At 45.0% G+C, this 71130-nt stretch overlaps 2 protein-coding genes across 3 annotated transcripts; both read left to right on the plus strand.

Moving 5' to 3' along the window:
• The first annotated feature begins 870 nt into the window (after positions 1-870).
• Prpf38b (pre-mRNA processing factor 38B) lies at positions 871-9916 on the plus strand. 2 transcript variants are annotated; one of them, XM_032897456.1, is made up of 7 exons: positions 1327-1431; positions 1725-1943; positions 4404-4472; positions 4744-4895; positions 4980-5040; positions 7397-7620; positions 7984-9916. In XM_032897456.1, exons 2-7 carry the CDS (start codon positions 1893-1895, stop codon positions 8828-8830), a joined length of 1404 nt encoding a protein of 467 aa, XP_032753347.1. In that variant the 5' UTR covers positions 1327-1431; positions 1725-1892; the 3' UTR covers positions 8831-9916. The 2 variants fall into 2 exon arrangements, with proteins under 2 accessions (XP_032753346.1, XP_032753347.1); XM_032897455.1 differs by lacking the exon at positions 1725-1943 and having other exon boundaries at positions 871-1431.
• Positions 9917-25246: 15330 nt separating this feature from the next.
• Fndc7 (fibronectin type III domain containing 7) lies at positions 25247-60372 on the plus strand. Its single transcript, XM_032896656.1, has 12 exons — positions 25247-25368; positions 25847-25865; positions 32852-33106; positions 34172-34432; positions 39063-39320; positions 43406-43660; positions 45033-45290; positions 46463-46717; positions 48346-48600; positions 52548-52808; positions 56724-56753; positions 59409-60372. Exons 1-12 carry the CDS (start codon positions 25306-25308, stop codon positions 59450-59452), a joined length of 2214 nt encoding a protein of 737 aa, XP_032752547.1. The 5' UTR covers positions 25247-25305; the 3' UTR covers positions 59453-60372.
• The last annotated feature ends 10758 nt before the right edge of the window (positions 60373-71130 follow it).

Genomic DNA, 71130 nt, shown 5'->3' on the forward strand with positions numbered 1-71130 from the left:
CCACTCCCTTAACTGAGGCCTAGCCCAGTACAACGGTACCATAGAACTATCATCTCACTACATGTGGTGGTTCACGACCAAAATCCTAGTATTTCGAAGGCTGTGGCAGAAAGACTGTTCTGAGTTTGAGGCCAACCTGGGCTACTACATGCTAGCCTCAGCTATAGTGAGACCCTACCTAAAAACATAATAGATTTGATTCGATGGAAGCACTCCAGGCAGGGTAGCAGATTTTCTGTGTTTGGTTGTTGTTGTTTTGTTTGATTTGGTTGTTTGAGACTGGGTCTCTCTAGGTAGCCTTGGCTTCAGACTCACAGATCCACCTGCTCCTTCTTCCCCAGCACTGGAACCAAAGCGGATGCCACCACACCCAGTTGAGAGTACTTAAACGCTCTCAACCCAGTTAAAATATTATCCTAATATTAGGAGAAAAAAAATGGGGCCGTCTACGACTTCCGGTAGGACACTATTACCTCTGCGAAAGCCTCAAGGACTCTTATCGGAGTCAATTCCCTGACTCTATTAGTCCTTCTGGAGAATCTTAACAAAATTAACTCAGGAGACCTCGACCACTCCGCAGGAGTCAGTCACGCATTAGCCCAGAACATAAGTGCCACGAGACCCCTCTTCCTGTCTCGAGAAAAATCAAACTACAGATGCAAACTCTAAAATATAGCAACTGTGTCTAGACCCCTTTCCCCGGAGCCAAATTCCCAGGAGAAAGACAACAGCCCAGCACTCAGACCACCGGAGCCGATCCTACACGCAGCGACCTCGAGCAACCAGGAAAAGGAATCGCCTGCGCACACGAGCGGCTCTGATTGGTCACGGACTTAGCTCGAACGCCGGGACGTGTCGCGTCACTTCCGCTGAGTCCGCCATCTTGTTCCCAGGGGCAGTTGGCGGAAGAGATCGAGCTCCTTGGCTGCCCGTTCTGCCTTGCGTCTGGACTTCTCGCCGCCTGTGTTTGGCGTCCGTCTTGAGCCCGGGGTCCTTGTGTCGGCGTCCCAGTTGCAGTCCCTCGCTCGGCTGGGGCACAACGCGGCGGGCTCTTTGCCCCGACCGCCTTCCATGGAGTAGGTCCAGGACCGTTGTCCCGAAGAGCGCGATCGAGCTTGGCCCCCCTCCTCCCGCCCTCCTTCCTGCCGCGGCAACATGGCTAACAACAGCCCCGCGCTGACCGGCAACTCGCAACCGCAGCACCAGGCGGCTGCGGCCGTGGTCCAGCAGCAGCAGCAATGTGGCGGCGGCGGCGCCACCAAGCCGGCGGTGTCGGGCAAGCAGGGCAATGTGCTGCCGCTGTGGGGTAATGAGAAGACCATGAACCTCAACCCCATGATCCTCACCAACATCCTGTCGTCGCCTTACTTCAAAGTGCAGCTCTACGAGCTCAAGACCTACCACGAGGTGGTGGACGAGATCTACTTTAAGGTACGCATCCTCTAGGCCTCGTGTTGGGGGTAAGTTCGCCAGAGCGGGTTGTCGGATGCCGTGGATGCGCCCCCTTTCCCTCCCTCCTGAGACCTGAGGATTTGGGGGAGGGAGAAAGTTGGCGGAGGGAGAAGCGAGGCTTGGGGATGGTTTGGGACGGGTCGGGCTAGGGTCGCCCTCTTTTTCCTTTTCAGGTTTTGTTTTTTGTTCTGCTTTTTTTTTTTTCTTTTAATAGCCGGGCGATCCCGCCACAATCGATCTTTAACCTACCACAACCTCCTGCCTATCTCTAGGGAGCTGTTGGGCAAGAATTCTAGGGGAGAGGAGAAAAGTAATACCAGAAGCCTGTCCAACTTCACCATTTAAAAAATGACTCCTTTTTACCTGTGTCGACTAAGCACTAACTTGGTGCTTCTGCTGCTGCCCCTCGGGCCAGCGGAATTACTGAAGTAATTACTTCAATGTCGGCCTCGTGTTCTTCGTTAAACTCCAATCCAGACAGAAATTGGCCAGTGAGTGTGTCGGGTGGGCTGGAAGGGTTGAGGGTGGCGTGGTGTGCCAGGGCACAGAGGTGTACAGAAGGCCTGGAAATTTTTCCCAGTAGGAAGTCAGGAGTCTGAGGTCTCAGCTACCTGTGCATTGGGCATAATTAGAATGATCTGGGCCCTGGGCTTCTGCGGCAGGGTCGGTGCTGGCTTGGCTGTGCTGGGGAGCTCACCTGGCGCCTCCTCACTGCACTCTTGTCTCAGTTCTTGTTTCGTTAGCAGGATTGACTCAGTCTTGCAGCGAGGCTCGGAGCAGCCCAGGGTCGCAGGTAGAGGTATGCACTATTAATCATGCTCAATCGCCATAAATGCATTTCCCTGGTTAAATGAATGGCTAATTAGGTTTATTTTTCTGTTTGGTTTTGGGCCATTGATTTTGGTCTCACTAACTAGATTCTCCACTTCCCTACAAATTAGGTAGTTTAAAAAATACCTTCCAGGCCTCCGAGGTTAATTTATATTTTAATGAGTATTAATAGTCTTAATGTCTTCAAGCATTTTCGCTAGAACTTGTAAAATTAAACACATCCATTTTTTTCTTGTCTTGACTCATAGAAATTTGGGACAGACCAGATAAGATATTTAAACATACACGTGGAGATGTTAACAAAAAGAGATTCTGTATACTTTACTTTTCTCCCAGCTACTCATTTAGGTTAATGAGAGATTTTTGAGGTACTAATTGCACTTAAAGACCTTTTAACTTTGGATATGTAGAATATACACGTGCTCTTGGTGTTCTCTTACAAAAGCTTTTAAGTAGGTGTAACTAATACTGTGAAGTAGTTTTTAAATTAGCTTTTACAAGGGAAGGCCTTTTCAGTGTGAGGGTAGCATGGCAGATGATGATTACATTTATGTATGCAGTTGGCTTTGAAAACTTGGGGCCCTGCACCTTTGTGACAGGTTATTTTAAATAGAGACTAATATTTCAAGTTAATTTCAAATGTATTTTGAAAAACTTATTCCATTAAAAAGTATGTTTAAATTCCTTTTTAAAACTAAAGGGGGGAGGTTGGAGAGATGCCTTATGGACTAAGCACTTTTGCCTTTGCAGAGGACCTAAGTTCAGTTTCCACCATCCACATTGGGCAGGTAACAAACACCTGTATCCCCAGTTCCAGGGATCAGTCAGACCCTTCTGAGCTCCACAGACCCACACATGGATGTAATTAAAAGTAAAATAATAAAATACGACTGAAAACTTAGGAAATTTCTTTGGATCACATAGTCTTTGAAATGTATAGGCTTCCAGCTTTATACTGCATGCCCTCCCTTGGGCACCCTTTAAGGACTAGAACCTGTTGTGGTTCAGTGGTAAGTTGGTGCAGCACTTATCAAACACAGACGGCCAAGATTCAGTCCCCATCACTGGGGGCTGGGTGGGATGTGATTTACACAGTATGTTTGTTGGGAACAGAAAAAAAACTCCTTGAGCTGAGTACAACAATGTTGTGCTTCAGTTTAAATGGTTGGTTGGTTGATTTTGCTTGTCTAAAGCCACTGAAAGTATAAAGTGTTACTGTGTATGGGCGGAAATAAAGAGCGGGGTTTATTTAAGAAACAAAAACTGGTGTAATATTTTAAGCTTATCTCTCTAGTGTCATCTTTTTGCTATTTTTAGATAAAGCTGTTTTCATAGGGTGCTCCCTTTAACAAAAGTGATACTGTTGATTCTATTTGGTATATATTAATGACTTCACACTTAACCTTTTAACAGTTTATACTCTGGGTTTGCAGTTGGGCTGAAAATAAAGTATGATTTTAATCTTTAATTAAATATTTAATTAGGAATTAGTTGATCCAGGTGAAAAATAAGAAAATGTCCCAAGATTGGTGTGATAGTAATCCAAGGCAGCCTAGTCTAAGTGAGATCCAGGCTGCCAAGGCTACAGAGTGAGACCCCATCTCACACCCACCTCCCTGCCAGCCACCCCAGGCCTTAAACAAGCCCTTCCTGCCTGTCCAAAGCCCTAAAAATAAACTTCATATTTTTTGTAATGTGTATTTAATTTACCATAAAACTCTACTGTTGAGGAGATTTAGAGATTTTTTTTTCCCTTAAATTGAGAACTTCTGATTTTTTAGTAATACAAAAAGTAAAATGGTACCAGATAATACTTGCTGCAAGATTAGGAACTGTAGAGATTTTGTTACCTTCACATAGATATGACCTGTCTTTAAGCTAATTTATGACCTGTCTGCTTTGAAAGCATGCCAGGGTTTTACTGACTGCTCTAACTTTGTTGGTGTTGAGTCTGAGCAGTTTTCCCAGAGATGCTGTGTGTACTTAGTGTGTGAGTCCAGGATGGTGGTGAATGGCGCCCACACAGTGGCACAGCACTTGGGAGGAGTTGCTCTTAGGAACTGAGTCAACTGTAGTTTCAGAATCCGAACGTTTGTTGTCTTCCTCTTTTCTATTTTCAGGTCACGCATGTTGAGCCGTGGGAGAAGGGGAGCAGGAAAACTGCTGGCCAGACGGGGATGTGCGGAGGGGTAAGTAGAAGTACGTGCATTTTTTTTTCCAGTTTTTCTGTCTGCTAAGTTTATAGGAAAGCTAAGTATCCTTAGATATTCAAACACCAGTTCATTGGCTGATCTTGGAATTTTTCAAAAGTGCAAAACTCAGGTCTCCATTGAATCGGGTTAGGAAATGCATTGGATTTTATGTCTGCTTTTAATTGTAGACTATGGTGGTTGATAACACATCAAAAAATGGGTATTAAGTATCTGCTTGATTTTTTATTAACTATGTTTCCCTTTAAAGGTTCGAGGCGTTGGAACAGGAGGCATTGTTTCTACGGCATTTTGCCTCCTGTACAAATTATTTACCCTGAAGTTAACTCGAAAGCAAGTGATGGGTCTCATAACACATACAGACTCTCCATATATTAGAGCCCTTGGATTTATGTATATAAGGTATGCATGTGTTTATCTACATATTTAAATAAATACTTTATTTTTGTTCATGTAAACTCAATAGGTTTCTTATTATGATTTTAGGTATACACAACCCCCTACAGACCTGTGGGACTGGTTCGAGTCCTTCCTTGATGATGAGGAGGTATGTCAGCAAGGGTAATCGTCAGCTTTCTTCTGACTACTCTGCTCTTACACTTCTATTTGTTGGCAGTTTAATGTCTCAATTTCTGTGTATTTATTTCAGTCGTATTTTTGGGATTAGTATTCTTTTGCTAAGATTTGATGACTTTTCTGTGCTAGGTTAAAATTTTAAGTTATTTTAATATGTTTTAAGAGTTAGTATGTTCTAATAACTTCAATGATAACTTTTTCTCTCCCAAATTAAAGTCTGTACTGTGCTGATCCTAACTCCTATGCTGATGGTGGCTTTCCGAGGGTAGATATGATAGGCGACATGCACTGCTGTGACTGTCGGATTTTAAATCCCCTGAACAGTGTTTTGTTTTTCCTGTGACCTTTTTCAAACAGCAATGTTTATATTTGCGTATAAGTATAGGCTTAGAAAGAGTTTAGATTAGCTTAAATACCCTAACAGTTTTACCTGTCCAGAGCAAGAAAGTATTGATTCTTTTCCCTTTTTCTTTTGAGCTAGATACTCAGTGTTACTTGGGTCAGTCTCAAACCTGTAATCTTCCTGTTTCAGCCTCCTGAGTAGCTAGGATTACAAACAGGATTTACCACCATGCCTGGCTAATTCTAGCTCTCAATGACTATACCAAGACTAGGTTTAACACTTTAAAAACCTAACCTCATAGTAGCATGTCTTTAGCTCTGGGCTTGATCCCAACACTGCAGAAAAACATTTCTTTTCCTTAAATTAGCGATTTAGATTTTGAGGCTAAATCTAGTCACTGTCTTAAGACAAGATGAGCAAAGATTAAAGTCATTGAAATTAGACCCATATTAATTTACTTATTGACGACTAGAGGATCAACATATACCAATTATGGGCTTCATTATCCTTGCATCCACTTTTATCACTAATTTGTAATTCAGAGTTTATACAGTAGAATTAAACTGCTTCTGTGAGTTCAAACAAAAGTCTGTTTGGTGCTTAGTGTGGCACATCTCTAATCCCAGCACCTAGGAAGCAGAGGCAGATGGATTGCTGAGGTCCAGACCAAACTGGTCCACATAGTAAATTCCAGGCCAGAGTTACATAATGAGACCGTGTCTCAAATTCTTTTTCATTTGAACACATCCATCTAATAAAAATTTCATTTTTATTATATGCCCACCTTACAAAAACCTCACTAATGTAGACATAGGAGAACCATTTTGAGACAAGGTCTTGTTTAACTCAGGTTGACCTCAGACTAGCTGAGAAAGGCCTCTACTACTGATCCTCTGTCTCCGTTCCCTAGTACTTTGCCCAGAGACGGTTAAAATTTTTTTCCTGTCCTGTTTTGGCCTGTTTACCAAGCTGTCTGTTAATTCAAAAGATCCAGAAAGTGTTTGAGGTAAAATCCTAATTGTTAAACTTTTCTCCTATTTTCATGACTTTTTTTTCCTAAAGATTAAAACACTTCAAAAAGGCATGTCACTTTACAATTGTTCTTAGGTTTCTGAATGCTTCTAATTTCTCTGTTCTTTATTGTGTTTGCAAGCCTGAGGTCCTCTATTTGAGCTAACATATGTTTTCTTCTTTAGATATCTGCAGCGATTATATTTGGAAATACTGTATATCTGAACACTTAAATGTGTGTGAGTGCAAGCAGTTTTACCTTTAGCTCTTGTTTTCCTGTTTAGATAACAAATCTCACTTTCCTTGTGTGCTTGCACTATAGGTTTGGGACTGACAATAGCTGACTAACATGTCCTGAGCTGTGAGAGGGCATAGCAAGAAGGCCTTCATGCGGTAATGACCCTTTTCAGAGACAATGGTCATCATGGATTATGCGTTTCCAATTATTTGTTCATTTATTTATTTTGTACATAACTTTAAATTAGAAACCTCACTGCTTCATGGCAGTTGGTTTGCTATTGCTTCCGGTTTTAGCAGGGCTTCATTTTATATTGAGCTGTTAAAAGATAACCTTTAGACAGGAATGATTTGAAAAGTAGTCCCTACATAGCTAGGTTCAGCACTAGGTATGTGTGCAAATGTGTCCTCAAGTGTAGGTATGTGAAATGTCATTTTAACCCACTTGTTCCACATAGTTTAGCAATGCAAGGGGCTTTTCCAGATTTTTTGTTAATGAGTAGGTCAGGTCCCTTTATGCCCGAGAGGCTGCAGGCTTTGTTTTCACCTGCATGTATCCAGTTAGCCGGAAGAGTCTTCATTCATTACCAGATTAGGATACACGAATTGAGATTTTTGTTAGTTTTTTTTTAATAGTTGATTCCAAAGATGGTAAAAAAAAAATTTTTTTTAAGTGTTCATGTATATGTTGAAGTGCCTTTCTTTGTAACCGGTAGGGTGTCTTTATGTCTCATAGGACCTAGATGTGAAAGCTGGTGGAGGCTGTGTAATGACCATTGGAGAGATGCTTCGCTCTTTTCTCACAAAGCTCGAGTGGTTTTCTACTTTGTTTCCAAGAATTCCAGTTCCAGTTCAGAAGAATATTGATCAGCAGATTAAAACTCGACCTAGGAAAATCAAGAAAGACGGAAAGGAAGGTGTCGAGGAAATAGACAGACATATTGAGAGGCGGCGGTCCAGGTAATGTCCAGTACATTATTTTAATTTACCTATACAAAGTTCTTAGGAGGATGTAGTGTTCCTTTTGTTTCTCAGACCTCCTAAAATAATGAGAGCAGTTACAGTACTGTACACATGCATGCCAGGCAAGCACTCTACCCCAAGACCTACCATCCAAAGGTTAATTATATTAGGTGTGTGGTAAGACGATGAGATGTTTGTGGTATGTTTGGTTGATTCATGTATGTTGAGTGCTAGGGAGTATTTGTGGTAGAATGTTAGCCCCAATGACATAAGGACGTACCAGGTAGGTGTTCCACTGAGCTACAAGTATCCCAGCCCTTCCAGTGTTTGGTTTATTTCAGTTTCTTCCTTTCCCCTTAGATCTCCAAGAAGATCACTGAGCCCACGGAGGTCTCCAAGAAGATCAAGAAGCAGAAGTCATCACCGGGACGGTCATGGATCTTCTAGTTTCGACAGAGAATTGGAGAGAGAGAAAGAACGCCAACGACTAGAGCGGGAAGCCAAAGAGAGAGAGAAAGAAAGGCGAAGATCTCGAAGCCTTGATCGGGGCTTAGACCGCAGGCGGAGCCGCAGTCGGGAGAGGCACAGAAGTCGCAGTCGCAGTCGTGATAGGAAAGGGGATAGAAGAGACAGGGATCGGGAAAGAGAGAAAGAAAATGAGAGAGGTCGAAGACGAGACCGAGATTATGATAAGGAGAGAGGCAATGACCGAGAAAGGGACAGGGAGAGATCAAGAGAGCGCTCCAAGGAGCAAAGAAGTAGGGGAGAGGGAGAAGAGAAGAAGCACAAAGAAGACAAGGAGGACAGACGACACAGAGATGACAAAAAAGAGTCCAAGAAAAAACACAGCAGAAGTAGAAGCAGAGAGAGGAAACACAGAAGTAGGAGTAGAAGCAGAAATGCAGGGAAGCGGAGCAGGAGCAGGAGCAAGGACAAGTCAAGCAAACATAAAAACGAAAGCAAGGAGAAGTCAAATAAAAGAAGCAGAAGTGGCAGTCAAGGAAGAACTGGCAGTGTTGAGAAGAGAAAACGAGAACACAGCCCTAGCAGAGAGAAGTCTAGAAAGCGCAGCAGGAGCCAAGACCGTTCCCACAAGAGAGATCATGATAGCAAGGACCAGTCAGACAGACAGGATCATCAGAGAAGCCAGAGTGTAGAGCCAGAAAGCCAAGAAAAAGAACATAAAAACAAAGATGAGACTGTGTGAAGATTTTGTAAAATTGGATCACATTGAATCCTATAAATGTTGATTAAATTCTGCTTTTTTCCCCCCCAGTTGAGGTTGTGCAGTAGTTATGCACTCTGAGCTCCCTGTAGGCTGTTTTCTTTTGTGTAGGAAGTGCCTTTGTAATCCCATTGAGCATTGATGTTTCCACCCAGTTGAGTTGACACATAATGCACAGATTGTTCTTGCATTTTTGTTTGTTTTTAAAATGTACAGTGTGTACATACGTCCTGAAAATGTTTTAATTCCTTCGGCATGGTTGCCATGTTGGTTAAATTTGTATAAGGCAATAAACTGCCACTAATTCTATTTTTGTTTTGTAGGTGTGAGATTATGGTTGTGTACTGAAGTTAGCATGGCTGTGCTTTTCATAATAGAATGCTAAAGACTTTGGGAATGGATCTTGGATGTTTGCTTTAGGAGAATTATGTTTTTCAGTATACATGAAGGCAACAGTTGTAGGGTTAACATTCTTGTCCACTGTATATTACCTTGGAAGCTCTTGTTAATATGTTATTATTCTCCACAGTTAATGTTAGAGAGAATTTATAAGAGGTTTAAATTAGGCTGTGATTTGATCAAAAGTCCTTTTAGCATTCTACCTCAAAGGGACACTGTTAGTATGCCTAAAATTTATTTACTTTTTACAATGTGCTTCTCCCCCGCCCCTTGAATTCTTTCTCAGATTTTAAAAGTACTATATTAAAATGTGTAAAGCCTGGCATTGTAGCAGCCCTATACTAACCAGTGCTGGGAGAGGGTGGGGCACATGAGTAGAGAAGCATTCAAGCCTCAAGCTTCCAAAGCATTTTTATAAATGGAGAATACTTAAATTATGAAACAGCTTGATATAGTATCCTTTTTTAAGAATTCAAAACTTTTTTTATTGATAATGAAGATTGCTGTTTGAGTTTTTAAACTTAATCTAGGACAGAAATATTAATAGTAATGCAGTGCTGCGTTATTTAAGACTATCAGCAAATTATTTGATAGATTGTTCTTATGACTTGTATTCTGATTTCAGAAAACCATCATGAGTGTGGAATAAATACTGGATTAAATCCTTTATCCTGGGTGTTGGCTTCCCCCCCATTTGTTAACATTTAAAGAAAATTGTGGAAACTGATAAAATGTCAGCAGTTTTCTGTAGAGGTTATCTTGAGCAAAAGTGATTTAAAAAATAACACATTGCTCAGCCTGTAAAGGTGCTTACCACACAGCCAAACCTCAGTTCCTCCCTGGGCTAGGCGAAAGCTGACCGCAATACTATCGTGGTGTGCACGTGTGCCTCTGTAAACAGTCCTTTAATCTTTGTAGGTTGGAAGTAGATGTGCTATGCTGGTACTTAACTATAATCTTAATGGCACCTTCTCTCTCAAGGGGAGGTTGGGTGTTTTTTCTGTTGCGGGGGCTCTTTTGTCCACATCATAAAGTTTTCTCTTGAAAGCTTTAAAACGTATGTATTTAGGACAAAAAATAGAGGACCAAAGTGATAGGTTTTGTCAGGATCAAAAACGGGCGACCATTGGTATTCCTGTTATGGTTTAGGATTTGTCTTGACTCATCAGGCATTTGATTAAAAATCCCGCAGGAGACATTTGCACCACTTCTAAGAAAGATCTCTAAGGGAAATGCTCCAGTTAAAATGCTGTACTTTAAAAAAAAAAAAAAAAAGTCACATTTCAAAGTTAAGCAACTAGTCTGTTACAACCAAAGTTACAGAAATAGGCCCAGCAAGGCAGTCAGTGGACGCTGCCACGTCTGCTGAGTAATCTTGGAGCCCACGTAGAGAGCAGAAGCCTGCATGTGTCCTCTGGGCACACAGTTACTGCCACATACTAAAACAGAATTTTAGGGAAATTGGAAAACCATTAAGTGTATTAACTCAGGTTTATTTTCGTTTCCCCCTTAGAGTTGGTGGCTAATCTAACCCTGGCTACATGGTAGGCAGATGTTCTCCGAGCTGTGTTGTCAGCCTTCGAGCACTCCTTCACTACATTTGAAGTGTTCAGTACTGTAGGCAGACTTTAGAGTGGCTTCCTGTGACTGAGATTTCATTCATCATTTCTTGGGATCTGAGGAAGTTGAAGGACTGCTTTTTTTAGTAGAGTTCAGTATAGATCTGGGCATGGGGGTGCATGCCTTTAATCCCAGCCCTGGGGAGATAGGCAAGCAGATCTTGCCTAGGTTAGAGGTTGATCACACTATTGGTCTTCAAGTATCTATAGCCCTTCGATCTCCGAGACTTCTGGCATGTGCAGGTGTTCTTAGAAACCAGAGGTTGGTTCCCTGGGGCTGCACTAGAGCTGACACGGAAGACTCTGGAAGTGCACCCTGCACGCAGCTCCTGAACTGTGTAGCCCCTTCGTGGTCACCCCTAACATCCTAAACACATGAAGGTAAATGTCTTGTTGAACAAATGCAGAAGTCCTGTCAGGGCTGGAGAGATGGCTCAGCAGTTAAGAGCACTGACTGCTCTTCCAGAGGTCCTGAGTTCAATTCCCAGCAACCACATGGTGGCTCATAGCCATCTAGGATGGGATCCGATGCCTGGCACGCAGGTGGACGAGCAGATAGAGCACTCATTAAAATTTTTTTTAAAGTTCTGTGCTTGTCCTGTCTTAGAAGCTGATGTCACCAGTGTCCTAAATTACCAGCAAGGCAGCCAGTCTTTACTAAACATTTTACCCAAACACACTTCTCTGGCCACCCATATCCCTCCTGTGCCAAGTTTTGCCAAGCTGTGTATGGGAACCACTGCTAATTTTCAGACACCTGTTTCTGTACTGTCCCCAAATCCACCCTTCCAAAGTGTGATCTGCAGTTGGCCATTCCACACACTGTTCTGACAACAGAAGGCAGCAGGAGAGGAGACCTAGTTCCGGTTCAACTGCACTGTGCAGGCGCCCAGCTTAGGGCCCCCGGTTCCACTCAGCCATCGAAGGTCAGCGGCATCTCAGAAAGGAAGCAGAATGTCCAGCATTCCATAGGAACTTCAGCAAGGCTGGCTCCAGCACGCAGGTTTCAGTAACGTGACAGCTAATGGGGGGGCGGGGTGGCAAATCTAGTATGTTTTAATCCATTGAAAGGATCAAGTCTGTTTGCTCCTAAATCATGTAAAGTCTTAGCTATTTTGTAATGTGCCTGTTTTTTATTTGTTCGTTTCGTTTCTTTTTTTTTTCCGGAGCTGGGGACCGAGCCCAGGGCCTTGCGCTTGCTAGGCAAGCGCTCTACCACTGAGCTAAATCCCCAACCCCCACCTTTCTCTTTTAAACAGGCAAGGGGGGAAAAGCCAACAAACCATAAAAACAACTGACCCCATACTTCATAAGCAAAAGGCCAGAAAGATGTTTTTTAATGCACAAAGCAAAATAAGACAAAATGCCATTGCGTTTTGTGCTGGCCAACTGCTGCTGGGCAGGGGAGTCTACCCTTAAGTGTGGTTAATATTCCCACTGAGACGCTGAAGGGAGGTTTTTGTGTGTTTGTGCAAGCGGTTGATTGAGATGGCTTCTTGGTCGGGCATGGGAGCTTGTGCCCATTTCCCCTCAGCACTAGGATCCTGTGGCCTAGCTCTTTTTGACACCAGCCTTCATGTCTCCGCAAACAGTGCCACAGCCATAGCCTCTCCAGCAGTGACTCAGTCTTTCTTGGGTCCCAATTTCTTCTTCCTTTAGGATCTCTGCCTCATCCCCAAAGGTAGCATGACTTCCTTACCATTTCTGTATTCTGTAGTTCTCTATTCTTAGTGATTAATGCTCTGCTGATTGGTTAATGATTCTTTGTATCAAACCTTGTTAACGTGTGTTTTCTGTGTCCTGGCTGGACCCTGAGTTATTGTATTCTGACTATACCGGCCATATTGATGCCAGCTCTTCATGAACCTTGATGACCTTTGATACAGTCTAGTATAAGGAAATGTTCGTGCTCAGCTGAGCAAGTTGTTAATTGTGCAAGTGAATTAGACCCTACAAGGGTTTGTACTAAGAACAAATTTGTAAGGTTTGGCAGGTGACTTTCAGTGGTGGACTGCTGGCCTGGCATATGCAAGGCCCTGGGTTGAATTCCCAGCAGTGACAAAAAAAACAAAGAATGGACCAGACTCACATGTAAGAGTGGGCATGTGAAAGAAATCTTAGGACCCAAGTCCCCATCCTTGAAGCTCATTTTCTGCTGGCTTTGCCGGCTGCGTAGATTATATTTTGTTTGAGTTTGGGCAATGAATATCCTTGTAATTTCTCTGCTTTCCTTAGGAGAAGTCTAGATTTCTCTTCCTTGGAACTAGGAGCCAACTCTTTTTTGTTTTTTGTTTTGTTTTGTTTTGTTTTGTTTTGTTTTTTGTTTTACCTCAGCATCAGTCCAAAAAAAATGTCAGTTTCTTGATTTAACCAACCAACCAGAAAGGTTTTAAGTGCCATTCCTTTTCTTTAGAAATGCTCTGCCTGTAGACAGAAGGATTGCTGGAGAGCAAGGCTGTGACTTGGGGCCACTGAAAATATTCCAGCCTTGTAAACAATTTGAGTGTGTGTGCCCTGGGGAACAGACCCAGGTCACTGTGTATCTAAGCAGGTGCTCTACCACTGAGCTGTATCTCTGGTTGGTTGGTTTTGTGGTTTGTTTACTTGTCTTTTGAGACAGGGCCTCACTATGTAGTCCTGGCCTGTAGCTTGCTACATAGGTAAAGCTAGTCTTGAGCTCAAAGAGATCCACCTGCCTCTGTCTCTCCAGGGTGCTGGGATTAAATGCATGCACCCCCACTCCCAGCAATCCTAAACACTTCTTATATATCCCCTAACGTCCCCAATGACGATTTCAAATCTTGACCCTGCCTCCACACTCATTTTCAGACTATCAAGTGGAGTCCTTCACTTCGATACCTTTTTTCCTCCTAACCACAAGATGAGTTGCAGTCACGTCTCTCTTGTCTCTCTTGCCCTCCCTCTCTTCTGTCCCTCTATTTCCCTCTATTCTCCCTCTCCCTCTCTCTAAATATCTCTCAACCTCTTACCAGATGCATGAAATTATGTGACCAAAGTATAGCCAAGGGGACGGAAGTAGCCAGAGGAAACTTTAAGAAGTTTCTCTAAGGGGTTGGGGATTTGGCTCAGTGGTAGAGCGCTTGCCTAGCAACCGCAAGGCCCTGGGTTCGGTCCCCAGCTCCAAAAAAAAAAAAGAAAGAAAGAAAGAAAGAAAGAAAAAAACAAAACAAGAAGTTTCTCTAAATGGGGTGGTGGTGCACACCTTTAATTCCAGCATTCAGTAGGCAGGGGCAGGGGGGTCTCGAGTTCCAGGGTGAGCCGGTTTACCAGGTTAGTTCCAAGACAGTCAGAGCTGCACAGAAAAAAATGTGTATTGGAAAGTCAAAATTTCTCTGGCATTTGACTACTTCTGTGATCTGAAGCTTGGATATGACCATTGAAATGCTCTCTTGGATCAAGAGGACCTCATTTTAGGGATAGCAGACACAGTAAGTGGAGACCGGGTCCGAGATGCCATGGAATTAAACCACATTTCTGGAGGCTCTCAGCATATCTCTCACATCTAGACATGTACATCAAGTAACAAAACAATTTTTCTATTAAAATTAAGAGCATGTTATATAATGTAGTTTTCTCATTTCACCCTGCACTCCTTTCCCTAATTCCCAGATTTACGCCCACCTCCTTAATCCAGCTTCATATCGTAAATTAATTTATTTAGAGATAAGAGTTGCTCAGTGTAGCCCTGGCTGGCCTCAAACCCTTAGAACTTGCTGCCTCTGCCTTCTGAGTGCAAGGATTAAAGGTCTGGGCCACCACCACTTGGTTCCTTTAAAAAAAAAAAATCTTATCAACTCCTAGATATGGGGCCATTCACAGAGCATAGTCAGTCTACCAGGTGCCACACTCTTAAAGAAAACTGTCCCCTCCATTCCCAAGAAAGCCACCAACTATCCCTAGCTTCTGAGTTATGGGTGGGGCTCATGCCTGCTCCACCTCCATGCTGGGAGTAGTGACTGGCTTGATCTTGTATAGGCCATGTGCAGACGACCACAGCTGTTGAGAGTTCAGGAGTCCTGTGGTCCTGTCATACCCCGGAAGCACTGTTTGATTTCAGTCTTCCCCAACCTAACCTCTGGCTCTTAGGATTCTCTGCCCACCTTACATGATGCTCTCTAAGCTTTGGGCAGGGAGGGGCTGTGGGATAAAGATGTCCCATTTGTGGCCGAGCACTTCTCATGCTCTGGCTCTCTGCACTTTGAGTAGTTAGGAGTTTCTGCACTGACCAACATTCACTGACAAAAAGTCTGAAAGCTGCATCAATCTACGGGTAGACAGAGAATGGAGGGAAAAGCCAAACTTAATTAAGTTTTAATCTTTCATTTCAGATGCTTATATTCAGACACCCTCCTGAGGTTGGCATTGCTGCTGGGGATAGTATGTACGTGTTGGTTGTCACACACAGGACCTCACCCTTGTTACCACTGAGTTAAATCAACTGGTCACTTTCAGCATTTCTAGTGTTACCCTAGCACACGTAATCCTGTTCAGTATGCTCACTTTTGTTGTTTTATTACTGTTGGTTTTGTTTGAGACAAGATCTCAGCAGACAAGACTATAGTTCGGTCTGGTTTTGAACTCACCACATAGTTAATGATGACCCTGAATTTCTGATTCACGTCTTCCTCTTCTGACACCACCCTCTAAGTTTTCTGCAGTGATATAGACTGAACATGTTAGATAAGCACTCTGTTAACTGAGCCATATCCCTAGCCCAGTAGACTCACTCTTATAGCTGACCCTGTTCCCTTAGTATCTAAATTTATGTGCTTTCCACTTTGCAGAGTCCCGTTCCTGAAAGTAGGATTCACACAACTGATGATTTTAGCAATTCAGAGCTGTAAAGTATATTTGTAAAAACAATTGGCACATGCCATTGCTGCTTCTCACCAGGACCTCTGGAAGAGTAGTCAGCGCTCTTAACCACTGAGCCATTTCTCCAGCCCCCACCCCAACTCATTTCTTTAATCATTGTTTTCCAAGCCACTGTTTTCTCCCTCTGTCCTAAACCTCTTTCCCACCTTACTTCCTTTAAAACTGATATTCTTCAACTATTATTCTCATCCATTGACCTGGGGAATACTGCTCTGAGGTTTTAATGGTGCCTATAAATTTCAACAGCTATCTTGCTGTCCCTTGGATTTTTTTCTTCTTGTTTTGATCATTGAGACAGGGATTCAGATATCCTGGGCTGGCCTAAAACTAGTTGTGTAGTGAGGCTGGCTTTGAACTCTTGATCCTCCTCCACCCACTTTCCAAGGGCTGGAATTACAGCTGTGTGCCACCACACTCAGCATGTCATTGGGAATATCCTCCCAGAGAACCCTTGGGTTTTTGTCCCCTAATAATCGTGTGGTTTACCGGGGAGTGACGAAACTTGTAGTTGCATAATTAAGTCATTACGGGTGTGCCCAGAAGGGGAACATCAGAACTTCCATGTATTCCAGTCCTCCTGAAAGGCTTTACTCCACATGCCCTGTCTACCATAATGTCCTCTCTACAGGCTCAAAGGCAATGGGACAAAGAGACCATGGACTCAATGCTCTGACTGGCACACGGCTCCTCACCTCTTCCTCCCTGTTCCTGCCATAAATAAATCTTTTGGTTTGGGGAGACAATGTCTAGCCCAGGCTATCCAAAACACATCTTCTGGTGTCTGCTTTCTAAGTGCTGAGATCCAGGTCTGAACTGTAACATCTGGCTGCCTCTGGCTTTTCGTCGTTTGTTTGTTTAGAATAGGATCTCGCAGTGTTCCAGTGTCCTAGGACTCGATTTGTAGACCAGTCTAGCCCCTGAATTTGGAGGTGATCTCTACCTCCTAAGTGCTAGGATCACAGGCAAACACTACCAAACCCCAAATAATTCTCGTGGTGCAATCACTCTGCCACTGAATCACACCCCACCGTGCTGCTGTAACTGTTCAGGCCCACATATCCATGGAACAGTCTTTCCAGTGCTGAGACCACCTATTTTCTGACCCCTTGATCTCCAGTGCCATCTTCCCCTCCACCTAACCTCAGTTGTTCTACTGCACCATCACAGAACTGTTCATCATAACAGCTGAAATTGTCCCATCACTCCCATCTTGACAGCCAGTCCCCTAGCCACCAACTTCTTTTTGAACGTTTCCTACAAATCCGTATTGGGCAATCGCTCCTCTTCCCCCACCCCCAACCCCGCACTCCAGGGCCCTTCCTCGTTGTGTCCCTCCCACCCCCTGTGAATCTCCTCTGTTCCCAGATATTCTCTCACTTCTTCTTTCACAAGAAACACACACACAGAGGCTTGAATTTTCTATACAAAATAGAAACCAAATGGGAGGGGAGAACAGAAGATCTGTCTTTCTGAGACTGGCTTAATTTATTTACTATGGCTATGTCCAGTTGATTTGTTCCTGCAAAACCTACAACTTCATTTTTCTCTATGGCTGAAAAAGAATACCATGGTCTACGTGCTTTCTCCATCCATTCCTCAGTTTTTGAACACCCAGGCTGGCTCCACAATTTAGTTTTTATGAAACAAGTGTGATAAACAATAATGTGTGCAGTTCTCTCCAACATGTTGACTCGGAGTCCTTTGGCTGACCACCCACTTCTGTGTTTCCTTCTTTTTCTCCTAATATCCCATTTAACAATTGTTCGACTCCCTGGGTCTTCCAGTCTATTGGCCACACCAGCTTTTACTCCACCCCCACCCTCATTGTAGCCCCATCACAGCCTTCATCGCAGTGATTTAGTGCAAGCTTCTCTTTACCCACCTTAGTCTCCACTGCCCAACATCATACGTCACTTCCTGTAAATATCTTCAAGGCCTTAAGGGCTCATGTCTTTTCTAGCATGTCTCTTTCTAGCGGTCTAGAGATACCCAGATGCAAATTAGATACAGCCCTCAGCGTGCTCTGAGCCTGTACATGAATGACTGAACAAGGCAAGAAAAGACAATAGTTCTGACTAGTATCTATATGATTAAGTATAAAATTAGTAGTAACCGGGGCTGGAGAGACAGCTCAGCACTTCAGAGCACTGGCTGTCCTTAATCAAAGGACCTGGGTTCAGTTCAGTTCCCAGCACTCAGGTGGCAGCTTACAACTGTCCGTAATTGCAATTCCAGGGGATCTGACACCCTCACACAGACAAACATGCAGACAGAACACCAATGTACATAAAATTAAATTATTTGAAAATATCTGTTGTAACCTGTCAAAGATGCAGAAAAAAGTACATTTGAACAGAAAGTATGAATAGGGTTTCCAAATTCAGGATGCACTATGTAGCCTGAGGCAGTCAGCATGCTACGGTGCTATACCCCAAACTGGTAAAGCAATGGGCCCTGGAAGTTAGGATGGACCAGAACTGGCCCTTTACATTGCTCCCAGGGTTTGAGCTTCCCACCTCTGGATGTGGAAGCCTGCAGGTTGTGCAGCCCTACTTGGTGCCATGGTATGTCATCCAGAAATCCTTACCAGACCTGTCTTGGATTCAGACAAGGGACACTGCCAATCGTTCTTAGTCACTGGATGTGTTTAGAAGTGGTGGTATGTGACTTGAATAAGAGCTCTCCATCACTTAACAGCAGGTCAAAGAAAGATTACAGCCACTGATATTCTCTATTACAGGGCAGTGAGTGTCCACATTGTCCTAACCAAGCCCTCATCCCCACAGAGTTCTTCCTGGATTTGTATAAACTAGCACTGTAGCTTTCAATACTGGCCCCTTACTCCTGGCTATCTTTTTTCTTATAATGTTACCAACCCTGGGTTATTTGAGTTTATGCTCAATGAGAGCGAGGCTTCCATTCACTTATGTTTGTAGCCAGGTATCCAGACCAGTTCTTGGTGTGTAGTAGTTACTCCACAGATATTTATTGAATACAGAGCCAAAAGTGCCTAGATTCATAGCAGAATGAATATGAATCTCAGGAAAGGTTTAGCAGATATCTCAGCAGAAGCTTGGGATGCTTACACACAGGAAGGGTAGGGACTAAGGAGAGGAGGCAATGCTGAAAGATGCTGATGCATCATGGGTATCCACACAGGTCAAACATGGTTTATGTCAAGAGAATAACTTTCAAATATAAATGTACTGCATTGATTAGTTATCCTGTTGCTGTAATTAAACACACACACACACACACACACACACACACACACACACACACACCAGGTTGACCTTAAATTCACTACGCAGCCAAAGCTGACCTTGAATAGTTGGCCTTCCTGCCTCCATTTCCCAAGTACTGGAGGTAGAGGGTAATACCACCATGCCTGAGGAGACTGGTCTTTTTAAAAGTTTGTTGGGTTTTTTTGTTTTTTGTTTTTTGTTTTTTTTTTAAAGAAAGTCCGGGGTTGGGATTTAGCTCAGTGGTAGAGCGCTGCTAGCAAGCACAAGGCCCTGTTCGGTCCCCAGCTCCGAAAAAAAAGAAAAAGAAAAAAAAGAAAAAAGAAAGTCTGTGTGTGTGTGTGTGTGTGTGTGTGTGTGTGTGTGTGTGTGTGAGAGAGAGAGAGAGAGAGAGAGAGAGAGAGAAGAGAGAGAAGAGACTTTACCCCACTGAGACATCTTGTAATTGCAAAGCTGATTTTTTTTTAAATAGCTTTATTTTGGTATAAGTGATTGTGTTAATTAATTATTGTCAACTTGACAAGATCAAGAATCGCCTGGAACACAAGCCCCAAAATACACCTGAGATATTATCCAGATGAGCTTCATTGAGATGGAAAGGCCCACCTTAACTTCCAACAACACCGTTCCACAGCGTGGGGTCCTGGCCTGAATGAGAAAGGAGAAAGCAAGACTAGAGCCACCTTAATTATTCTCTGCTTCCTGACTGTGGCGATGTGACAAGCTGATTCAAACTCCTGCCCCCAAGACTTCCCCATGATGGTGGACTGATGGTGTATCTTTCAACATAAGCCAAAATAAACACTTTCTCCCTTAAGTTGCCTTTGTCTGTTCTGTGGTTGTTGCTGTGGTGGTAGTGGTGTGTGTGTTTAATCACAGCAACAGAAAAACTAATTAATGCAGTACATTTATATTTGAAAGTTATTCTTGAGATATAAACCATGTTTGACCTGTGTGGATACCCATGAACCATCGGCACCTTTTGTTGTGTTTTCTAAAAATAGAGAAGGACTAGGTTTGGTAGAGATGCCAAACATTGTGTGAGAAGGGGGTGCCTTTGCGGGGCCCATGTGAGGCATCCCTTCCCCCTGAGGGACCAGCTACACGATGGTACAGTATAGAGTAGAGTGTATTCAGAACATGCGGAGGGAAGTTGAGAGAAAGGCAGAGAGGGAGAGGGAGAGGAGGAGAGGTAGAAGGGGGAGGGGAGGAGGAGAGGGAAGTGAAGAGAGAGAGAAGAGGCTGGCCATGAGCTTGTGGAGAGAGGGGAGGAGGGGAATGGGGAAAGAGAGAAGGTAAGGAACAGAAGGGAGAGCAAGGGAGCAAGAGAGAGAGGAGAGGGCAAGCAGCCCCTTTTATAGTGAGTCAGGCACACCTGGCTGTTGCCAGGTAACTGTGGGGCGGAGCCTAGACTAAATGCCAACACCTTTCAGATGATGAGCAAACCTTCTACCCCTCAGACTTGCCTCCTCTCCTTTGTCCTTCCTTCTTCCAACTTTTCCTGTTTCTAAGCTACCATCGATTTGTTTTCTGTTTTCAGAAGAGTTTGCATATTTTGGGGGGAATTTACATAAGTGGATAAAGCCGCCCAACTACATTCTGCATTCCTCTTTTCCCTCCTCTCTCTCTCCATTTCTTCTTATTGACTTCTTTCATTTATATAGTATTTTTTGAGAGGGGGAGAGAGAGAGAGAGAGAGAGAAAGAGAGAGAGAGAGAGAGAGAGAGAGAGAGAGAGAGAGAGAGAGAGAGAGAGAGTGTTCCACGTCCCAGGCTGGCCTCCACCTACTCTGTAGCTGAGCATGGCCTTGAACTCTTAATCCTATTGTCTATACTTCTTTTTTATTTATGTATTATATCATCATCATCATCATCATTAGTGTGCGTGTGTGTGTGTGTGTGTAAGAGAAGACATCTCAGGTCTCTAGTTTACACAGCTGTTACCTACTGAACCATCCTGCTAGCCTCCTCTCTGCACCTCTTGAGTGCTAGGATTTCAGATGTGCACCACTGCAATTGGTTTCATTATTATTTTATGTATACAAGTGCTTGCCAGAATGTATGTCTGTGTACCATCTGCGTGCCTGTCACCTTTGGAGGTCAGAAGAGAGTACTGGGTCCCCTGGTAGTGCCAGCCATCTCTCCAGCCCTCATTCTTTTCTTATTAAAATATTCTCTATGCTCATAATTTGTCTTGGTTGATGAACATGTGTTTGATTTGCTTATAGTTCATGGGTTATTAAAAAACAGTACTGTTGGGGCTGGAGGGATGGTTTAGCGTTTAAGAGCACTGGGTGCCCTCTTACTGGATTTGAGTTCCACTGGATTCTTAGCATAGATAATTCTCACAGTTATCTAACTTAAATCCCAGGGGAATCTCTTTGGGCCTCTGCCAGCACTGAACACACATAGTACACATAAATACATGCATGCAGCCAAAACGCCCACATAAATAAAATAAAAATACACAGTGTACATTTCAAAGGTAAATAAAACAATACTATTCTGAACATTTATGTTTGTTTTGTACGAAGATATGCTTTCCTTTTTCTTGGGTAAGCATCTAGGAGGGTGATACTACAGGTAATTCATTCTGGCCTCAAATTCATAATTCTTCTGCCTCAGTTTCCTGAAGATTGGAATTACAGGCAAGAACCACTGCATTTAACCAATAAATATTGTTCAAGTTTTTACGAGTCGGCCAAATTGTTTTCCAAGGTAGCCCAACCATTTTCATGTGCCTACCCATAGGAGTGTTGTAATATATTTTCCTCTGGAGATGAACAAATGTTACAAATTCACCCCAGATGGAGTAAATAAACAATCCACCCAGTCTAGCTTGAGGAAGCAATGGCTTTAATTGGAGTTACTTACGAAAGCCTGGGTTGAGGGCTACTCAAAGGGAGAGGCAATTTATGGCAGCTACACAGTGAAAAGTCTCCACCAAGGAAGCATGAAGTCGTTAGAGAGGAGCAGCGTTCTCTGTGCCACATTCGAGCATCGTGTACCCTGCTCCCCAACACGGTCCTCTTGTATGGATTCACACCTGCTCTGATGTCAATAAGGCAGGGGCCATGTCATGCCTAGAGGACAGAGTTCCACAGCAATGACATTGTTGGTTGTTCTACACTCGTGCCAGCATAGTCTTATTAATTTTGCTTTGTATGGACTTGTTGACACTGGGGATCAAACCCAGGGCACATGCTCTTTTATTGAGCAACTTCCACAGCTCAATCTTTCTAATTTCAGACACATAATAGTATGCAGAGCTGTCTCATGGTTCTGATGTATGTTTTCCTGGACATTAACAATACTGAGACTCTCCTGGCTGGGCTGGGACTCAAACCGAAGCTAGATAAATGCTCCACCACTGAGCTACCTACCCCAGCCCTTGTTTCTGTTCTCAGGGTTTCATTGTGTAGCCCAGGTTGACCTGGTATTCATTATGTAGTGTAGGCTGGCCTTGAATGTGCAATCTTCCTGGCTCTACCTCCCTAATACTAGAATGACGGGTACGTTCAGTTCTTGATTTTTTTTTTCCCCTTGAGACAGTGTATGGCTCAAGCCTGTTTTGATTTCATGATCCTCCTCTCTCAGTCTCCAGAATACTGGAATTCCAGGTGGTGGGGTTGGGGGTGTTTCTCTGGGGATCTCTGTAATACAGCTCTTTCCTGTCAGCTCTTTTAGACAGCCAGTGAACCAGCTTTCTCAGGGGTATTCAAAGAAACAGCTTGTGCACACACACTTTATTGGGGTGAACCAGGAGTCTATGTGGACCTTGGAAAGTGGAAGGAGTTTTTAGAGTATATGAAAATCACTGGCTAGAGTTTTAAAGTTCTGTGAATTACTCCTTTGCACGGGGAGGCATTCCAGAAATGGAATTGATCTCCAGTGTCAACAAGTCCATACAAAAGCAAAATTACTTGTTGGGTAGGTTCTTATAGGTGGGGGAGCAGAGAAGGCGAGAAGAGGTTGAACTTGTAATCTCACCAGGGCTATGTGACTGACATTCCATGGGTAGAGGGTTGGTCAGAGGAGAAGCCCTGCTGGTAAGGGGAGTCCTCCATTTTGTGCCAAGCTCAAGAGAGATGTCTGGATAATGGTAGACTTCAATCTTAATTAGCAAGGCCCAACAGCAAGTCCGTGGGGTGTTTTACTGACTAATTACTGGTATGGGCTACCTGGATGGTGTAAGAAAGCTGGTTGACCAAGCCACGAGTGGCAGCCAGTCCACACGTTTCCTGTGGTTCCTGCTTCAGTTCCTGCTCCGGGCTCCAGTCCACACGTTTCCTGTGGCTCCTGCTTCAGCTCCTGCTCCAGGCTCCAGTCTTGAGCTTTGGTCTCAACTCCCCATGATGAGACACTGTAAAGTGGAAGTGAACCCTTGTCTCCCCAAGTTACTTTTGATCGTGGTGTTTATTACAGCAATAAAAAGCAAGCTGGACACCATGCTTTCCACGTGTGGAGATCAGAGAACAACTTCGTGGAGTTGGTTTCCTCCTTTCACCTGTACATGGGTTCTAGGGATCAAACTCAGGCTGTCAGGCTTAGTGGCAAGTCCCTGTAACTGCTGAGCCACCTCACCAGCCCTCAGATGGTTTCTTATTGGGTTTTGAGACTAATTCACACACGTGTGCATATGTGCTCACACGCTCGAGCACACACACACACACACACACACAAACACACACACCCCTACACAAGCTCTTTTTAAATACATCATCTATAATGTTTCCCCCAAGTCTGCAACTTGTCTTTATATCACAAAAGTTCTTGATTATTATAAAGCCCAATTTGCTGATTTTATTTTTCAGATGAATCATGTTTTAAATGTTGTATCTAGACAAAGCATTCCCTGGGCTCAGCAGGTAGAGGTACTTCCCTTCAAGCTTGACGACCTGAGTTTGCTCCCCAAAACTCAATAAAGGTGAAAAGAGAGAAGAGAGAAAGGACTAGAAAAAGGTTGTCCTCTGGTACATGTGTACCCACCAGAACACACACACACACACACACAGACACACACACACACACACACAGACACACACACACCACACACAGACACACACACACAGACACACACCACACACAGACACACACACACAGACACATACACACACACACACCAGACACACACACCACACACACCACAAACACACACACATAAATACACACACATACATACACACACACAAATACACACACACATACACACACACATATACACACACATACACACACACCAATACACACACACCATGCCACACTTTTTTTAAAAAAAGAAAAAAGAAAAGCTTTGCCTAATTCAAAATCATAAATATTTTTCTCTACACATTTCTTCATTTATGATATGTTTTAGGTCTGATTCTATTATTATTAGTCGATTAATAATTTGAGGGGAACTTCATCAGTCCTACTGTTTCCCAGGCTGGTCTCAAACTTGTGGTCTCACCAGATGATGCTTCTGCCTTCTGAATGGCTGAGACTAAAAAGTGTACCCCCACATCTAGCTTGAGTTCATTCATTTATGCACATTTAAGTCTTTGAATTTTTTATTTTTTTTTCTTTTTCTATTTTTCGGAGCTGGGGACCGAACCCAGGGCCTTGCATTTGCTAGGCAAGCGCTCTACCACTGAGCTAAATCCCCACTCCTTTTATTTTTATTTTATATTATGTGCATGGATGTTTTGCCTACATGTGTATCTGTATAAAATATGTGTGCCTGGTGCCTCAAGAGACCAGAAAAGGGTATAAAATACCCTAAAACTGGAGTTATGGACGGTCTTGAGCTGCTATGGGGTGCTGGGAATTGAACCTGGGTCAGTTGCAAGAGCAGCCAGCATTCTCTAAGGCTGAACCATCTCCCCAACCCCAGGTCTTCTTTATTTGTTTGTGTGTTTGTTTTAAGACAGTTTCTCATGTAGAGATCTGCCTACCTGTGCCTCCCAAGTGCAGAGATTAAAGGACAGCATCACTGTGCCTGGAGTAAAATTGTTAAAAGGGAGAGCATTGTACTTCGTTCCTTGAAACCAAGGTTACAGGAGCTTCTTTGGCCGGCTTTGCTTGACCTTCCCAGACTCTTTTTTTTTTTCTTTTCAGTCTTTGCAGTACCTGTCCCCGCCAGTCCCCAGTGCCCCTAGTTACAGGTAAGTGCTGGCGCTCTCCAAGGAAAGGCAACTTGCAGTGTTTGTTTCCAACTCTGTGACCACTTCATTCTACAGCTTTCAGTGCCGTGCTTCTGGGAGCCAAATAGGATTCAGTTCGCCGCTGTTTTGTGCTGCTGCGTGAGGGCCGTGGCTAACAAGATGGCTGGAAGACCCGAGAAGAATTTGTCTTTGATCGGATTCACTCTCCTCTGTTTGAAAATGGTAAGTCTACCGTTTCAACTACCCACAGATATTTTGGGTTCTTTATTTCGTTCTCTTTATGAAGGGCCGAGGAGCGGGGAGATAGAACTAGAAATTCCCTTAAATCATACTAAGATGGTGTATCAGTGTGTCTGAAAAGTGATACACGAAAGAGACAAGATTATCATGGTGTGTGAAGACCAAAGATTCCTGGAAAAAAAAGTCTGTCAACAGCCTCTGACTTAGTTCAATACACAGGTCGGGGGGTGGGGAGGATGAAATAGTAACGTGATCTGCCCCCAGCCTCTAAGCTCTTTCCAGCGTTGCCTTATGGTAGATTTGAGTGCTGGGAAATGAGACGAACAGAAAAGCATGTCTGAGAATGGGGAAATTACTCACTCGGTGCACAGACACCTGTGATTACTGTGTTGATGTGTTTGTTACGTTTTCCCAAATGTTGTTTTTCCTTATTCTTACTTTTCTATACTTTCCTTTACAGGTTATTTCATCGAAAACAGGTAACAATTGACGAGATTCAAATTTTTTCTTCTTCTATTTGATTTTCTTCTTACACTGTTGGTGCATGGGCTGTCTCATATGTAGACCATGTTAGAGCGCAGGTGTGAGCATTCTCTGAGCGTGCATTATGGATGCTAACACTGCTGTAAACGGCGCTGGGGAGACCATACTTAGTAAAACAAATCAAGTTTAAAACACAAGTCCTTCTGAGGTATTGTGAGCCTCATAATACAGTGCCACGGTTTCATCCAGATAGCCATGGACAAACTAACACAAAGACCGTCATTCCAGCCAAACAAATAAAATATCACTAAATCTCACTTCGAGAAGCTTGCTCATATAGCTTTCCTACTCGTCTTTTGGGACATTAGAAGAAAAAAATAGAAATGCCATATTAAATTACACTTTTAAGAAGGTCCTCGACCAAGAACAGAGCCTTTGTTCCTGGTGTGGTGATGCACGCCTGAAATCCCAGCGCTTGGAAGGTGAGGGCAGGAGGGTCAGATGTTCAAGATGGAGTCATAGAAATTTGGGAGCAAACCTGGGCTGCAGGAGAACCTGCCCCCAAAAATCAAAAGACTAAAAGCAAACCAGAGAAAGAGAAAGACAGAGAGAGAGAGAGAGAGAGAGAGAGAGAGAGAGAGAGAGAGAGAGAGAGAGCGCTTTGCATATGTAGCCTTATGCACTGAGATCTAATTAAAAAAAAGATTTCAAACACCCTTTTTCTCTTGGATAAATGGACTGAAGGCCACAATAATTTTTCTAGAAACTTTCCCTGCCTCATACATCCAGAAATCTAAGTCACCAGGATAGGAATTTATGTTGAATAGGTTTTAGATTATCCATAAAAAAGAAATTAGAACTAGGAAATATTAAATTGAATATTTGATTGCATTTTAATGTTTCATAAAATTCATACATATATGGTTGACTTTATTTTTTATTTTCGGGATTGTTTCGTTTTATGTTTTGTTTGTTTATTTGCTTGTATTTCCAGATAGGGTTTCTCTGTGTAGCCCTGTCCATCTTGGAACTTACTCTGTAGACCAACCTGGCCTCAAGCTCAGAGATCTGCCTGCCTCTGTCTTCCAAGTATTGGGATTAAGAGTGTGAACCACCACACACAGCTATATAGTTGGGTTTTAAAAATAATTTTCTCATTTATTCTTACTCATAATATTCTTTAGTTTTAAAAATGTGTTCATTGTATGTGTATGAGTGTGCTGTCTGCGTGTATGTCTGTTTACTATGTGTGTACATGTTCATTGTATGTGTATGAGTGTGCAGTCTGCATGTATGCATGTACTATGTGTGTACATGACATGGTGCCTGAAGAAGCGAGGGTAATATTACATCACCTGAGACTGAAGTTTCATATCGCTGTGAATGCTTGGAATTGCACCGGGGTCCTCTGACAAAGCAGCTAATGCTCTTAACTGTCGAGCCATCTCTCTAACTCATTATACTATTCTTAAGAGTCCTTTATGACTGTCCGAGAAGTTATGAGAAAGAATGTTTAACCACATCCCTAATGATTTTTATTAGTTTTATTCATTTTGTTTGAGATGAGTCCCTATGTTGCCCAGCCTGGCTTTGAATTACCATGATCAAAAAATCCTGGCTCAGTCGCCTGAGAAGCTGGACTGTGCACACCTGCTACATGCTTGGTTTATAACTGATTTTTAAACAACACAGCCTTTCCTAGGAAATCCAAACCAACTGAAACCTTAGGATGGACTCTTTTTAGTCCCAGCATGATCGGCATTTGGAAAGTAGGTGGGAGGCCAGATTTCAACACCAATGATGCTGTTAGTGGAGTCATTTTGGTTTTTTTAATACATGGGCTGTGTCTGATCTGACTGTGTAGAAAGAAGGCTTCATCTTGGGTGTGTGATTCTCTTTGGGCTTCGGCATCACTGTTGCTCTGTGTCTGGGCGCTGAGGACTCTGAGCTGATTTAGTTCTCTGAGTTGGTCAAAAGAATCAGAGTTTCATTTTGTATGTATTAGTGTGTGGGGGGGTGCACATCTAGAGAATGAAGTCTTCCCTCTCATTAACCCAGGAAAAGCCTGGCACTCAACCTCAACCTCTTCTCTTCTCTTCTCTTCTTCTCTTCTCTTCTCTTCTCTTCTCTTCTCTTCTCTCTCCTCCTCTCCTCTCCTCTCTCTCCTCTCCTCTCCTCCTCTCCTCTCCTCTCCTCCCTCCCCCTCCCTCCCCTCCCTCCCCTCCCCTCCCCTCCTCCTCCTCTCTCTCTCTCTCTCTCTCTCTCTCAGAAATTGAGAGAGTAGGGAAGGACTCATAACTTCTATAATTTCCCCCCAAATTTTAATAATGATAAAAATAATATTGTTAAAGCTGGGTGTGATGGTGAACACCTTTAGTACCAGTTCTCTGGAGGCAGAGGCAGAGGCAGAGGCAGAGGCAGAGGCAGAGGCAGAGCAGAGGCAGAGGCAGAGGCAGAGGCAGAGGCAGAGGCAGAGGCAGAGGCAGAGGCAGAGGCAGAGGCAGAGGCAGAGGCAGAGGCAGAGGCAGAGGCAGAGGCAGAGGCAGGTGGATCTCTGAATGGAGACCAACCTGGTCTACAGGATGGGAATAGCTAGGGCTACACACAGAGAAACCCTGTCTTGAAGAACAAACAAAAACCAATAGAAAACAAACAAAACAAAATGGGAATTCCATGTTACTACTACTACTACTACTACTACTACTACTACTACTACTACTATTATTATTATTATATAATGTAATCATCATTTAGCTGGGTGTGGATAGCACAGCTGTAAAAGCTTGCTTAGCAAGTGTGAGACCCTTCATTCAAGTCTACAGCACTAACAGTGGAGGGCAACAAAGCCTGACTCTTTCAACAAGAATCCCAAGCCTCTTTTTATAAAGGCATAGATGCTCTCTGTTTTCAAAAGAGTAAGAGTGCTAACAGATTTTTCTGCTTCCTCAGACTCAGATCCATCCTGTCATCTCTCCCCTCTCAGGTTCCAAAGTCCTGCTTTTATTTTATTATTTTATTTTACGACAAGGCCCATGTCCCTCAGCGTAGCCTGAAATTCACGATGTAGTCAAGGATGAACTTGAACTTCCTGGGACTGTGGGCGTGCACTAGGTGTCTGCAATGCTGGGGATGGAGCCATGGCTTTGTCATGCTAGGCAAGCACTTTACCAACGGAGCCAGATAGCTAGCCCCTGAAGAGCCATTATAGCTTCTGTCTCCTGAGGTCTGTTGATAGTGGTCACAGCACGGGATCTACCTACTTACCAGCCCATCCCTCCCATGGAATAAAGGCCCCCAAGGTCTGCCCACCTGGTCTCTTTCTGCCACACTGGGACTGGGCACTGAGACGCATGTGCATATAGCAGATGATCCCACTTGATCCTTTCATTGGCTCACCAGGCTCTGGCATCCTCAGAGCTTCTGCCCATGCCACTCTCCTGGGAACTCTGGGGTTCTGCTCCTTGTCTCCTAGAGCAACGGTATTCAACCTTTCACAGGGTTGCCTAAGAGCATCATAAAACACATATTTACATTGTGATTCACAACGGTAGCAAAATTAGAGTTATGAAGTAGCCATGAGGATAATGTTATGATTTGGGGTCACTACAATGTGAGGAACTGTTTTAGGGGGTTGCAGCAGTAGGAAGGTTGAGAGTCACTGTCCTAGAGGGCTCAGCTAATTTGCTTTTGTGGTTGCCACTAGTCAATCTTCTGAGAGCCAAATGTGCATCAGGCTTACTCTTTCTGTCTTGTCTGTGTTCACTCCAGACCCCCAGAGTTTCACTTTTACCCTCCCATGGCTGCGTTATATGATTTGATTTTTCCAAACTCATCCACACTTGCTTACCTTGGTAGATGTACTCATACCAGCACTAGATGGAACACACGCACACGCACACGCACACACACACACACACACACACACACACACATCAGAGGATGGGAGGGAGGGGGAACTTTCAAAGTGCCTTCACATATACTTTTACCTAACCTTTGCAATAATCCTAAATTATATGTATCTCACATTTCAACGTAATTCTTGAAATGCACACATTGCCAACCACACAGCAGAGTTTCTAGAGGAAGCTTATGCTTACATGTCCTGCTTTCCTCGTACACAGAAGTAAAAGGCAGAGCTGTGCCTTAGACCTAGAACTTCTGAATCTAAAGTCTTTGCTATTTTTCTACCCCTAACTTTCAGTCTGCTGATACAGGTACGACTCCTTCATAGCTAGCTCAGTTCAATGGGAAAATGTAGAGTTCTCAGTCAGGATGGCCGCCTGCGGGAAGATAGCATGTACACGCTGGCCTCTTGGCTCTTTCCCATCAATGCAGCTTCAGGCCTTTCTATGTCTGCAGCTGGTCATTTTCCCAGGAAGTTCGTCCATTCCGATGAGCAGGCCTATCTATCACAGGAGGAGATAAGATAAACTGTGGGACAGAGGAAACAGAAGGCGTTGAGAGACACCAGAAAATGAGAAGAAAAGACACACAGACCACAGGGAAATGACTCGGGGAGGGGAGGGGGAATGGGAAGCTTGCAGATGAGAGATGGGCAGTGTGAGAGGGAAACCCTACTGGGGCTTTGTTCTGAGGGGCCAGAAGGGGCATCTGCTCTTCCCTTAGAATTAACTTCACTGGCAAAAGGCCACCAGAGTGTTCCCTCCACTAGAAACACACACACACACACACACACACACACACACACACACACACACACACGTTTCCCCAGCATATATGACCAGCATGATTTTCTTTCTGTGACAAGAGACTCCTGGATGATGTTCCAGAAGTATCTGGCCAATGAACAGTGGAGACTTTGTTCATTTTTTGCGGCTTAGTTATTTCTGAGAGGCTGCCAACATGAATTCTCCTGACTACAGGGACAGAAAGAGAAGGTTGGCTGTATTGTGTACCTAGGGATTTGGCTGAGGGGAGGCCAGGAAGAGTAGGTACTGGCAAATCACTTGGCTTTTCTCCTGTCTTCTTGTCCTATATATAATTTTGCCCTTAATCTCTTTATTTGGTTGGTTTGCGTAAGTTGGTTGACTGATTGGTTTGAGTTTCTTTAGTTGCTTTTGAGATAGGGTTACAGTTCTCCAACTCCCTGTGTTGTTGAGCATGACGTCTACCCCCACCCCCAATTGCAGATGCACATGCTATACCTGGCTTTGCTGTGGTGTTTGCTTGTTTTTTGTTTGAGGTAGGATCTCTAGTCCATTTGGGACTCAAACTTGAGATCCTCCTGCCTCAGTCTCTGAAGTGCCAGGTCACAAGCATTCACCACCACATTCGTCTTGCCTTTCAGCTTTGAGTTTGGCATACAATGGCTGCTCGACAAATGTTACAGGCTGAGAGCCAGCTTCAGAATTAAAAACCCAGCATATATATATTTATTGGTCTCTTCTGGAGCTACTACAAGATCCAGGAAACGTACGTGTGTGTGTGTGTGTGTGTGTGTGTGTGTGTGTGTGTGTCCATAGATTTTCTGAAGTGGTAAATCTGATTCTCACCCTGTATGTTCTACCTTGTATTAGAAGCAGAGGACTCTCTGGTATGCTCACAACATAAACATACCCATTTCCATGGCAAACTGCAGACAGCCCCAGAAGGGCTTCAGTGTCTAAACCTCACACCAATGTATGTTTTGACAGACAAAGGAAGAATTAAGTTAATTTTCTTGTATATAGAAGAACCTAAACATTGTTCTGCTCTCATATCAACAAAGCATTCAGTTCTCCTTCCTCCTCTGTCAGGTTAGAGCCCACTTGGGAAATGTGCAGAATCATGAGGAAGTGACCACAGGCACAGAGAGAGCCCACTGTGCTGGGAGGCTCAGCTGGAAGCAAGGCAGCCATGTTGGGGCAGGAGGGAGGTCACTGACAAAGCAGCCTTGGAGCTCACAGAATCCTCTGGAATAAAATGCCTCCATTATCCTTTCCCTTTTCTCAGAGCTCTTTCCCACAGTCTTTCCCAGACCTTTAATATTTAAAAGCATAGAAAGCACCCAGGACCCACGGGCAGCTGGGAAGTGAGGGTTGTGCTCTGGCTGACTTTTGGAAAATGGTTCTTCCTATCTTCCCTGCTCTTTCTTATTCCGTTTCTACTCCTGTTTTGTTTTGTTTTTTGTTTGTTTGGTTTAGTTTGGGTTGGTTTTTTTTTTTGGTTTGTTTTTTGTTTTGTTTTGGTTTTTTTGAGACAGGGTTTATCTGTTTAGCTCTGGCTGTCTTGAAACTCAATTTGTAGACCAGGCTGACCTCGAACTCAGAGATCTACCTACCTCTGCCTCCTAAGTACTGGGATTAAAAGGCAGGCACCACTGTTTTTTGTTTGTTTGTTTGTTTGTTTGTGTTTTTTGTAGTTAAGTTTATATATGTAGTGTGTGTGTGTGTGTGTGTGTGTGTGTGTGTGTGTGTGTGTGTGTGTGTGTGTGTGTGTGTGTGTGTGTGTGTGTGTGTGTGTGTGTGCCTGCATGCTACAATGCATGTAGAGGTTAGAGGACTTCAGATTCAGTTTTGTTTTTCTAATATGTGGGTCCTGGGGAACAAACTCAGGTCACCAAATTTGGTGGCAAGCCTTCTTGCTTTCCAAGCCCTGGTCTCAGCCCCTTTGTTCTTTTCTTTCTTTTTGTGATCCTGGCTGCCGAGCCCAGGGGCTTCTGTATGCTAGGCAGGCGCTCCACCACTCAGTTACGGTCCAAGACTTGTTATTACCATAATTGTTGTTGTTTTAAACTTTGAGACAGAGTCTTGTTAAGTTGCTAGGCTGGCCTTGAACTTCAGATCCTTCTACCCCCACCTCTTATATAGCTGCCCCACCAGTGTGCACCACCTCACCCAGCTTCTTTTTAATTCTGGAAACCGAGTCGAAAGCTTACGCTCACGGGAAGACACCAGGGTTATGTAGTTTAGAGAGGACGTAATGAAAGACGGCATCCTTGTAGGATATCCTGGCTAATGTATAACTTCAAAATGTCTTTCAGCTCCTGAAATACCAACTATTGATCAGGCATATTCGAAGATCAGCAATAGCATCACCGTAGAATGGACTACCGTGCCAGGGGCCACAAGTTACCTGCTCACGGCTGAAGATGGGGACACAACCATTGAGACCACAGTGGCCAATTCCCCGGGCACTGTGACAGGCCTTAAGGCTGCAACCTTATACCAAATCACCATCAGATCCGTCAGTGCCTCTGGACGTAGCCCAGCATCACCTCCGAAGCAGGCAAAGACAGGTAGGTAGCTGGATGCTCACGTTGTCTGAGTGGTGGGTAGATCAGTTTTTAACAGCATGGCAGATGTGTGGTTGTGCACAAGTGAGTTCCACTATACAGGGCCCAGAGGCAAAAGCCACCAAATGTTCTTTTTGGCAACTCAGCAATTTGTGGAGAAAGTGACATTTAAATGCCTAGTGATTTTGCCTTGGGATTTAAAACCCATTTCTGGACAACTTTAAAAGCAGAGTGCCTCTAAATCCCCAGAAAAAGCCATTTCTGTTTTTATCCATGCCAACTAGAACAGATTTTTGCAGTTCCTTAATCACGTGGCAGAGACGTTAATAAATATAAGTTTGGGGTTTGCCCATCAGCATTAAATTCACTTCATAACGTCACACCTAGGCACATTTCTGAACATTTGTGTGTAGATCAGGGAGAGGATGCTGGTCCAACATGTATAAAGCTCTCAGAGTTAAAAACAGTTATCTGCACACTAAGGTAGGATAGAGCACCATTTCTGTATTCATTCATAGGGACACCTTAACTTCTTACCAACTGCAAGTTGAAAGCATTGCCTGGGGTACACTGGTGTCTCCCTTTCTCATATTTTTTGGGTCAACCTGACCTTAAACTCAAAGCAATTCTCCTGCCTCAGCTTCTCTAATGCTGGGATTATAAGTGTGCACCACCGGGGTTGGGGATTTAGCTCAGTGGTAGAGCGCTTGCCTAGCAACCGCAAGGCCCTGGGTTAGGTCCCCAGCTCCGAAAAAAAGAAAAAAATAAAATAAAAAAATAATAAGTGTGCACCACCACTCCTGGCTTACATTTCCACATTTCTTCATCATTTATTATTAATACACACTTAAATAATGTTTCTGAAAATCATACTGTAGGAGAAACCCAGGGCCTCTACCGTTGAGCTATATCCTCGGCTCCAATTAGATATTATTAAGTTGAACTCTGCCATTATAAATGAATAACGTGGATAGTCAACCTGCATTTATTTATTTCTCAGTAACTTAAGGTATTCTCTACAGACTTTTGTAACATCGATTCACTGTTGCGTTTTGTTTTTGCTTGTAGTGTTGGCTGCCCCAATTCTGGAAGTTAGCTCTCCGAGTCCAGACTCCATCCTTGTGAGCTGGGACGCCGTATACATGGCGATCGGATTCTCCGTGTCTGTTATGCAAGCCAATGGCTTGGGTAGAATTTGGAAAGAGAATACCACAAACACCTCCCTGACCTTCGGCAGTTTGGACGCCGGGACTCTCTACACCATAAAGGCCTATGCGTGGAACGCCAACGGAATCCCCGGGGATGACTCCACCCGCAATCAGAGAACCAGTAAGGGCTTCAGCTCAGCCTTCAGGGATCTCATTTTTGATTGATGAGGGGGGCTGCGCTCCGCGGCCGAGGAGAGCAATGCTGAGTGATGCGCACGGAGCAGCTGGCAACGGCTGTTTAAATTTATTATGAAGTTATTTATAGGGCCTTGGCTATTCCTCGGCAGCAGTTCAAACACTCACCGAGTGATGCGGACGGAGCACAGCACTTCCCCCTCTGAGAGCCAAGTCCGCTGTAGCGTGCACATTCCAGATCCCAGACGGAAAGGGTTCTCATTAGCGTGACCAATCCTTCCTCGTCCCTTCCTGGTCTTGCTAGGTCCACTAAAACACCCCACCATCTAAACCAAAAAAAGGAGGCAAACAGGAATTCATTTATTCAACAGACATATAATGCGTGTGTGCCAATCTGAAGCCAGCATTGTTCTAGGGACACAGCCACAGAAAGAGGTCCTGCTGCTCCTATGCTTGACATGAGAGTCCATGTTTTAGAGACATTTCCAGGACACCAGCTTGAGCGTGAAGCTGGAAGCCGACATGGACCACTCAGTGAGACTGCAATCTGTTCTCTCACTACTCCACCCTAGACAAATCGGGCACTCGTAGTTGGGGGAGGTGGGTGTTCCTCACATGAAAACTGGAAGTCTAAACTCCCAGCTGCTAGAGTGAGTCTGAAGAGTCAGAGCGAGCAAGGTGTGTGGGTGTCGGCAGCAGGTGCAGTGTGTGTGTGTGTGTGTGTGTGTGTGTGTGTGTGTGTGTGTGTGTGTGTGTGTGTGTGTGTGTGGGGTGCGCTAGACTTTCACCAACAACCAGATCAGCTATTTTATCTCGTAGGGGAGGACCCAGGAAATGTAGGAAGGAACTGGAAGTAGTTTCGACTTTCTCTAAGTTTGGGATGGAAATCTTGTTATAAGCCAGACAGAAATTCAGGAGAAAAAGAGGGTTTGCTTTGTACAATACTCACACAGTGGAAAGGCTAGCAAATTGCCCTAAGGTGAGTCTGGTTGGCTTGGTGAGTCCAGGGTATCTGTGCCAAGCCTTCCTGGGCCCTTTGGTAGCTTGCCAGGCCTGCCCCTCCTCTTCCCCCTCCCCTCCTCCCTCCCCTTCCCCACCCCCTCCTCTCTCTTCCCTCCTCTCTCTTTTTTTTTTTCTTTTTTTTCTTTTTTTTCCGGCTGGGGACCAAGCCAGGGCCATGGCGCTTACTAAGCAAGCGCTCTACCACTGAGCTAAATCCCCAACCCCTCTCCCCTCCTCTCTTACTTCCCTTGTCTTTCCCCCACTACACCCTCCTACAAATATTTAGCTCCCTGGAGTTAAAAAAAAAAAAAAAAAAGAAACAAGGCAATCCCTGCACCCACAGAATGGACCCTGTTCAAAGACACCTAACTCAGCCATTACAGTTATGTGTAACAAAGAGCTTTGCTAGAACGTTTGTGGCAGAGTGTGCATAGGAAGGGGCTTCTACATCAGAGTAGGGAACAAGAGAACCACCAGGTTTCTTTTCAAACAATATTTTCATTAGTTTTTGGGAGAATTTTATACACTTTGATATTCACCCCCAATGCTCCCCATAACTCCTCCTCCCAGACCCACCTCCTCAACCCCAACTTCAGGCGCTCTGTCTTTTAAAATGTATACAGGGATTTTTCCCTGCACGTATGTTTGTACACTGTGTGCATGCGTGTTGCCCAAGGGGGCCAGAAGAGAGTATCAGATCCTCTGGAACTGAAGTTAAGGACACCTGTGAGCCCCCACGTAGATGCTGGGAATCAGCACTCCCTACCCCACCCTCTGCAACAGCAGCAAGCGCTCTTAATCACAGAGCCATCTCTCCCGCCCTCTGACCCCTCAAAATGATCCATCAAGTCCAATCTATGCTACGCATATACTCTTGCCTGTAGGGCTTTTGGCACTTGGCTGACCCACCAGGGGCACCACCCTTAAATAAATTGCTTCTCCCTCCTCCAGGAGCCATGAGCTGTCAACAGCTCCACGTGACAAGGGCTATTGAATGCCTTTGCCCCTCCGTGTTGGAATGCTGCCTAGCTCAGTCCTGTGCAGGCCTTGGGTAGCAGCCATAGCTGCTTGAGTTCACTCCTCAGCCATTTTGCCAGGTCCAGAGGGCACTGTTTCACCTCCCTGGCCTGTGTCTTTTGCTCTCTCTTTTCTGTGACTGTTCCTGAGACTGAGGGCAAGGGTGAAACAGATGTTACCACCTGCTCCTTCTTTCCTTTTCTCTGGTTTCTCCATGATGTTTTGTTTTGTTTTGATTTGATACAGAGTTTCCAGCTTCTTTGGAACTCGGTCTGTAGGTCAGGCCTTGACTCCTGATCTTCCGGTGCCTCCACCTCTGTACCACCATACCTCGTTCTGTTTCTGCGTGTTTCACACAGTTTGGATTTAGTCTCTGTATCAGTTTTCTCCGGCTGCTGTAAGAAAATATCACAGGCTGGATGGCTTAAGGAACAGAAAGTTGTTGTTCCACAACTGTAGCGTCTTTGCCTAAAATGACGGCCCTGACTGAGGCAGTCACTTCCTCCTGAGCACCCAGCAAAGATATATTCAGATGTGTCTGTCCCCTCGGCCTGTGTGTGGCCATCTTCATATCCACCTGGCTGTTCCCCTATATGCATGTCTGAATTTCTTCTCTTTATAAGGACATCTATCATGTTGGATTATGTCCCATCCTAATGACCTCATTTTAAATAACTTCCATTACCCATGACCCTAGGCACTTCCACACTCTGGAGCACCCAGCTGAGCTCTGACAGTTTCCTGATAGTCTAACTCCTTCCCTTAAGTTCCCCTATGCTTTGGTTGGAAAGTTGATTGCCTTTTTTTTGCTTGTTTTGTTTTCTTTTTTCAAGATGGAGTTTCTCTGTGTAGCCCTGACTATCCTAGAGCTAGCTCTGTAGACCAGGCTGGCCTTGAACTCAGGGATTGTCCTGCCTCTGCCTCCTGAGCGCTAAGATTAAAGGTGTGCACCACCACTGCCTGGTTCTGCTGGTTGTCTTTAGACGCTGCAGGCAACCCCTACCAGCCTTGGTCCAGTACTATCTTGAGGCAGAAGCTGAGGGTCCTTTGGGGACAAGCAGACTATATGTGGGGGGAAGGACCTGTCAAGATGGCCTGTAAGGGAAACACAACAGGTGCCTTCCTCAAACAAAATAAGTCAGGCATCTGTGAAATGGTCTCCTCAGGCAGAGCCTGCTCTGTGCCCAGGATATGTGTGGAGGATGTGCTCTGTGGAGGCGGTCCACACCATTTTCTAGGTCCACTAAAATGTCTTTGCAGATCCCAGAGGGGAACTGAGACCACCTTTTGCTCATGAGCACATGTCCTCCAGTTTGTTGTTGTTTGTTTGTTTGTTTGTTTGAGACAGGGTCTCTCTGTGTAGCCTTCACTGTCCTGGAACTTGCTCTGTAGACCAGGCTGGCCTCGAACTCAGAGACTGCCCTGCATCTGCCTCTTTAGTCCTGGAATTAGAGGCATGAGCACCCTCCGGGTTTTGGGTTTTTTTTGTTGTTGTTGTTTTTTTTGTTTTGTTTTGTTTTGTTTTTTTACAAAGTGATGCTCCATACTTTCTACATTGGTGTAGAAAGCCTGTGTGCTTCCATGCCAAGGCACACATGCAAAGGTCAGAGGACAATTTGCCAATACCAGTCCTCTCCCACCACATGGGTCCTGAACTCAGGTCATTGGGCTTGGCGGTAAGTGCCTTACCCACTGAGCTATCTGGCTGGTTCAGTCTTCCAGGTTTATAAATGGTCTAACCATGAAGACATCAAGGCATGCTTATAAGAATAAGGGGGAAGTCCTTGGGAGACACTGAAAGACTATCTTCCTGGATGGACTTGAGCTTTCCTAGCCCCTGATTTAGAATGGGATATTTGCTTATCTAGGAACTATTGTGAACTAAAAGCTGTAAGAAAAGAAAAAAGTAAAATTCACCAGAGGTCAAAAATAGAAGTGTGGGGGTATTGGGAGGTAGGGCTGAACCTTTCCTCCCCTGCCTTGGCAAGCACTGTACTGCCCAGATGCCTTCCCAGTCCAAGAAATGAGACATTTAGCTTCACGGATCAATAATAGAAAAAGCATTTGACCTACTGTGTGACCTACTATGTGACAACACATTCATAGAACCTTTCAGCCTTCCACATGAATATGCTCATTTTGTTCTCGTTTAGTTGGTCGCTCGGTCTTCTTGACATGGGGTCTCACTATGTAGTATGGGTTGGCTGTAAACGTCCAATGTCCCTTCCTCAGTAGCATCCCAAGTGCTGGAATTACTCCCCCAACCCAGGCATCTTAAATGTTAATCTTCACCACTTCTTAGGTCATATATTCACCCGTTCAAAGTGTGCTTTTCAGTGTTAGTTATGTGTTGAACACTGCTCATATATCCATTTTTACAAAACAAAAAAAGATTAAATGCAATGACAAAGGTCGTATAGCTAGGGATGGATTTGTACATTCATGGCCATTGTGTTACCAATCCCCAGATGCACTGTCTCATTTTATGCTTTGAACAACTTAACATTATCCAGCACCTACGGTCTCCTATCTCCTGATTGACTCAGCGTTAAATCTAAGCCAAATCTTACTCGGGTTCTTGTTTCTCAAAAACATAGGTCCTCGTGCCCCTGCCAACATTCAAGTCTTCTTTGACAGCGGGGCCCTAAAGGCTTCTGTTTCATGGACCCCGTCAGAAGGGGCATTCAACTACACTGTGGTGGCATGGAGCAATTCTTCCCAGCGGAGCTGCAGCACAGCTCTCAGCTCCTGTAGCATCGGTTCCTTGCAGTGTGGAACAGAGTACCTGATTTCTGTCTCAGCAAACAACGATGCCGGGTGCAGCAAGTCCTCCTCTGCACCCACCCTGAAGACTGGTACGTGAGAAAAAGGAAAACCCTGCAGTGTTGGTGATCAGAGTGGCCGCCACAAGTCCCCAGCAAGGTCCTGGAACAGGCTGGTCTCAGCTGGGCATAGCCTGCTCTAAGCTGGGCGCACATTTATACTACTAACAATTAGGAGGTGGAAGCAGGAGGATTGCCATGAGTTGGAGGCCAACTGGGGCTTATACTATACAGCCAGGGCTATACAGCAAGAACTTGTCTCTAAAACAGAAAAGAAAGGCTGTCAAGATGGTTTAGTGGGGAAAGGTGCTTGCTGCAAGAGCCTGAGTTTGATCCAGGGATCTACACAAAGGTGGAAGGAAAGGAGACCAACTCTACAGAGCTAGCTGTATCTGTCTACCTTCCCCTGCCACATCTCACACACACACACACACACACACACACACACACACAGAGAGAGAGAGAGAGAGAGAGAGAGAGAGAGAGAGAGAGAGAGAGAGAGAGAGAGAGAGAGACACACACAAAAACGAAGAAAAAACAAGCTAATTCTGGTCTAAATGAAGGTATTGAGCCGGGGACTTTGAGGGTTGGACAGTACGGATGGAGAAGCACGTATTGTACACTGCAAAAAGCACTTCTTTGACTGTCCACAAGCTTGGCCTCTACGCCTGGTCTTTCATTGAGTCCTTTTCCTCTTTCTCTTGTTTTGTTCTTTGCTATTTAGTTCTACTTTTGGAGACACAGTTTCACATTGCTGCCCAGGTTGGTTCTGAATCCCAGGGCTCAAGAGAACTTACATCAGCTGGGGCCAAGGGATTTATCACCATAACCAGCTTGCTTTTTTAATTTTTAAAGTTTTGAAAGCTCTAAGATCCAGTTTGTTATTTCCAGCTCTGTGCAGTACAAGTAGCTAACTGTGTGTATGTGTGTGTATGTGTCTGTGTGTGTATGTGTCTGTGTGTATGTATATATGTGTGTGTCTCTGTGTGTATGTGTGCCTATGTGTGTGTGTGTGTATTTGTGTGTCTCTGTGTGTCTGTGTGTGTTTTTATGTGTTGTATGTTTGTGTGTCTGTGTGTGTCTGTATGTGTGTATATGTGTGTATCTGTGTGTGTGTATGTGTGCATATGTATGTCTGTGTATACGTGTGGGGGTGTGTGTTTTATGTCTTGTATGTATGTGTGTGTCTCTCTGTGTGTCTGTATGTGTGTATATGTGTGTGTGTGTCTGTGTGTGCATGTGGGGGGGTGTGTTTTATGTCTGTATGTATGTGTGTATATGTGTATGTCTGTGTGTTTGTGTATGTGTGTGGGTGTGTATGTGTTTTATATGTTGTATGTATGTGTGGTGCATGCATGTAGGCCAGGACATCAGGTATTCTCCCCGTCACTCTCTGTCTTCTTACCTGACAGACTCAGCCATCTCTCACTGAACCAAAAGCACACTGGAAGATCTGCCTGTCCCCATCCACCCACGGTGGGATCACACACATATGTAGCCATACTCAATTTTTCACGTGTCTTCTAGGGGCTTGAACTTGGGTCCTCATGGCTAAAGAGAATACTGTGACTCATTAAGCCATCTCTCCTGTCCCTAACGGGCTCTTCTTGACATGTTTCATGACAAAGGCTTGGTAGGAGCTGTTTTTAAAACTAAACGATGGGAGATTTCTAGATCTAAATGTGTCTAAGTATTTCCCCGATTTTTTTTTTCTTGTTGGAGATGTAAATTCACATTCGTGGAGGTTTGCTGCTGCATTTAGAAGCGTTTATGTGTCTGGAGAATCAGAACTAACATTTAATGGGATCTACTACATCTCAAGCACCATAACTACATCACTTAACTCTGAGGATAATTTTGTGAGCTCTCTCTTTTCATTTACTTGTTTTTCGTTTGTTTCATCTTTCTTGTTTGTTTATTTGTTTAAGACAGGGTCTAGCGAAGCTTATGCTGGCTACAAACTCACAATTATGGCTGAGTCTGGCCTTGCTGTCCTGATCCTCCAGTTTCCATCTTCCTTGCGCTACAAGTACAAATCATCATGTCCAGTTTATCTCTTCCTTTTAGATACAGAAGCTGACTGAAGCTCAGGGAGGCCGGAGGCCGTTTGCTTCAGTGCACACCGACAATAAGAGGCCCAGCTAAGATCTGAGCCCAAGCTTGCCTGACTGCAAATCCTCTGGGCCGAGACAATGTAACAATGTCTACTCTATTCAACCGTCAGAGTTAGGACACTGTAAGGTAAAAGGGATTCTGAACAGAGGATTGGAGCTCTACAAGCTGGAGTCCTCTCCTCCACAAGGGAAAGAAATGTAGTCAAACTCTCAGTCTATGGCTTCTCAGAGTTGTGTTAAATTTAAGGTCACCAGAACAAGCTTAGTGAATAGACGTCTCTTTTGACAATTACAGGTTTGTGTAGCAGGTACAATGAAAGCCATTCTCAAGATGGAGTAACTGAGGATGGAGGAAAAGATAAGAAACACTTCAAAGACATAGTCAATCTGAGTCACTTATTTCATGCAGGAGAGAACGTCCTGCATTTTTAAAATGTGGATGCACATCAAGAACACCTAGGGAAATGTTCATAAAACCCAAATACCCAGATCCTACCAAGGTAATTGGATTGGGATTTCTGGGACTAGAATCCAGAAAGAATCGTCTTCAACAGCTGCCCAGTTGATGCTCACCATGTTGTCAGTGTTAGGGCCACTGAGAGACTCCCTCCAACTTTCAATTCCTGCCCTTATTGGTCCATGAGGTATACTGTAGTGTGTATGACACAGTCAGTACTGATCATGAGGAAACCTTGATTTATCAATAAAAGAGCTATGTTTTTTGAAAGCCCGTGGATTGAATGATGACCTTCGTTTGAAATCATTCTTTCAGGAAACCTCATGCTGATCTTAGATAAAAGAAATATGTATTGCCTTGACACAGAAAACCAAGCACATTAGCCAAGGAGACCCATGTCTGTGGAAGAAATAGTTCAGTGTCTATTGTCACCCACCCTTTCTCTAACAAGGCCACACCTTCTCGAATGTGCCAACCCCTGATAACTAAGCATTCAAATACATGAGAGTATTGGGCCCTATTCAAACCTGCACATCCGACCTTTCTAGTTATGCTATCTGGGGCAACTCAGTTATCCTTGATGGGCTCCATTTTCCTCAATTGTAAAATGGTAATAATTATTGTGAGAGTAAAAGAGTAGACTTCATCTCTAAATAAGGTGAAATCCACACTTTTTTTTCCCCTTAGACAGAGTCTCTTCTAGGTAGTCCTGGCTGTCCTGGAGCTCACTATGTAAACCAGGTTGGCCTCAAACTCAGACGTCTTCCTGATTCTGCCTCCCAAATGTTGGGATTAAAGGCATGAACCAGGGGTTGGGAATTTAGCTCAGTGGTAGAGCGCTTGCCTCGGCCCTGGGTTCGGTCCCCAGCTCCGAAAAAAAAAGAAAAGAAAAAGAAAAAAAAGAAAGGCATGAACCATCACCTGACACAATCCACATATCTTTTTTTTTTCTTTTTCTTTTTTTCGGAGCTGGGTACCGAACCCAGGGCCTTGCGTTTGCTAGGCAAGCGCTCTACCAGTGAGCTAAGTCTCCAACCCCCAATCCACATATCTTAAGTTGACTCCCAAATTCCCGTGGCATATGCTGGGGATATAGGTTAGATGGTAAAGTGTCTGCCCGGCATGCACAAAGCCCTGGATTCAATTCCACAGAAAAAGCTGCTGTGGTGGTACATAACTATAATCCAAGCACCTAGGAAATGAGGATCAGAAGTTCAAGACCATCCTTGGATACCTAGTAAGTTTTTGCGCAGCCTTGGATACATAAGACCTTACTTCAAGCAATGGCCTACTTTTTCAAATAACACTTGTTAATAAAAGAATCTGGGTAGGTCCCTGGTGGTTAGCATAGTCTTTGTTTGTGTAAAAATATCTTCTAGTGCATCTAGTACATGGTTTTGCATGTTGTGCATCAAATTCATTCTGCTACAGGACTCGGAGCTGCTGATTTGGCATCTCAGATAGCTGCCAAGATGCAAAGGAAGTCTCTTGCAATAGTCATTCAACTGCTCCATTGTTGTTTTTTCTTTCTTTTTATTGTTTCCTAGTTGCTTGTGCACCTGGACGGGTGATGATCCAGGAAGAGCCCCCTGGTCACTTGTCTGTGGCTTGGTCCAATGTGGAGCTGGGTGACTACTATGTGGCTTTTGTGAAGAGCGATGACGGCTTGGAGGTACATTGCAATACCTCCCTTACCCAGTGCAACTTCTTGTCCGAGTGTGGCTTCACGTACTTCATTAGTGTGTTTGCCTACAACAAGGCAGGGCAGAGTCCTCTGGGCGACGTATTCAATTACACCACAGGTAAGTCATCTCTGGTGCCGGGAAAGGGAGTTTTAAGTTCAGGAAGCCCAGTAGCAGGATGAACAACTTCTTGTATTTGCTGACTCACCATCTGGGAGTCATTCTAGGATGAAGAATAGCCTAAATCCCTTGTCTCTCGTTCTTTCCAGAGTAGGGATGATTTGGTTTTGGAGACAAGGCTAACAAGAATGTGAGGGTGAGCAGGAAAGTGGAGGGAGGGCGGGGATGCGTGTGTTCAAGCGTACTCTGAAATTCTACACAGTACTCAGGCCTGTTTGAGGTTCTGAAGGGGGTACAGTCCTTCCATTCCAGGAGCACAGTCCTTTCTTGGGAGCAGGATGATAGATGCGGTGGCCAAGATGCTCCGCACTGCAGGGGGCTTTTGAGTAGGACCCCTGAGATTAAGTCCGATTGACCTGTGAGTTAGTCACACAGTAGGATGATGATGTGTGTCCGCCACTGCAAATGGGGCGGACATTAACAATACAGGTAGAAAAGACTTTGCATGTGATGGAGCAAATGTAAATATTTTATCTGCCTTATTATTATGCCATTATTAGCATCTGTCATCTTGGTAGCCATCACTGCCCTCCTCCTTTACGCTTGCCTCTTACAGAAGTGATTGTGTTCTGTTTGTCTCTCTGGCATCAATGCTAATCACGGTGTTGTTGGCCCAGAGAGATACTAGGTCTTTGAAGAATGGTCGAGTGAGTGTCTTTGAAATGAATTATTTACAGAATATTATAATTCTAAAATGTGCTAAGGGTGGATTATGATAAATTTTACCAGGGTGAGGGAGATGAGTAATTGGTGCTTTGGGAATTTAGAGAAGGTTGTCAACAAGGCCTCAAGAGCACAGGAGTGGCCTAGAACTGGAGTTCAAGAATGGATGGAATGTAGGCGGGCAAGAACACCAGAGATATCGAAAGCTGTGCTAGATACCTGTCGGTGGGGTTCTTTGGGGCCTCCCCTAAGATTTACTAATACACTTATCAACTCTATGCACTCCTTCCCCATCCTTATCTGATTTAGTGTCTAGGTGGACTGACAGGACTTGAGGACTCAGGTTCAGCATGACTTTTATCAGACAAAAGGGATCAGATTCTGTAGCAGAGAGACCAAAAGTCTTCCAGGCATAGAGAATCGAGAGCACAGGTCGGGTGTAGACCTGAGAGGTCTGCTGCTCCCTTGGAGACAATGGTGAGGATTTGCCCCAGGTGCGGTGAGAATCAGGTCAAGGTTGGGGCTGACCAGTCGGTCCTCTTGCAGTCATTTAGGAGGACAGTAGCAGAGGGTCTGGTCATGGGGAGGTTAAGACTCGATACCCCCCTCTGGTGGCTCCTGTAATGACCTTGGTCTCCTCTGCTTTCAGCTCCCTGTTGTCCTAGTGACATTAGCCCAGTGTTGGTGTCCAGTGACAGGGTGGAGATTGCCTGGTCTCCTGTGCGTGGTGCTGAACTCTATGAAACCAAGGCCATAGCTGGATACAGCGTTGTGGCATGCAACGACACTGCTCCTGCTTGCACTCTCTCTGCTTTGGATTGTGACACCAAGTACAATGTCACAGTGTATTCCTTCAGTGAGGTCCGGGGCAGCAATCTGTCATGCTCTTCCCACTTTATCACCACAGGTACTGCTAGGCCATCACTCACTGATGTCTCCATTGTCACCCTTGCTCTATGCCTCAGAATGGCTATGCAGCCAGGTCTACAGAAAAAGGGGCTGGGGAGGGGGCTCGGCTGTCGAGAGTGTTTACTGTTCCTGCAGGGGATATAAGTTCAGGTGCCAGCACCCACATCAGGAGGTTTACAACCTCCCGTAACTAAGTCCAGCCCCAGTGATCTGATGCCCTCTTCTAGCCTCTGTGGGCACTGCATGCATGTGTCCAAACCCACACTGGAGACAGAGGCGGAGAAGAAAGAAACTGTGGAAAGACGGTAACAGAGGAGCTCATGGAGAGGGAGGGAGGTTCTGGCCTAGTTACCAACCCCAGCTATTGGGTTCCTTTTGCCTGGAGACTGCCTGCCTGCACGCCAGGAGGTGTGCAGGTGTTTATCTTGGTTATTATTTGAGGTTTTAAAGTTCAAAATGCTCCATTTTTCCAGTTGGCCCAAGGCTGCAGGAACCTAATGCTCTCTGCCAACATCAACAGTTTTCTGAGGAAAGGTTCTGTGAATCTGACCTGTATACATGTATGCTTGAAAACTGTGGTTTGGGTTTTTTTTTTGGTAAGAATATTATTTAATTTTTCACAATTTCATACATACATGATATATTTTATCACTCTGTTATTGTCCTCTTTCAATCCCTTCCCCCCATCAGGTAGTGTTTTTTAAAAAAATAAAGCAAACTTAGCTTACCCCCTCTCTTTTTGAGTTAGGTCTCTTTAACCTAGGGTTGCCTTAAACTCACAGAAATCCTCCTGCTTCAGCGTACAGAGACTCGGATTGTAGGAATGGCATAAGCCACCATATCTGGTTCCATTTCAATGTATTCTTTATTTTTTTTGAAGTGGGTCTTATGCAGCCCAGGCTTCTTAGGCTCACTGGGTAGCCAAAGATGACTCCTGGTCCTCCTGCCTCTCCCTCCCAAATGCTGGGACTCAAGGCCTGGGCTTCTCAGCCTAGTTTATACAGTGCTGGGAACAAAACCCAAGACTTCATGTATGCTAGGCAGGTCCTCTACCTACTGATCCACACCCTAGAGGTAGAAAGGAGCAAGTAGTAGAATCCATTTGAGACCAAATGGCACATGGGGTATATTTAACTCCGATGTTTTAATTACTAATCTAATACTTCTTAGCTCCTTGCAGTCCTGAAATAAAAAATATTTCGAAGGATGCATTCTCTATGATCAATGTGCACTGGCGGTCGACTAATGAAGGAGCCACTTACACGGTGACAGCCCAGGGGAAGAAGGGGTTGTTCCAGTGCAGCAGCACAGGGGAGACCTGCAGGATGGGGGGCCTGCCCTGCGGCTCCATGTTCTCTGTCACTGCTGTGGCCGAAACTCAGGCAGGAAAGAGCCTACCCAGCTACAGTGTGCCCCTGGAGACAGGTACGTAGCAACATCGACCCGGTGAGTCCTTAGGAATTGCTTTAAGGCATGAATTTTATTTAATCTGCCCCAAATATGATGAAAATGCAATGTTCGGTGTCCTTTCAAAGAGCCCCAGTCTTAGAGGAAAAAACCTTTTGACATTTTACATGTTTTATAAACACATCGTCAGAAACCCCCTGTCTTGCCAACATTCACTTCAAAGGAACAAAACACTGGCCCTGGAGAAACATTCCTTAGAGTTGATATTCTCCCAAGACATGGTCAAAACAGCTAACAAGAAACCAAAGGAGCTGATTTACTACTCATGTCTCTGGTTGAGCCCCTCCGAATTTCTCTCAAAAAACCACTTTCTGAGTTTAGTTTCTAGGGCTGGACAGACAGGCCAGTGGTTTAAAGGCATTTACTGCTCTTGGAGAGGTCTTGAGTTAAGCTCCAAGCACCTAAATCCAGTGGCAAACAACAATGTGCAACTCTAGCTTCAGGGATCCAACGCCCCCTTCTGGCCTTCATGGAGAACTACACTCATGCACACACACTACTACACTCATGCACACTCACACTGCGCGCACGCGCGCGCGCGCGCGCGCACACACACACACACACACACACACATGCTTAAAATAAAATAAATATTTTTAAAAAGTGCTTTCTGGATTTAGCTTCCTAATCAGCAAGAAGCAGGTAATGCTCTTACAGGGTCGTTGAGAGCTCTTAGCTAAGTTACAAAGCACTTAATTCTGTGCCTGATACGTATGACGAGACCCCCATTACAGAAATCTCTTATTGATTAAGAACACTGTATTTGAAAAAACATTTAGGAAACAGGTGTGGTGGTGCACATCTTTAATCCCAGCACCAAGGAGGCAGACGTAGGTGCATTTCTATGAGTTCAAGGCCAACCTGGCCTAAAATAGTATTCCAGACAATCCAAGAGCTACACAATGAGACCCTGCTCAATATCACCCCAAGACATTTGGCAAACCACTTACATTAATACGGATATTATTAGCATTGGGAGAGTGCCTGCCAAGCACATGAGAAGTCCTGGTGTGGTTGTCTATACACGTAGTCCTAGCATTCAGGAGGTGAAGGCAGGAAGATCAGAAGTTTAAGGTTATCTAAAGATACATGTAGAGTTCAAGGCTAGCCCACATGAGTCTGTTAAAAAAAAAAGAATTGGGAGAGACAGCATATAATCCAAACCTGTCATAGGGTGCTGCATTCCACATATAGCTGGTATATTATAAGATACATCAAACGGTAGAGACAAAGGAAATTTTAAATTTAAAAAAGTATGAGAAACTTAGGATTCTGAGTAAAACATGAGCAAAGCCCTATTCTTTTTACAGTTTACTTATTATTGTGTGTGAGTGTACATGGATGATGGAGGAGCGTGTGAGCATGCCACAGCATGCACATGGGAGTCAGAGGACTTGTAAGTTCTGCTTCCACTGAGCATTCCCGGGGACTGACCTCAAGTGGTCAGACTTGCTCATCAAGTGCTTTTCCCAAAGTAAAACCCCAAGTCCTCTTGTTGGTTAATTTTCATGAGTCATCTATGGAATAGAACTGTGGAATAGACTTAAATTCTTCTCCCCTCCCTCTCTTCCTTCCCCCCATTTTAGTGCCCTGCTGTCCAGCTGGTCTGACAGCAGCTCAGGTCACCCAGTCTATAATCAACGTGAGCTGGACCATTGGGGCAGTGCCTCAAACCTATGTGACAGTGCTGGAGTCATACATCGGACAGTCTAAGTGCCACACCCATCAAAACCACTGCCTTCTGGGATGCATCGCGTGTGGCATCAACTACACGGTGGCATTAAAAGCCATTAGTCCCACGGGACTGACCGCAGACTGTGCCTACCAAAGTTATTCTTCTAGTAAGTCAATTCTAAACATCAGCTCTTGAGTGTTGCCATCTTAACCACTCACTGTTCTACTGCTGTGAAGAAATACCATGACCAGGCAAGGCTTCTGTTTGGTTGATTTGGGCTTTGTTTTGTTTTTAAGACAGGATTTCTCTATGCATCCCTGGCTGACCTGGAACTCCCTCTGTAGACAAGGCTGGCCTCAAATTCAGAGTTATGCCTATCTCTGCCTACCAAACGCTAGGATTAAATGTGTGTGCCAATACCTCCCAGACCAAGATAACTCTTATAAAAGAAAGCAGTTAACTGGGGACTTGCTTACGGCTTTAGAGGGTTAGTCTGTAGTCATCATGATGAGAAGTGGACAGGTATGGCGCTGGAGCAGTACCTGGGAGCTTTACATGTTCATATAAAGGCAGTAAGGAGAGGGGAGGGTCTGATGAGGGTTTTTGAAATCTGAAAGCCCACCCTCCAGTAACACATATCCAATAACAAAGGAGGCCACGCCTCCTAATCCTTCCCAAACTATTCCACCACCTGGGGACCAAGCATTCAAATACATGAGGCTATGGGAGACATTCTCATTCAAACCACTAAAATTGCTAAGGATTCCATGACGACTGATCCAGATCCAATCCTTCCTTCCCATTTAAAAGATGGTGCATCTCTACCCAGCTTCCCTCAAATGCGGATTACTTTCTTAGCGTGTGTGGAGTGGGGCACACTTGATATTCGATGTCATTCTCAATCATGCATCACCTTATTAATTTGTTTATTTACTTATTTTTTGGTTTTTAAGACAGGGTTTCTCCATGTCTCCCTGGCTATCCTGGAACTTGCTCTGTAGACCACTCTGTTCTCAGATTTGTAGAGATCCACCTGCCTCTGCCTCCCAAGTGCTGGGATTAAAGGCGTGCACCACCACCTCCAGTCCTCTCCACCTTAGCTTTTGGACATAAAGTCTCTCATCGAATCTAGAACTCACTGATTTGACTAGATTGACCGGCCACCAAGCACCAGCAATGGTCTTGTCTCACCCTCACTTGTGCTAGTAACATAGGCACATGCCATCCTGGTGACATAGTGCCCGGTGTTTATGTGAGCGCTGGAACTCACACTCAAGTCTTCATGCACGCCTGCACGCCTGGAAAGCACTTCCCTGACGGAGCCATCGCCTCAGCCCCATTTATGCAAATTACTTCCTTTCATAGTTACAATTCTCTTTGACTTAGAACTTCAAAGTTCAGAGGTTTCTGTCAGTAGTTAGTCCATGGCTCCCCCTGGTAAAGAGGCTGTTATATGTTTCCTGAAGGGGTAGTTTTGTATGACAGAGAGAGACCTGTAGTGAAGGGTAACTCAGGTGTGTGCTCTCCCTCTCCCCCTCCCCCTCCCCGCTTCCTCCCCCTCCCTGTTCCCTCCCCTCTCTCTCTCTCTCTCTCTCTCTCTCTCTCTCTCTCTCTCTCTCTCTCTCTCTCTCTCTCTCTCTCTCTCTCCACTGTAGCAGCTCCTCCTAACGTTTCTCATTTCAGCAGTTTGGACAGAGCAAATGCCTCTTTCCACACCATCGTTCCTTGCCCTCCACAACCGCCAAGCCATCCCTGCATGAGGGAAGAACCAGCAGGCAGAGCGGGCTAGCACAGACTTCCTCTTACACGATTCTAACCTGCTGAGGCAGCTGCCTGAAGAGCTGTTTTGAAAAAGCTCCAGGGACTGCCTCCAAGCTAGGGGAGAAATCACATGGTGGTCATTAGCTGCCTCTTCCTGGGCCTGGGACAGTGGGGCTAAAATACACTGTTGGCGTCTTGGAGATAGTCGAGAATGTCTTACCTGGAAGGCTATATTAGAAATGGCTTCTTCTTTTGTTTTTTGAGTCAGGGTTTTTCTGTGTAAACTTGACTGTCCTGGAACTTACTCTGTAGACCAGGCTGGTTTGAATTCAGAGATCAGCCTACCTCTGCCTCCCCAGAGCTGGGATTAAAGACATGAGTCACCACCACCTGGCTAAATCAATTTTTAAAAAAGAATAAGTTAAGTCAGTCCAGGCAAGGTGGGTCATACCTATAATCCCTGCTTGTGGGGTGCAGGCAGGAGGGTCAGGAAATTAAGGTCATCCCGAGCCATGGGGCAGCCTGTACTAAAGGAGACCCTATCTCAAAACAAAACAATTGCTTTCAATCAGTAAAAAACAAAATAAATTAAGCCAGGTATATTAGGTACTTTTCTCATGGCTTTGACAAAATGTCTGACAAAAAGTGGCGCATGCCTTTTGTCCCAACTTTCAGGAGGCAGAGGCAGGCAGATCTCTGAGTTCAAGGCCAGCATGGTGTACAGGGTGAGTTTCAGGACAAGCAAACCTACACACAGAAACCCTACTTAGAAAAACCCAAAACCTAACAGCAAAACAAAAACAACAACAAAACAAGCAAAACACTACCATCACCACCACCAACAACAACAAACTTAGGGAACTGAGGTGACTGGCCCAACAGAAAGATCATCCACTGTTCCTCCAAAGGGCCTGATTCAGTTCCCAGCCCCCACGTCAGGCGGCTCCTGCTACACAACTCCAAGTGTATGCCCACTTCTAGCCTCTCCAGGAATTGCATTCACATGCACACGCACATGCACATGCACACACACACATGCACTCTCGCACACAAATAAATCAATAAACAATGAAATTCCTTTTTAAAACTGTCAGGGAGGGTTGGTTTCAGTTCATGGCAGCAGGAGGGAGCGGGACACATTGTCTGAACTCAGGAGCCCATAGCTGAATGCTTGTGGGCAGTCCGAGACTCCCATCTGATGGACTGCTACCACACTTTTAGGGTGGTCTTCCCACCTACTTAACATAGTGTAGATAATCCTTTAAAGACTTTTCCAGAAGTCAACTTGAGATAATCTGTCTCAGGCTTGCCTGTAGGCTTGTCTCATGGATGTTTCTTGATCTGATCAAGTTGACGGTGTCAACCACCACACCAGGCTCCCATCTGGCATACCAGCATTCAGGAAGCTGAGACAAAAAGGTTCACCAGAGAGCCAAGATTTCAAAGCCAGTTTGGACTATATAGGGAGTCAGATCCTGTCTCAAACTGCCTCTCAAATCATCAACCAGTTAATCAGTCAGTCACAGTGGGCGTAGTGGTATAGCCTCAGAATCCCAGCACTTGAGACTAAGCAAGAAAATGAATTTAAGGGCTAGCCTGGGCTATATAACAATAGCCAGTGTCAAGCAAATACACAGATATACATGCGCACGCGCACACACACACGCACACATACACACACACACACTGAGAGAGAGAGACAGAGACAGAGAGACAGAGACAAAGAGATCATGTACAAAGCAAGTGGGTCTGACTATCTTTCACAAAAATTATACAATATGACCTTTGTTTTAGCTAATGAGCGTTCCACCATCTGTTCCACCACCCTAATTAGTGCCTAATACTTGGAAGACAGGATCAAAAGTGTACCTTATCACCCAGCACAGGTGAAGCTGGACCAGCCTGTCAGAGAAGTGGCTGCTTCCAAGGCGAGCTCCCTGGCTCACCACTGCCGTTTCTTTTTTCAGTTACTAGTGAGCACAATAGGTTATATTTAAACTTAGTGCCACTAAAATGAAATAAAATCGGGGCATCGTGCTATAACTTGGTGGGATTGTGTGCTTTCGACTCATGGTTTGAGTCATGAGCAGTGCAGCGTCTCTCTGCCAACGGTAGACCATTGATTCACCCGTGTTCTATATTAAAAACCCCGCACCCCTCCCCACCCACACATGGTTTTCAGCACGGGAAGAACGCATGCATCCCGCCAAACTTGCTCTGTTCTGACCATGGATTAATCACTCTGTGCAGAAGATTCTACTTGTGATCTTCCTCCTCTGTAGTAATTGTAAATATGGCCCTGCTTGGATGACGGTGGGATAAATAATTCTATACTTTCTTTTTTTCCTGTAGGTGTCTGTTGCCCACTGGGGGTCAAATTATATAGGCTGGGCCCTAATGGCATTCGGATCTACTGGCAAGCCTCCAGGGGCTCTGCCAATTATAGCACCGACCTCTATGGCTCCAAGGGCATCTTTACATGTGCCCCACACGCTGGTCTAAGTTTCTGTGACATCACCAACATCCCCTGTGGGGACGTATACACCGTGATGGTCTCACCTGTTGCTGAAACAGGACTGAAGCTTACTTTCTGCCCGAAAAAAATATATTCAGGTAAAGCAAGTCGGGACCCTTGATTTAAAAGCTACCTTGGAGATGAGCTTAGCTCAGAGTGTACAGCACTTGACATAGCACTCACAAGACCCCAGAAAATACAAGAGGAAAGTTAAAACTAACTCTTAAGCTAATAAGGTGGTTTGATGGGTACTCCGGTTTGTTCTCTGTTACTCTGATGATAAACACCATGATCAAAAGCAATTCAGGGGAAGAAGGGTCTGCTTGGCCTACAGGTCATAGTCAGAGCAGGATCTGGAACTGTGGAGGAGAGCTGATTACTCTAGCTCCCAGGCTCAGATTCAGTTACTTCTCTCATACGGCCCAGAAACGACCTGCCTAGGGAGTGTACTGCCCACAGTGGACTGGATCCTTCTACATCCACTGTCAAGAGAGACAGTTTCTCACAGATATGGCCCCAGGCCAATCCGATGAAGAAAAGTCCTCAATTGAGGTTTCTCCTTCCCAGATGATTGAAACCCTGTCAAGTTGACCATAAAAACTAACCAGTATATCGAGTTTTAAAAGTGTTTGCCGGGCAAATTGATGACCTGAGTTCAGTCCCAGAACCCACATTAGTTAGGGTTTCTGTTGCTGTGATTTAACACCATGACAAAAACAATGTGTGAAGGAAAAGGGTTTATTTGCTTCCACTTCAATTACTGAGGGAAGTCAGAACAGGAGCTCAACTGGGGCAGAAACCTGCAGCAGCAGCTGACGCAGAGAGCACGGAGGAGTGCTGCTCACTGGCTTGCTCTCCCAAGGTATGCTAAGCCTACTTTTTTATAGAACCCAGCTCAGGGGCAGGCTCACCTACAATGGCCTGCACCCTCCTACATCAAACTCATCGAGAAAATGCCTTGCAAGCTTGCCTACGTCCCCATCTTATGTAGGTATTCTTTTCTTCAGTTGAGTTTGCCTCCTCTCAAATGACTCCAGCTTGTGTCAGGTTGACATAAAACTAACTGGCACGTGGTGGCAGGGGAGAACTGACTCCTGGAAGTTGTTCTCGGACCTGCACGTAAGTGCTTTGGTACACACCAGTGCACGCACACTCTCACATATTCAAAATAAATACGTCTGGAAAACAAATTAAAGCAAGCCCTCAACTCAGACCTGTGAATTAATGCTCAGGACAATCCCACATCAGAGCTATGTGCGAACTGTCTACAAGCCGGAGCGCCGGCTTCTTTGGAATTGTGCTGTTTTGTCATTTGATTTGGACCTCACTGTCTTTTGTTCAACCTTCAGATACTATTTACGCAGTAAAGTGAATTAAAAGTGATTGGAGATTTGGAAACAGATTTTTTTCCTGAGACAGGGTTTCTCTATGTAGTCCTGGCTGTCCTGGAACTTGATCCGTAGACCAGGCTAGCCTCCAACTCCACTGCCTTTGCCTCCAGTGCTGGGATTAAAGGTGTGTTCCACTGCCCAGCTGGGACAGACTTTTAAACAGAGTCTAGAGATGACAGTAAACACCCTGTCCTGTTGGACCTTAAAAAACTTGAACACACAATGGTCTACAAGGCAAGTCCCAGGACAGCCGGGGCTCTGTTACACAGAGAATCCCTGTCTTGAAAAAAAAAAAAAAAAAAAAAAAAAGTCTTGACCTTTTGTTTATACAGATTGCGAATGATGTCTAAGGAAAAGTTTGAGAATCAGAGAAAAAGGAATTTATGAATCATAAATTAAGTCTGGAAATATGAGTGGGTAGACAGATTGTGATCAAAACCCAGGGCTGTCAGCCCAGGCATCTCACCAGAGCTGGCAGGAGACATTAGCAATTCTCTTGTTCTGTGTTCCAGCACGCTCTGCTACCTTGCCCAGGGCACAGTCATGTATTTTTCATGTGCTTCTAAGAGAAAGAAGAGAAAAGCAACAGCAAAACCCTAGGGTTTTGCAGGTGAACAGGAAGTGGAAAAATGACTCATGAGCCTTCACTGATAAGTAGTCCACACCTTCTAATTAAATGGAGGTGACAAGAAGTTCAAGATGGCTCTATGGGGCATGGCCAGCTCCTCCTAGCGGGGTGACCCCACTGTCCTTATATGTCATGCTTTGTTTCTTTGGGGGTGATATTTTTCCCCACAAAATAATCTGGCCATAGCATAGCATTGTGAGGAGAGAGGAATGGATTCTTGGGATACAGATGAACTCTTCCAAGACAAGCTTGCCACTCAGTAACAACATGTTTCCCTCACTGGATTATTTCACACCTTAACAACTGTCTTCACAACTCTATCTGACTGAACCTCAAAACACCTCTAAGATGTAGACCCAGCGGGCATGAACTGTCTCCGATTTATAAATGAGGGAACTGAGGCTCAACGGCTCCATTATCTCTATCTACAACAATTGTCTTCAAGTCACTAAATTGTTTATGGGCAATTATGCATGGTCACAAAATGGTCACTGGGGGATCCTTCCCAAAAGTAAACATGGAAGACCTAGTTTGCCCTACTGCTTGTACACCCCAAAATGGTTCAGGCCAGGTCAGCCTTTCCATTCTTCCCACCCCATTACATTTGGAATATTTATTTAATACAAATTGTCCAAGTGTAGTTGTTGTTAGGACAAGAAGAAACCTAGTCCACTGTTCAGAGAAGGGTGCGGGTAGAGCTGGATTTGCATGTAAGTCTGAGGTTGCTCAGTGCCTTGTTGGGAGAGGGGTGTGTGTGCATAGCCTATGCGAGCAAGAGAGCTAGGCTGCCAAGCACATCATTAGAAAAGGGTTCTATGTGACCAGCCCAAACCTAGAGGAGTCCCAAGTTACCAAAACCATTCACTATGCTTGCCTAACTCAACATTGCCTTCTCTTGTTTGAGTTTTTTTCTTTATCTTTGGTGTACTTTCCATTTATTGATTTTTAGCACTTCTGGAGATTGGATTCAGAGAATTGTACATGCTTGACGAGCACCATACTTCTGAGCTGACAAGCCCCAGGCCTGCCCCTAGCCTTCTCTTAGAACTTTCTTTTGAACCAGTGGCTTGCTAAGTTGCCCTTCCTGGCCTCAGCTGCCCAAGTAGCTCAGGTTACAAATGTGCACTGCTGTGCCCAGCACATTTATTCTTTTTTAATGTATATTTTATAATGTATACTTTCCATCTGAAATACATCGGAAGGGTTGGGAAGATTGCTCAGTGGGTAAAGTACCTGCCACACGATGTTAAAGACATAAGCGTGGATCCCCAGGACACAAGTGAAAAGTCAGGCAGGGTAGCATACACTGGTAGTCCCAGTGCTTGGTGTTGCGGGGGAGGTGTTAAGCAGAAGCTTATTAGCCAACTGTCTTAGTTAGGGTTTACTGCTGGGAACAGACACCGTGACCAAGGCAACTCTTATGAAGGACAGCATTTCATTGGGGCTGGCTTACAGTTTCAGAGGTTCAGTCCATTATCATCATGGCAGGAAGCACAGCGGTGTGCAGGCAGAACTGGTGCTGGAGTAGCTGAGAGATCTTCATTTTGATCCAAAGGCAGCAAGAGACTGTGTCTTCTACACTGAGCATAGCTTGAGCATAGGAGACCTCAAAGCCTGCCGCTGCAGTGACACACTTCCTTCAACGAGGCCACACCTGTCCAACATGACCCCTAATAGTGCCCCTTCCTGTGAGCCAAGCATTCAAACACAGGAGTCTGTGGAGGCCATGGCTATTCAAACTAGTGAAATCTAAGGACTTTGGGTTCAGGAAGAGAGACGCTACCTCAAAAACTATAGGTAGAGAGCGGTCAGAAAAAGACACCTGACATTCTTAGGTCTCCACTTACACACTTGTGCATGTGCACTTACATTAACAAGCACAACACACACACACACACACACACACACACACCATAAATACACAAATAAATATGTAAATACGTCAATGAGTGCATTCTTAATGCTTATGTTTTGTTTTGTTTTGTTTTTTACAGTTACCTGTTCTGGAAGTACACTTGGGATGGGTGAGTCATTTTTCCCAGGGATAGAAAAATAGGAGAGAATTTGTGTGTCTGTGTTTTGCAGTTCCTTAATGAAATCATGATCAAAGCTAATGCTAATTCCTAAGAATGCCAAGTGCTCCTTTGATGTAAGTGTCCTGCCCCCCTTCACATTGCACAAACCGAGATGACAAGATGAATTCCCTTAGATGTTGAAATCTTTTTAGTCTTCTAGAGTCCCAGAGAAAAATGCAAATTTTTTGGAGGGCAGCTGGTTATCCCCTCCCCCCACCCTCCGTACTTACTTTGGAAGATGTCTCCAGCCTGGCTGCACGCTATCATTCCTTGGAGACCTTCAATTTTACTAGTGCTCTGGCCCCTGAAGATCTGGCATAATTGCTGTAAGTCGAAGGCTGGGCAGCAGGACTTTTTAAAGCTCCTCTGGTGGTTTTAAAGTGAAGTGAAGGCTGAGAATTGCTGCGGTAAGCACAGCTTCTCCTTAGCCGGCGCAGATCCCCACCAGGCAAAGGCACATTTGGACTTGGCAGGGGCAGAGGCTTTCCACGCTAATGAGGTGAGGTCTGAACAGGCTTTGAATAGCACGGCCTTAGAGAGAAGCGGCCCCTCCCCCTCTCTGAGTAAGCCATTTGCGAGCTTCCGCAGCACCGTGGAAATCACCTTATCTAGGAAGAATTTCTAGATTTCATCATTATCTTCTGTGAATACCTGCCTAATCAATCAGGATCCTGGCTGGCAAGGACCCTCTTGACCTCGTTAAAGGAGCCCTGGGGATTCTGTTCGCTTAAGAGTTCCTTGATTCTTGGACTATATCATAAATTTTGTCAAACCCACGAGTTGACTTTTTTTTTTTCATGACAGGGTTTCACCACATACCCCTGTCTAGCCTAGTACTCACTATGTAGACCAGGCTGGCCTGACATTCACAGAGCTCTGCCTGCTTCTCCCCAAACTCCTCCCCAGCTCCCCAAAGTCTGAAATTAAAAGTTTTTACATCACAATGACTGCCTAAAATTACTTTTTTTTTAATACTATATTTCTCTGCGTAGCTCTGGCTCTCCTGGTACTCATTCTGTAGACCAGGCTGGCCTGGAACTCAGAGATCTTCCTGACTCTGTTTCCTGAGTGCTGAGATTAAAGGCATGTGCTACCATAGCACCTTGAGCTCGCTGATCTCGTCTGAAATGACTTTCTAAGAGACAGTTTTGGATTTAAACCCTGCTCCTCTTATTTGCCAGTGGCTGAATTATTCAAATTCCCTAAGCCTAGTTTTCCTCATCTGAAAACTGAAGTAGTAGTCATAAAACATAAGGGCATGAAATGAAATGTCTTGGACATAGTGAGAATTCAGAATCAATTTCATCTCATTACTCTCTATTATGTCCTAGGTATTAACATTTTAATGTGCACTTCTAATGCAATTATATTTTAACCTTAGCCCTCAGAATACTACGAACACATTAGTTTTAAACTGTGGGCCCAACAATGCCGGTGTCATCTGGTAACCTTTGAGAAATGCTGCCTCTGGGGTTTTGGTCTGGGTGTTTTGTTTTGTTTTTTTAAAGATTTATTTATTTATTATATATAAGTACACTGTAGCTGTCTTCAGACACACCAGAAGAGGGCATCAGATCCCATTACAGATGGTTGTGAGCCACCATGTGGTTGCTGGGATTTGAACTCAGGACCTCAGGAAGAGCAGTCAGTGCTCTTAACCACTGAGCCATCTCTCCAGCCCTGTTTTGTTTCGTTTTATCTTGTCTTGTCTTGTTTTGCCTTGTTTTGTTTTTCAAGAAGGCGGCGGCAGGGGTGGGGGTGGGGTGTCTCTTAGTGTAGCCTTGGCTGTCCTGGAACTAGCAATTAACTGTGTAGTCCAGGCTGGCCTCAAACTCACAGCTTTCTGTCTGCCTCTACCTCAGGAGCGCTGAGATTAAAGGTTTTTACACTACAATGCCGGGGCTAGGATGGGGCTGGGAGATGGGGAGGGGCTGACTGTCTCTAAGGTTGTGCTATTCAAATTATATTCAGACCTCATCTCGTAGCGCCGAGCTTCTGTCCCCTGCCAGGTGCGCCACCACCTGGCCAGCAGCTGTTTCGACAAACAGCCTTGGGTTAGAGGATCAGGGCTCTAACTAGGGAGAGCTCCTTTGCTGCTGGAAACCTGATGCCTGGTGGGAAGAGAAGGTGACAGGTGTGAGTCACCCTGTGTGGTACCCTGCGTACCCTGTGTGGTACCCTTCTCCTTTGGAACCCAGCCAGCTTCAGTGTCACCTGCTCAGCCCGTGGAGCTTTAGCTCTCCTCCCCACAGCGTCCTTAGCACGGGAAGGTTTATGTTCGCTTTGTGCAAACGCCTGAGTGAATGAAATACAGGAGGTCTCTGTGGGGACAGCAAGTCGGCCTGAGGGTGAAAGGAATATTTCTCATCCAGTCAGTGCTGTGAGCTCAGGGAAACGTAGAGGATTCATTTCTTAAAGCACGGGTTTAGTCACACTGGTTAGTCAGAAACTTCTGGTCTCTTTGAACAGTTTGGTAGCTCACTCTCCTCCTTGCTGGCTGTGCTATAAAAACAACATTCTGAATACCCACACTAACAAACTCAGCACGTAGGCCGTGTCTGAGCCTGTGACGCAGCCTCCGTGTCCCCTTTCTTGTCTCTTCAGTGATTTACAGAGGGAAGAGGAACGATACAGCAAGCCCCAGGTAAAAGCAGACACTCCACAAGGTGAGCAAAGAGAATTAATTCTGTCTGATTCCACAGCAAGATTTTGTCTTCCATATTAAAAATTCTCCTCACTTCTCTTCCAGAGTCCCTACGCTGTTAGTGAGCAACTATGGAAACTCGCTATTAGAACACAAAACACCCATAGGATAGGAAAAGCTCCTTTGTCCTTTAAAGGAGCAACTCAGACTCTGTTTTGAGGGGACAAGGTCAAGTGTGTCATCAGCTACAGAGACGTTCGAGATGAGCTGTGAAGAGGACTCCACGGAGGAATGGTCCAGAGAGTCCGCTGGACCGTCGCCAGACTGAGTCAGCACTGCCACGGCCTGAAGCATAAAAGCAATGCTTAGCAGAAATTTGTTCCGAGGCTTCATATCTAGACACACCATAGAATGTCGCCTGTCCCAAACCCATGTAGCCCAGGCTTGTCTTGAAGTCTCAATCCCTCTGCCTCAGCCCTCCAAAGTGCTCAGGATACGGGCATCCACCATTCTGCCCCATCGCAGATTTTAGTATGTCCTGATCATGAGTCTCTCAACAGCTTAGCATACAGCATGCTCTCCGCAGGACGGAAGTGCTCCCCCCACGGCAGTCAAGCCATCCTCCGGAGGACAGCATTCACCCCTACACAGGCCTTTGCTGGGGCTTTTAAGCTGGAGTCTAGAGCAGCTGCTGCTAGGGCCGCGTCAGTAACAAACGCCTTCTGCACAGGTTTCTGGGGAAGCCGAGCTGCCTGCAGACTTCACTGAGTCAGAGAGTGCCATGTGAACAGACATCTGCCAGAGCCTCTGGGAAGGCAGAGCTGTAGGTCTGTGGCTGGAAAGGCTGCCATCACACTCTCTGAGTGAGCGAAGATGTCAGGGGGAGCAGCAGCCAAGGGCAAAGAGTCTCAGACTGCGGCAGTCTCTCTCTCTCTCTCCCTCCCTCCTCCCTTCCCCCCACCCCCCCCACACACAGCCTTTCATTGACCTTATAGCCTGTTCTCCGCTCACTTTGTAATGGCTTCTTTCCATGATTGGAGAGGGAAAATAGTGAAACATAACATAAATCTGTTGTACCTAGAACAAATGTTTGTCTATCTAATGCCAGAAAACTGATTTTTAAAATAGTATAAATAAGATTTTTAAAATAGTGTAAATAAGGTTTGTGTCACACATCCTCAAATGCATAGCTGTAGGGTGTGAAAGGATGGCTCAGTGGTTAAGAGCACGGGCTGTTCTTGCCAAAGACCAAGTTATAGTCCAAGCCCTCGCATGGCAGCTCATCAACCTCTGTAACTGGTTCAGGGTAGTGGGTGGTGGTGATGGGCCATACCCTCTTCTGGCCTCCAAGAGCACCAGGCACAAATGGTGCACAGACACACATGCAGGAAAGTCAGACATGCAGCCAGCAAGAGAGAAAGCAAACTTCCTCTCGTGTATCTCCTCTCCAAGTATGAGGGCACATGCTGGTAATCTCAATACTCACGAGTCTGAGGCAGGAGGATCATGCATTCAAGGCCAGGTTGGCCCACATTCTGAAATGTCTCAACAAACAAATCAGGGATGCAAAACGTGTCACTGACAAAGAGGTTTTTATACTATCAAGTATCTATTTTTAAATTTTATTGTTTTTATTTTACATGGATGAATGTGTTGCCATATAGGTGCCGGGAACTGAGCCCGGGTCCTCTGCAAGAACAGCAAATGCTCTTAATCAATGAGCCATCTCTTCAGCCCCATTTATGTCTTACAGTCTCACATAAGTACACTTCGCATTCTGAATACTCACTCCCCAGTTCTCTACTACCTCTGCCCACTCCTCCATGCTCCACAACCTCTCTTGTGTTCCTGTATGTTTTATTTAGTGACGTAGCAAGATTTTCCAGGGCATCTGTGGGGTGTGATGGACCCAGCAGAGGATACACAACTAAAGATAGCATCCCTCCTCTTAGAGGATCTACGTACGGATAGTCAGTGCTTCAGAGGTAAAGGGTGGGGTCCCATGAGTCCCTTGATAAAGAGATCTTTCCCAGGACAAACCAGTTCTAAAAGTGGAGTTAAATGCTTCATGAGCACAAATGAAAGAGGGCTGAGTTTTGCTCACTTAAAATGTTTTTGCCAGTGAAGATAGTGCACGCCTTTAAGGCTAGTACTCAGGAGGCAAAGCTAGGTGGATGTCTGAGTTTAAGGCTAGCCTGGTCTACCTATGGAGCTCTAGGCCAACAAAAGATAGATAGTGAGACCCTGTCTTCGAAAAAACAAAAAATAATGTTTTTAAGTGGGTACAGAGATGTATGCCTTTAATCCCAGTCCTTAGGAGGCAAAGGCAGGTGGATCTCTATGAGTTTGAGGCCAGCCTGGACAAAATAGTGAGTGCCAGGACAGCCAGAGCTATGTAGAGAGATATGTCTCAAATATAACCACCAATCTAGGCAGTGATGCCGCACATCTTTGATCCCAGCAGTCAGGAGGCAGAGGTGGGCAGATCTATGAGATCGAGGCCAGCCTAGTGTACAAAGAAAGTTCCAAGACAAACACAAAGAAACCTTGTCTCAAAAACAAGCAAACAAATAAAACAAACAAAAAAATTTTATGTATTTTAACTAATTGTCGTCGATGGACAGCACAAGCTTCATTATGAAAAGTTCACATGCACGTAAGTACACTTAGCTTATGTTTAGCCCCGCTACGCTCCCTCGTCCCACTCTACAGCTCTCCTTTGGTTTCTGAATACCACAGAGGGGTCAGAAGTTTCTCACACAGATTCCCAGCTGTCATTGTGGACTTACATTAATTAGATAATGGAATCCAGCCTGTACATAGCAGGCAGGTTGTTGTTTATTTGTTTGTTTCTTCATGATCACCAAAGGATTCTGACCATGCAGAAGTTTGGAAAATTTTAATGGGCTCATCTTGGTGAGTTCTTTTCTTGAAGTTAGATTTCAGTGATGGAAGCTCAGATCAATGATGGAGACCTGTGGCCTGTGAGGAAAGCCTTGTGAGCCCTGAAGTGCTCAGGGGACTTCTTCGTTTTGCCGGGAAAACTTTGGTGGAAGAGACATGAAACCATATTCTGGGCTCACATGTGGGGCAGCACCCATGTGAGACCCTGTGCTACATCAGTTGACAGTATGGTACCTTCAGAATGGTACCTCAGAATAGTGGCTGACTGGAAGAAACAAGCGGCATAGACCAAATGGAAGGCCGGCATCTCTGTTCTCAAAGATCAGCGCAAGAAAATGGCCATATCCATTTAGTTATGTGTCTAAGGCTAGGGTGCACTCGGCCAGAGTTCCACAAAAACCAATGTGGTCCACACCGGGTGAGGGCAAAATTAACATTTACTTACTCCATTTACTTAGTGTGTGGAATGCACAGACCGCACACTGCTAACAGCTTCTGCATTCTCATTTTGTAAGGGCCCATGATTAGCCAAAGAATGACACCCTCGACTCAATTAGTATGTAAACACGAAGAGTGTTTTATTCTGCAGAAGTCAAGCATGCTGGGGTCTCCCATTACCAAGATAGAAAGACAACCAAGTGAGCTTGCAGGCCTGACTTGAAGCACATTAGGGAATTCTGGGTAGGTGACCTTTATCTTACTCCATCTCTAGGACATTCCATTACTGGGGTGTGGAGGCTAGAAACTGCTGCTGAGCCATTGTCCTTACCTCAGGCCTGGTGTTGGGGCAGCTCCAGCCAGCCCTATGCCAAGGGGAGAACCTAGTAACACAGCATAGATGGCCACCCTATTAACTCAATTGTTTGGAGGTGCTAGCTGGTTGACGACATCCTCCCCAGAGTAATTAGTCACTCTGGGTACAAGCTGAAAGATCTTCAGTCTTATTTACAATCAGGCCATAAATGCATGGAGTAAGCCCCAGGTACAAGCCCACCAAACGTTCTCTGGGGGCAGCATGTATCCTGCAACAGTAGGGGTTACAGTGCAGTTGCAGAGGTGGGAATAGGATGGGGGGACCTTATTTTCAATGCAGAGTCCCTGTCCGGTAAGAGGAGTTAAGAACCGGCAGTCTAATCAGTCTTCCTGCTAGACACTGTGACGCTGATGACAAGGTTGTTGTATCACCCCTTAGGGGTACCCAGATAGTAAGGGGCCAGTGGCTGGTGCAGCAAAGCAGCAGCTAGCGAGCAGGATCAGGACGCTGGAGTCACAGTCTCGGCAGACTGACAGGGTGTAGGGTGACCTTCCATCGTTCTTGTGACATCCCCTGGAAGTCTCCTCTGCTGGGACTTTAATTACTGGATTGTGTCTCCTGGCAGGCTGAACGTGGGAGGTGTATCCACATCCTGATCCCATCCACCTTAACAGTCAAAGGTGCGGTCAGGATCACAGCGTCAGACCCTTTCCAGCAAGGTTCCAGAGCCTTATGGTTATGCCTCTTAATCCAGACTTTGTCACCTGATTCAAAGCAATGAGGGTTAGGACAAGGAGCAGACTCATAAACCTGGCAGGAGGCAGGCCAGAGTTGTTTCTGGGCCCTATGGAGGGCTTCTAAGGATTTAACAAACCTTATGTTGGTCATATTCAGCTAAGATATCATCCTAAAGGCTAGGCAGCATGGTAGGGGCCTCCCATATAGGACCTCAAAGCAGGGGGAGACCTAAAGTAGAGGGGGTGTTCCTCGCCCTATATTAGGCATAAGGTAGGAGAGCCACTGTCCGTTTCATAGGTTAATTTGGTCAAGGTCTCCTTCAGGATCTGATGCATCCTCTCTCCTTGCTCTGAACACTGGGGTCTGTATGCACAGTGTGATTTCCAACTGGTCTCCAGAACCTGTGCTAGAGATTGAGGTACCTGAGAGATGAATGCTGGTTGGTCCATGGTCAGACCCAAGCAGGGTAGGCAAAACGTACCCGGGTATGATGTCTTCCAGAAGCCTCTCTGCCACTACATTGGTACTCTCCTTCTTTGTAGGGTAGGCTTCTGCCCATCCTGAAAAGACACCTATAAAAACTAGCAAATACTTACATCTATATGTTCCTGGTTTTATTTCTGTGTAGTCTATTTCCCAATTAGGCCCCGGCCATTGACCCCTGTTCTGGTTCCTGAAGTGGCTCTTGGATTGGGGCTTCAGGGGTTCACAGCCTGGCAGGTGGCACAGTCTGAGATTACCTGATCAACCAAGTGTCCTAAGTCAAATATTTGTACCTTGCTCCTCACAGCAGTTCCTTCAGTTTTCAGTAACTGGGTATGAAGCTTGATGAATCTGAGGGATGAGTGGCTTAGCAAACTCCTCAGGTGGGACGGTGCAGCCTTCCGAGGTCAGCGGCCATGTTTCTTCTGTAAACTCCTTGGCATTTCACCTGATGTCCCTTGTCTTCACCAGTATACTCAGGGATGGCTGGGAACACAGAGGGTGGCAAAGCTACCAGGATGTCGGCAATGGAAGCTTGGGTGGCCTCCCTTTCAGCTTTATCAGATAGCCTGTTCCCTCGGGCTATTTCTGATATCCCTTTCTGATGCCCAGGGCAATGAATTATGGCCACTTTGAGAGGAATAAAGCAAGTATTCCTTCCTTACTTTTGATGGTTTTTTTTCCTTCAGCAGTCAATATCATCCCATCTGCTGTCAGTGGAAATGTTGGCTATGGCTCCTTTTGCCAGTTTTAAAGCCTAGTTAGAGCCTTTAGTTCAGCTTTCTGGCCTAAAGTTCCTGGCAACAAAGCAGCTGCTCAAGTAACAGAGTCCTAGTCCATTACCTCTGCCCCTGCATACGTGATTCCATTCTGGATGAAGCTGCTCCCATCTGTGAAGTCGAGGCCTTCTGCGTTTGGCCAGCGTTTGTCAGTCAAGTCCAGCCTGATGTTCTGGATGTGTGCTATAGAACAATCATGCTGCATATCTGAGGACAGATCAGGTAGCAGAGTGGCTGGGTTTAGGGCAGATGATGGGTTGTATCTTATTCAAGGGAGATTCAAAAGTAGATCCTGAAAGTGCTCCGGTCTGGAGTTGGATAGCCACCGGCTGGGTGGACTCTTAAAGGTCCCTCAATAGCATGGGTGGAGGAGGCAAAAACAAAGTTCTGATCCTATGGTTCTATTGTCAGTATCTTTGACTAGCAGGGCAGTGGAGGCTGTGACACAGAGGCAGGCTAGCCATCCTTGGGCCACTGGGTCCAACTTCTTAATGGTTTGGCTATCTCAGTGAATCCTGGAACCCAAAGTCTATAAAATCCAGCAGATCCCAGAAATTTCCATACTTGCCTTCCGGTGGATGGGACTGGAATGCTAAGAATGGTTTGCTTCCGGGGCATTTAACAGCATGCATTGGCTGTGTCTTAGCTCGGGTTTTACTGCTGTGAACAGACACCATGACCAAGGCAACTCTTATAAGGACAACATTTAAGTGGCGGCTGGCTTACAGGTTCTGAGGTTCAGTCCATTATCATCAAGGCAGGAGCATGGCAGCATCTATGTAGGCATGGTGCAGGAGGAGCTGAGAGCTCTATATCTTCATTTGAAGGCTGCTAGCAGAATAGACTCCCAGGCAATAAAGACAAGGGTATTAAAGCCCCACATCCACAAGGCCACACCTACTCCAACAAGGCCACAACTCCCAACAGTGCCACTCCCCAGGCCAAGCATACACAAACCATCACAGGCCACCACCCCTTGAATATGTACAGCTGGTAGGTGACCTGGTTGACAAAACTGGGCCTTCTTAGCAGATACTTGGTAGCCAAGTCGACTCAGCTCGTGTGGCCTCCTAGCATGTCTCCAAGTCAGAGGCCCCTGCAATACATACTGGAACACATTATTTGGGGATGGGCCCACAGGTACTCACCCAAGTCCTCATGCTGTTGGGAACCAGCAGCAGTGGCAGGAGCAGGAACATATGAGGGGAGACAGAGATGCTCCTCAGGGCATAAAGGTGGAGCTAGGGAGGGGGCAGCGGCTGACCCTCCTTTGGAGAAAGAAAGGTGGGGAGTGGCAGAGCCCGTAACAAAGAAAAAAAGGTTTCATCCAAAACAAGGGGCTTCTCCATCAGATATTGCCATGTGGTGATATGTGGAACTTGGTCTGGGTGGCCCCAGGTCTCTTAAACTAAACCTTCACCCTGTGAATGACAGGGAGATGAAAAGTCCCCTCCTCAGGCTATTGGAGGGCCATTCATTCCTGCAAAAGATGGTTAGTTAATTTGCAGTGACAAACAACCAGAACCAAGTCTTCTGTGACTCGGTGAAAGTCCTTAATGTGGTTCAGGACTAAACCTAGTGGGGTGCTTTGTTCCTGTTCCATCCTAGGAATCAAAGAAAAAATTTGTAGGAGAGGACAAAAAGCACAAACAGTACACAAAGACAAAGGGACGTCCCCAGAAAAACAAAAACAAACCAAAGACTGTCTCAGCCAGTCTTCCTCCCTGTGCATGGGAGGTCCACAGACCCACAGTTTGAAAACCAGATGACAACTAGAAAGCTCTTCAGCTTCTGGTAGGGGGTCAGGAACAACCTCCGTTGCCCTTGGCTGGATAACAAAATACATGTCTACTTTGCCCCTCTTGGCCTCCAGATTAAATCTGAAGCTGAATTAAACCCAAAAAAGAAACAGAGATATGGACAAGACAAAAGACAACCAGGTACCCAGACTTACTGGTCGGAAAAACATTCCATTATTTGGGTCAGGGGGCATCTCTAGCAAATCCCAGATGAGCCTCCAAGTGTAAGGGCCCATGATTTGCTGAAGAATGACACTCCGAACTCAAAGAGTACATAAATGCAAAGAGTGCTTTATTCTGTAGAAGTCCAGCATGCTGGGGTCTCCCATTACCAAGATAGAGAGACAAGTGAGCTTGCAGGCCTGATTTAAAGCACATTAGGGCATTCTGGGTAGGTGACCTTTATCTTACTCCATCTCTAGGACATTCCATTACTGGGGTGTGGAGGTCTGGAACTATTGCTGAAAAAGTAGCTGAGGAAGTCTGGAAACTGCTGCTGACCCATTGTCCTTACCTCAGGCCAGGCGATGGGGCAGCTTCTGAGGCTTGGACTTGACTGAGCTTGCCCAGTCCTGAACTGCCAATTTGAAGCCTGTCATGGAGTCAGCCTAGCCTTCTCAATTTCACTTCCATAAGAATCCCACGTGGTAAGTAAGAATTTCATCGTCTTTCCACTGATAGGGAAAGAGGCCCAGAAAAGTCAAGACACTCACCCATGTTCACACAGCTCGCCAGTGCAAATACTCTTGGGAATAACATCAGGAGTGCAATTATTTACACCCGAGGATTGGTATTTTGTTGATGGAAAGTCCTTCCCTAGATTATTTGGTACATTCATGAATTGGGGAGAAAAAGACCAACATGAGATAAAAGAAATGGAATTAAAGGAGGACGACCCACTCTAATCCCAGTACCTCCAATTCAAGCTGTCTTGTTTGTTTAACTGCTTCATGCCTGTCCGCTTCTCATCTCTGGCCAGTGTTGGTGTGTTTTCGCCTTCATTCCAATGTGTCCTGTTCAAGGAATCAATCCAAACACTCATTTTGATCTGTGTAGGAGAGTCCACTAGAGGAGACCTGAAGAAACAGCTCAGGCAGATTATGCAAAACTAGGGAACGTGGGAGGATGGACAAAAGCCTGCCAGAGAAGGATGGACAATAGTCTTGGAGCCAGCTAGCGCCAGATCCTAGCTCATCCTGAAATCCTACAGGATGTACTTAACTTTCCTCAGCCTCTTTTTTTCTCATTTGTAAAGCAGCAATAAAGATTGTCATATTGCTGGGTTGTACATGGTTTTAGATATGTATTCAAGGGCTAGGAAGATAACTCAGTTGGTAAAGTATTTGCTGAGTTGGTGTAAGCCTGAGTTTGGATGAAAGGCTGGGTAAAAATTGGTAAAAAATGAAAAAAAAAAAAAAAAAAAAAGATTAGTAATGGTGGTGTGTGCCTCTTATCCCAGTACTGAGGCAATGGAGACAGCAGGATTGCCGTCGCTTACTGACCAGTCTGTCTATTCCAAATAAGTGAGTTCCAGGTTTAGCAAGAGACCCTGCCTCAAAAGTAAAAATGGAGAAGTAACGTGGAGAAAAGCACCTGCCATTGGCCTCTGGCTTCTGCACACACATGTTCCCATACACATGCTCCTCCCAACATACGAAGATAACGTATCACACAGATGCAGTGTTACTTGTTTTGAATCCACACTGTTAGAAAGAATCAGACCTAAATTTGCACATTGTAGACTTGTGTATGTGTGCAGCTAAGACATATATTGATCCACTACTCCACAATGTCCCTGAGCCTTTAGGGACACATCATAACCATAGCTCCTCTGACCATGCTTCCAATTCTGAAGGGCATTTTGGTGTCACTCCTTTGAAGAGTACGATGTGGAGGTATCTCACACACCTCACTTCTTCCTCTTAGCTTGACCCTCAGGGATAAGAAACTCCAGTAAGGTTCACTCCGTTAGGATTTTTCTAATGGGTCAGGCTTCACTGACTATACCCACTAAGCAGAACTTAATTTAAATTTGAAAAGGAAGTGGGAAAGGTGGCATATGTTTAAAACTGTGAGCAACTGAACCAATTTAAACTCAGTTTAAAGCGAGCTAGGGCTCCAACTGACATTGTCGTAAATATTCAATCAGAGAAAGCACCTCTCGTCGGTCTTTTCCACTCTGTTGCCTTTGTCTTCTGTGTAGAGTAAGCTGACTGTTACCCCCACTGCAGCACATGCCAGGAATCCTTGGCAAGCAACAGCATCAAGTCGACTTCCTCATTTCTGTGAGGAATAAGCATGAGGGTGAAAGAGATAATGCCCTTGCTGGTGCATAGTGCACACTAAGCACTCAGCTGGTATTAGACATTGTTAAAAACAGAACTTACTAACCATTTCCACTGTGTGACCAGTTTGAATCTCTGAAACTCCTGGCTCTTTGTAGAATCCTGTAGGAAAGCCTCTGTCTGACAGTGTAAATAATGGTTGTCAGGGCACTCAGCCAGCAACGGAGCTGATTGTCTGTTTTGCTTTCAGGTCCCGAGACAACGCCCTCCAGTAGTCTGCTGCACAAATTGTCTTCTGAGCTCAAAGCTCAAATCACTTCCTGTTCATCAGCTTCCAACAATAATCTAGGGGTCTTAAAAACATTGATAATCTCCTTCATGCATTTTTTGCACTAACTTGTTGAGTAATGGATTATTGTTTCCTTGGGTCATTTATCTGTATTCTATCCCTAATGCATTCACTTTGGGGAATGGGGGCGGGGCAAGGGTTCTCTGGTCCAGGTTAGCATGGGACTAGGTATGTAGCCAAGGATGATCTTGAACTCCTGACCTTCCTGTTTTCATCATCTATGTACTGGGATGGCAGATTTGGGTCATCACATTTGGCCTTAAAGCATTCACTTTTTGGCCCTCTTTTGACTAACACAAGATTCTGCCCGACTCCATTTTGAAAGCAAGATCCATTTTGTTGTATTGCTAAAAAATAAATTTTCGTTGACTCTAAGTTGAGTTTTTGTTTGTTTCCTAGCATCTGACCTGCCCCAATTCATGACCTTGACTTGTCTTTGAGAGCACCCTGACTCTCCTTGATCAGTGGCCACATGATAATGGCTGGTTTCTTTTGTTGAGATTTTTCTGTACTCCAACTGTCCCATTGTCTCCATTCTATAAACCTGCTTTGTAACTGTTCATGCTCCTTTAAAGGGTCCTGAGAAATGGACTCTGTACTTCTCTGTCTCTAACCTGATTTAGGAGGCAGCTGTTGGCCAGCTCTCTGGTGCATCCTAATAGGTAAAGTTTACTTCAAGTCTGGCTCAAAAATTGTGGTAGTGTTCTTATTCTTGATCACTGGAATTAACTTTCTCTGGATGCCTCAGTGAGATAAGACCACCTACCCAAATTCTAAACCTTTATCTTCGCTCTCAGAATCTAGGGTTGAAGGGCCACCTCAGGAGGTATCCACCTGGGGACATTCCAAGGCTGCTTGGCATGCTTTTGGTTTCTTGGTCTATCAGAATGAACTACCAAGCTGGGAAAAGCACCAAGCATCGAGGGAGGCCTCTCTGGTACGTCTCAGCAGTTTCTGTGTCATCTGATTTGTTTGGATTCCTGATCTGGGATGAGAAGGGGTCTCTGAAGACTCACTACTCTCCAGGGTAAAAAGTGAGATGTTGCATTGCTCACCTGAGGTCCCTGATCTGGTTTTGTGTCTCATTCGTCTTCTCTTTGTATGCCTTGGTTTTGGTTTTGGTTTTACTGTCTCCATCCCTTGTACTCTCTCCATTCTGTATTAATATGGGCAGTTGAATGCACACTGTATGGGTGATAAGACTAGTAAGCCTATAAGTCTTTAACCTGTGTTCTAAAGAATTTTGAGAAACTTTATCCCCATATAGAGGACTATGATTATGCTGTCACCATGAGTAACCTCCAAACGCTCTATGGAGCTGAATGGCCTCCTGAAGGTACTTTTGATTCTCAGATAGCCCGGGCAATATCACCTAGGTAAGCCTGGCTGCACAGCTTAGATTGGACACATAGGAAGATACAAAAGATGGAATGGTTTCTCAGGAAAGAAGAGGTCAGAGCTATTAAAAATAGCCCAGAAGATGTTTGACAGCCGGGGCAGCAAAGATCTTTAGGCAAACAAGATGGGGTGGACCACCATGGCTGTACTGCAAGCCCTAGCCACTTTCAACTCTGCCCATAAACCCCACAAT

Source organism: Rattus rattus, chromosome 3, assembly GCF_011064425.1.
Source record: "Rattus rattus isolate New Zealand chromosome 3, Rrattus_CSIRO_v1, whole genome shotgun sequence".
Lineage (NCBI taxonomy): Eukaryota > Metazoa > Chordata > Mammalia > Rodentia > Muridae > Rattus > Rattus rattus.

What these genes read in the sequence shown, in the direction of transcription:
- Prpf38b (XM_032897455.1), top strand. Translation starts at nt 1,156, where the DNA reads ATGGCTAACAACAGCCCCGCGCTGACCGGCAACTCGCAACCGCAGCAC. An exon ending in CTTGGATTTATGTATATAAG is followed by an intron (nt 4,896 to 4,979) that starts GTATGCATGTGT and finishes TTATGATTTTAG; the next exon opens with GTATACACAACCCCCTACAG. An exon ending in CCTTCCTTGATGATGAGGAG is followed by an intron (nt 5,041 to 7,396) that starts GTATGTCAGCAA and finishes TATGTCTCATAG; the next exon opens with GACCTAGATGTGAAAGCTGG.
- Fndc7 (XM_032896656.1), top strand. Translation starts at nt 25,306, where the DNA reads ATGGCTGGAAGACCCGAGAAGAATTTGTCTTTGATCGGATTCACTCTC. An exon ending in TCCGAAGCAGGCAAAGACAG is followed by an intron (nt 33,107 to 34,171) that starts GTAGGTAGCTGG and finishes TTTTGCTTGTAG; the next exon opens with TGTTGGCTGCCCCAATTCTG. An exon ending in TTCCCACTTTATCACCACAG is followed by an intron (nt 45,291 to 46,462) that starts GTACTGCTAGGC and finishes AATACTTCTTAG; the next exon opens with CTCCTTGCAGTCCTGAAATA.